The sequence below is a fragment of the Salminus brasiliensis genome, chromosome 2 (genome assembly GCF_030463535.1).
Source record: "Salminus brasiliensis chromosome 2, fSalBra1.hap2, whole genome shotgun sequence".
Lineage (NCBI taxonomy): Eukaryota > Metazoa > Chordata > Actinopteri > Characiformes > Bryconidae > Salminus > Salminus brasiliensis.
Window position 1 is genome coordinate 13,977,706 of NC_132879.1, and position 72,089 is coordinate 14,049,794.

Below are 72,089 nucleotides of genomic sequence, written 5' to 3' on the forward strand. Positions count from 1 at the left end.
CCACAGTGTCAGCTCCACATTGAGCACACATTGATGAGCTCTCCATCATAGCATGAATTCAGATTTACAGAGTTTGGCAGACACTTGTTACACAGGTAGGTGAAGGTGACACCCTGCTGTAGCAAGGTGTGCTTGTCCAGTCCGGGAAATGTAGCAACCTAACAGTGTTCTTTGTTGGCAGGACTTACATACTGATAGGTCTACTGATCTTTGTGCTTAGTAGACCTATCAGTGTTCTCTGTGGGTGGGATTTACAGTCGACTGCTCTCATTCACTGTGCATCAGTTCAGGAAAGTTGTTCTGCTCTGCATCAGAGTGTTCACAACAGAATAATATAGACAGAATAATGAATAATAATATAACAGAATAATGCACTACTCCTGCCTACAGGCTCAGAATAATGACAGTGTTGCTGCTCTGTTAACAACAGTGACTATTCTATTAGTCATGGGGGTTAAATGACTGTAAAAGATAAGATGAGGTGAGTTAACTGCTGTTATTCTTTCATTAGAATAGCTAATGTGATCTACTAACTAGCTAGGTGTGCTGCTCCATTGATTTCTTTCATGATGAGTGTGCTGAACCCCTGTACACTTTCTAGTTATAATAAGTTATAATAGAATGTAAAAATAGGCACACATCTTATTGGTTACCTTGCTGGTTGTTGCTCAGTGCTACCTTCCTGAAACAAGTTTTTACAGCAACTCTGGCCCTTGGTTGCCCACCCCTGGTCTAAACCCTCAGTAATTGGGAGCAGGATGTGTAACACATTAGAAATATGAATAAATGCAATTTCAGAAAACAGTTTTTGCTTTTCACAATCTGCACCAGCCCCAGTGGCCTTTAGCGGTTGTCATGGTGGGATGTGAAGCCACTGACTCCTACACTTATGAATTTTTTATCCTCACATTTCAAAAGAACGGAAGACTTTTAGCGTGAAATTTGTGCTTGAAAATGGAACGTCATGGTGAGCCGTCAGGGCAAACACACTCTGTCAAGAGTTCTGCAAAAATGGCCTTGGGAGCAGAAACACACGCTTCAACCACTGACAATCACAGAGTACTGTATGCTTACATTCAGAAAGAGTGGTGAGTCATGTTTGCACATTATTTCAATTCTAGCATAGCATGAGGAGAGAAGACAAGTTGTTCAGAAACAGGTAAAATTAAAATCAGAAACCCGGTCAAATCAGCAACTGGGTCTTGGAGGCAAGTCATGTAAATCATGCTGCTTTCAAATGAGGAAACTCAAGCTACCGTGCAGTTTCAGGCCAGCACTGAATCATTAAACACTGCTGATAAATAATGAGGAATCTTAAAGGGTCCACATTTTTAGAAAAAAAAAATATTTCACTTGACATAAAGAAGTTAATGTTATATGTAAACCATGTTTCAGTTTCAGTATGTATTCCTGTGATGTTAAGCAAAAAAAAAGTTAATTCCATGTCCGACCAAGTCATAGACCACTTTTAATAGCACAGTGTAAAATGCAGCAGAATAAAAACAAAGCAAAAATGTTTTATTGACTTTTTTAGTACATAAAATCTTTTTATTAATAATCAGCATAGTCATTATACTAATACAGGGTTATACAGTCTAGCTAAACACTGCTAGGCTAAATCAACAGTGCAGACTAGGTAAGGACATGGTACAACAGTGCAAGGACAACAGACGAAACATCCGTCAGAGTGCTTTGACAATAAGTACAATAAATACAAAAATATATAAATATGTGCATGTGCAAATGTGTGCATGAAGGCTGGGTGATTAAGGCACCAAGTTACTATACTAACAGTAAAATGGAATAAATATGTAGAGTGTAAATGAAGAGTAAAGGGAGGGAGTTCTGCAGTGTATGCTGAGGTAGACCCGTCTGGTGTTGTAAACAGCATTACGTTTGTAAACAGAGTGTACAGTGCAGTAATGAGTGTAGCAGCTAGTGCTCAGGTAGAGAGAAGAGTACACAGCTTATGTCCAGAGAGGGAGTTCCACTGCATACAGTGCATGGTGGAGCTCAGTGTGGGTATGATGGGTAAACTGAATGATCAGCAGAGTGATCAGTATCAGTAGGCCCTTTTAAAAGGTAGAGGTTATGGATTTTGGAACCCATGTGTTTATACACTATACACTATACTACTGTATGTGTCTTCACTGGCGTTTTATAAGTTCAGTGCTTGGTCCCCTTTTTTCTCACTCTACACTGGCTATCTTGGTAAAGTAATATCCTCCAATGGATTCTCTTACCACTGCTACGCTGATGACACTCAACTCATCCTTTCTTTCCCACCTTCTGACACGCAGGTTTCTACCTGCATCTCAGCATGTGTCACTGACGTGCTTAGATGGCGGCTCACCACCTCAAATTCAACCCCAGCAAGACAGAGCTGCTCTACATCTTGGGAACAGCTGGACTTTACAATGATCTTGCCATCTCCTTTGAGAACTCATTGGTCACTCCTTCTACAGAAGCTTAAAGCCTTGGTGTAGTCATGGATGATCAGTTATCATTCTCAAATCATGTTGCAGTTCTAACTCGGACATTTAGATTTCTTCTAATCAACATTCAACCCTTCCTCTCTAGAGAGGCCACCCAGGTGCCCGTTCAGTCTCTTGTCACTTCAAGACTTGGCTACTGCAACTCTCTTCTGACTGGTCTCCCTTTGCACACCATCAGGCTACTAATCCCCTTCGTACTTGATGGCAATGGTCAGAAGCTGATCTGCACCAAGAGCCCTCCGAGCTTCAAGTACGGCTCGGCTTGACCCACCATCCCTTAAGATCCACAGAAGACAAGCGCCCAGGCTGTTTTTTGCCCTGACATACGAAGTCAAGACATACAAATAGTATTATGGTCTCCATATTGACCTGTGTTTAGTAGTGTCTAGAAGTATCTTTTAGTCTACTCTAACTAGCTGAGGTTATTCTTGAATAAATAGCTAATAGCGTCTGCTAAATGCCATCAATGTAAATGCTTTTTGTTTGAGTTGAATAACAACTAATGGTATTAGTTCAGGTAATTGTTCTGCTAGCTAGCTGGTCTAAAAATATGTTTTATAATATTCAGTCATACGTTTACCACAGACTTTCCACAGTACACTCACCAACTTAATCAGGAACAGCTATACACCTATTCACACCTATTCAGCCAATCGTGAAGCAGCACTATATAAAATGCATACAATCAGCAGATACAGGCCAGGCTGTGTTCACACTATTGAGGAAAAATGTGATCTCAATGATTTTAAGCGAGGCGTGATAGTTGGTGCCAGATGGGCTGATTTGAGTATTTCTAGAACTGCTTATCTCCTGTGATTTTCAGCACAATTGTGCTGTCAATTTACTCAGAATGGCATAATAAAGAAAATACATTCAATGAGCGACTGTTCTGCAGATGGAAACATCTTATTGATGAGAGAGGTCAGAGAGCAGAGAATGACCAGGATGGTTCAAGCTGACAGAAAGGCTACAGTAACTCAGGTAACCTCTCCATACAGCTGTGATGAGCAGAAAAGCACATCAGAATGTACAACACGTCAAACCTTGAGGCGCATGGGCCACAACAGCAGAAGAGTAAATCAGTAAATCTTCTTTAAGCCAAGAACAAAAACCTGAGTCTGCAGTGGGCACAGGTTCACTAAGACTGGGCTGATGAAGACGGAGATGGAGAAACACAGTCCATGCAAGACCTAACAGTCCAGGCTGGTGGAGATGGAGTAATGGTGTGAGAAATGTATTCTTGGCACACTTTAGGCCTCTTCAAATCAGTCACCATCGCTTGAATGCCTCAGCCTATTTGAGAATTGTTGTTGACCATGTGCATCCCACAATTTCCCAGTGGTCACTTCTAGCATGATAATGCACCATGGCTCAAAGCATAAGTCTTCTCAAACTGGTTTCATGAATATGACAGTGAGATCAGTGTTTTTCAGTGGCCTTCTCACTCACCAGATCTGAATCCAGCAGAACAGATTTGGGATGTGGTAAAATGGGAGATTTGCAGCCTGAAAGTTCTCCTGAAAAACCTCAATTTCATGACACAACTATGCCAACATGGTCCGGATTCCCAAAGGCAAGTTTCCAACATCTTGGGAAATGCATGCCATGAAGTATTTTAGCTGTTTTGAGAGCAAGAGGAGGCCATACCCAGTTTTCCTGAAAAGGGCCTTGGTAAATGTATATGCATTAAACCATTGAGAGCCACAACTGAAAACAAGCCTTTTAGCCAGCCTTTTACAGGTGAAGGTCAGATGAGTGAGTATGGGGAACTGTGAGGGAGTGATAATGTACCACGTATAGCAAAGGGAATATATGGAAATACAACCTTTTGAGGGACCTGTTATATGGATATCTCATACATTTATTTCATATATATTCAGTATACATATATGTGGTATTAGCATCCTCAGGTATGTGTGTGTGTGTATATGTGTATATGTCTCTGTATGCATTACGTATGTGTTTGTGTGCGATCGCAGTATGTTAGCACTCCAGCAGGTGTAATCTGCAGGCTGGAGAGGAGAGCAGTGCTTCCGTTGCACTATTTCTGTCCCACACATGCCTCCATCCTGATAACACGGCACATGCTGCCAGCCGGCTGCACACACACACACACACACACACACACACACACAAACACACACATACTGGGCTTGTCTGCCATCCGTGAGCACTTTCATTTGCCCGCATATGTGTGTGTGTGTGTATGTGTGTACTAGGTTTTGACCATTTCTAATCTTTTGGCTTCTTCTGAGGCTCATACTTTAAAGACAGTATGAAATCCATCTCGGCTGATGATCTGACACAGTATTCCATGCTGATAGGTTGTGGTAAGACTGTCAAGGATTTCTACTCCAGTCAGACTTGATTTTTACCCTGGGCTTGTTGTATTCCACATTGCGTCATCTCCCCTTCTTTCCACATCATGTCGTTCAGGATACAATGTGAAAGTAGGCCATGAGGAAAGCAGTAGTAAAGCACTGTGGATTGCAGCCTCCGGCATAGGTGTGAAAGCCAGGACACCCCAGTGAATTCTTCTCTTCTACACAAATAGCACTTTACTAGTATAGCCTCTTTTAGGCATCTCTGTCACACTCAGTCCCCCCCACTCTCTCTCATCTTTCCTGTCTCTTGGTTCTTTCTTTTATGTGTAGTAAATTTGTATGATTTTTAAATCATATCACGCTTTACTGACTTAGTCATTTGTGCTCTGGTTTTACAGTATCAACTATGATATACTTACTTTTAACAACCTGTGCCTTCTAGCAATATGTTTGCTTCATGCATCCTGCATTCATTCGGAGGGTAAGTTGTACAACTGTCCACAAGATGCGAGACCAACATAAAAAAATGGAGGCAGTATACCACACCACATTACATCAGCAGAACAGGCCGTTAAAACAAGGGCTTCTGCCATTTCCTTCTGTTTGTTTTCTCTGTAATAATCCACCCTTCTCCACTATGCTTACTCACCTTGGTGTGGTAAATTAGTGCTAGTAAAATAGTGTATTTTACACTAGAGCTGAGCTGAGTTAACAACTAGCTCTGAGATGCTGAAGAACAGCGTTAGCTGCTACATACAAAGAGCCTGGTTACTCAATATTTACACTGATGAGCCAAGATAATCCCAGTTAGTCAAGTTAGTCATTACCTCTGTGGAGCTGAGTTAGCCACTACCTCTGAAGAGCGTGTTAGCCACTACCTCTGAGGAGCTGAGGTAGTCACTACCTCTGAGGGGCAGAATTATCCACTAATTCTAAGCAGCCATGTTAGCCACTACCTCTGAGGAGCTGAGGTAGTCACTACCTCTGAGGGGCAGAATTATCCACTAATTCTAAGCAGCCATGTTAGCCACTACTTTGGAGGAGCTGAATTAGTCATTACACATGACTAGCTGAGTTAGCCTCCAGCTCTGATGAGTTAGGGCCGTGATACACTTGCTTTTCTGTGTTCTTACACATGAGAGATTTGCCTGCCCTGTTGTGCACGTCTACAAAAATTTAAATTATTCATTTGCTAATTGCAGTACCAGCATAGACAGTGGAGGCAGTATACTACAGCGTGTCCACAGCAGCACTTCTGCCATTGCTTTTTGTCATTTTACAAGTTAAACAATAACACAGTTTCCTTAGCTGTGCTTATTGCTAATCATTTTATGGTAAACCTAAAGTGGTAGCCAAGACAGCCAGTCTTGTGACGGTAGGATGTTAGAATGCTGGTAGGATGTTTCAGTCCTGACTCTCTCCCTAGTTGACCTAGATTTTAATCCTCAAGATCTAGACGAAAGGTACTTTATCAAGTATGTGATTAATGCTGCTTGCATATGCGGCAGTTAACAGGAAGTATATTACAGCCATTAGCCACTACCTCTGAGGAGCTGAGAGGCCGAATTAGCCACTACCACTGAGGAGCTGAGAGGCCGAATTAGCCACTACCTCTAAGGAGCAGAGAGGCCGACTTAGCCACTACCACTAAAGAGATAAGAGGCCGAATTAGCCACTACCACTAAGGAGCCAAATTAGCCATTACCTCTGAGCAGATGTTAGCCACAAATATATCATTTAATATTGGCTGTTCTGTTCATTTGCATTTTTGACCAGCAATCTGTAAAGCAATAAAGCCAACCTTGCTACGGCCAGAGCTTTGACAATCCTAGATGCAACTATATGCCCTAACATTCCATGGATATCGTGGCTGATTGGTACCAGTTCTTGTTGCGTCTGACCTGAAGTAGTCTATTAGGGCTAGCTGATAAACAGTCTATCACTGAATGCTTTCTATAGGAATAGACTGATGTGGAACTGTGTTGTGCTGTGAGAGAGAGAGAGCGAGAGAGGCCCCGAGTTGTAAAGCAGTCCATTCTAACACAGAAGTGTTTGGCTGGAATTGGTTTGGCTCTAGGCTGCTCATTAAAGCAAATGAAGATGTTGTTATGGTAATGGTCAGCAGTGTAGTGAAAATGTGCGAGAGTTTTTATACAATACAGTATGCTGTGACCCACATTCACTCCCTGACTGGTTATGTCTATTGTTACACCCGGTGTCATCATGTGGTGTAAAAAGTGGTTGTATCACTTAACCCCTGCAAACTAGCAAGCAATATCGATGTGCTTAAAATTTGTTCAGTTATTGTAGGTTGAGGAAATATCAAATACATGTGGTTGTATATTTTATTATGAGTTATTATATTTAGGACTTGTACAGCAAGAACACAGAAATTATTCATTTTTAAATATAAAATTAAATTAAATTCAAATGTATTTATATACTGATTTTACAGAGATCTGGGTCCAAGCCTCTTCTGAACAAGCCAAAGGTGACAGTGGTAAGGAAAATCTCCCTCACACTGAGAGGAAGAAACTTTGAGAGGAACAAGGGGAGCCCAGCCTCCTCTGGTTGACATTGACTAGCACAACAAATAACAGAACAAGAATAACTGAAGAGAAAGAGTAAGACAATGAAGAACTGTGGGAGATTAGGACACAGTGTTAGTGTGAGAGTCCATGCCGGTTAGGCAGTCATATGCACAGCTATGCAGTATCTAAAATGGGATGAATTAATCAATGCAAGCATTCAGAGCGATAGAGGATTAGCATCGCAGTAGGGGAGCAGGGTAGTGGGCAGAGCAGGGTCATACAGCACTGGGGCAGAAAAGTTGGAAAAGAGCATCTCAATATATGGGAAAGAAATAAAAAAAAAAGGGAAAGAAAAACAAAGACGTAAGAAAGATTGCCAAATTCACAAAGCAGCAGAGCCTGGTCCAGGGGCTAGGCAGGCTGCAGCACCCAACAGCATTTAGTTAGAAATATTTAGTCATTTCACTCACACAGCAGCCAGTGAATTGTAACCCACTAAACCCTTTGGACCCAGTACCAGGCCTATAGTTGCTTGCTTAAATGTGCCAAGATTTGAATCTGAACATGTTGAATATGTGCCCTCTGAGCAGTTCTGTGTAATCCACCATAACAGATACAGTAGGGTTGCTCACATATTAGCTGTGTGAGAGTGGATGTTTTCTGAGAGAGTGTGTGAGATTGCATTCAGTGCCGCTTGGATCAGTAAGTGCTTATTGTTGTTCTTTTAAGTTATGATATAGCATGACTGGTTTGTGTCATTACTAAGAATGTGCTACCAAAATATTTTTTATGTTTTTTGTAGACAGCAAAACATTGCCTTGAGAAAGAATATTTATACTGGTGTCCTGAGCAAACCTCAGGACAGATGTAAATGAAGTAAGCAGCTTAAGGCCAAGTCATGACCATGGGCTTTAACAACATTTATATATATATAATACGACACAGTTCATTTAAACGCTTTTTCCTTTTTGTTTTCTCAACAGAGCAAAAAATATTGCATTCCCCTTTATCTCCTGATGTTTTTTTGGTACTTTTTAAACATTTTGCCTCTGGCTATAGCTGATCCATAAAAGCAGTTGAAGTCTCTTTTGTAGCCTACAAGATGGTGAATAATGAGATACTTGAACAGATCTAAAATGGTGCTGTTTATGCACACAGTAAAAACAGACTGTCTGCCAAATCTGCCCAAACCGGAACCTGATCAATTCAAACTAACTATTGCCAAATTTAGTGGGTGGAATCATCACTGCAACATTATATTCAGTAGATACTTAAGTATGCAAAAATGAATAATTCCTAAACACTTAAAGTAATATTTTACTCCCTTGAATTAGAGCTGAAAGTATAAACTTCAGTTTTAGTATTGATACTTTTATATGTTCATCTATTTTTCCCAATTCTATGTCAATGTCCCTTTTACAAATCAGTCATCTGTCATTGAATTAGAACAGAAGTTTAAAAATCCCCCAATGTGGCACGCATGCATACTACTATTCATATGTTTTATTTTCCTACATTTGTTGCAGTTTATAATAAGCAACAAATCCCAATTAGAACATTATTTATTCTATATATAGTATTTTATGTGGTTATGAATAAACAATGGCACACAGTCAAGCAGCTCTATTTTGAATATATCAATATTACAGTTATTGGCAGGGTTGGGTAGTAACTGAATACATGTTATGTAATCAGGATACAAAAAACGCCCAAACAAACAGTAATCGTAGTCCGTTATAGTTACAGTGAAAAAGTACTACATTGCAAAGTAGGCTAACAAGTAGGATTAAATTTCAGCCTAAAAAGATCACTGCTCTTACTGTGTTTGTTTCTTTTCAAGTGATCGAGCATGTGTTAGTGGGATGCTACCGTTGCTGATGTTCATTGTGACTTTTTCTTTCTTTTTTAAGTATTACATGGTTGTTGAGTGTAACAGTATCCCATAGTGGAGAATGCTGAGCTTACCAAATCAAATCTACAAATCTAACCAATTTATATATCTCTCTTATTCTCTCTCTCTCTCTCTTTCTCTCTCTCTCTCTCTCTCTCTCTCTCTATATATATATATATATATATATATATATATATATATATATATATGTATATATATATATATATATACATATATATATATATATATATATATATATATATTTGAGATAGATTTGATTTGGTATGATATATAGGGTACATAAGGGAACTTGTTTTTTGAGGACACAATATTGTTTTATTGCGGATATGAGATGTATATGAGATGGAGACTGTCAACACAGGGCGGTTTCATCTGAGTTAGTATGTAAAGTTTTTCTTTTGTCATTATTAAAAGGACAATAAATCCCAAAGTAATCAGATTACATTACTTTAATATAGTAATCTGCTGTGTTGCATTACAGTTACGACAACAGTTACAGGTAATCAGTAATCTGTCACAGGTAACCCTCCCAACCCTGATTATTGGACTGTACAAACACGTACAGTATATCCTGCTGATATATGTTTTCTCTTTTGATAAGATACTCCAAATCTGCTGGAGAGCTACTAGCACCCCGTTGTGGAGAAATGTCAATGTGTGTGAGAAAATTACAGACCGGTCCAACAAGGTTTAACCTTTGTTCACCATAAAATCTGAGACCTCATTGTTGATTTGATTTAGTGCTTTATGTTTGTGCTTTAGATGCATGTGATCTAACACTCTACTGGTTTGCTCTAACAACGTACAATGTACCAGTGTCTCATGTTTGTGTGAAAGCTCCACTTGTGACTACTTTGCTTAATGTGAGACACTTACACTATGTGGACGAAGGTATTGGGACACCTCCTCATTAATTGTTTCTTCCCAATTCAAGGGTATATAAAAAGGTTTATCCTGCTTTTGTTGATGTAACTGTCTCTACTGTCCAGGGAATGCTTTCTACTAGATTTTGGAGCATTGTTGTGAGAATTTGATTGCATTTAGCGACAAGCGTATTAATAAGGTCAGGATGTTGGATCCCCAACTCCCCTCATCCCAAAAGTATTGGATGGACTACCACCATTCCAGAGAACACAGTTCCACTGCTCCACAGCTCAGTTTTGGGGGGCTTTATACCCCTCTAGCCCACACCTGGCATTAGGCATGGTGCCAATCGGTTTATGTTTATCTGCTCTAGAGAGTCCTATCCTATTCGCAGTATTTATCTACAGGGACTAGACAAGCTGTGTGTGTGTGCTATAATTAGTGAGGGCATTTGTGTCAGCAATGGGTGCAACATAATGTAGTTGAATGCATTCAGTAGAAGGGGTGTCCCCAAACATTTGGACATTTAGTGGGAATCCTCTGATTCCTACCTACATATGTGTATCTGTCTGGAAGTGTGTGTGTGGGTATGAGTGCATGTCTGTGGGTTTGCAGTATGTGTGCTGTAGCTTGTCTCTGTGCCTTGTCTCAGTGCGGTGTGTGTGTATATGTGTGCATCCATGTATTTGTGGTGAGTGTGTGATTTGTGGTTGTAGTAAGTGTGTGCGTGTGAGGCCAAACTGGAGTCTCTCTCACATGGCCTGAGCCATGAGTCACATGGGCCGGGCATGTGCCACACTGCACCAGCTCACAGTGAGTACACACACACTCACTCAGACACACACACATACACACACACACTAACACACAAAAGCCATTTTTTCACTGCTTTCTCTACACACACACACACACACACACACACACACACACCAAGGACAGAAAGAAATACAAGACAACGATGATTGTAAACAGATGAGAGAAGGTCAGGAAGGTCAGGAAGGTAGCAGATAAAGAGAGATAGACAGACAGACAAAGTGCTCCTCTGTTACCTTGTTAGAAAGAAAGAAGAAGAATACTGCCAATAGAATAGGACTCTCTGGAACAGATAAACAGGAACCTATTGGCACTTTGCCAGCCGTGACTATAAGGGTATACAGCCCCCCAACACTTATCTGTGGAGCAGTGGACGTTTGTAGACACTTGCTCCTCCTCCTATTATTAAGTCAAGGGTAATAATAGGGAGTTTGTTTTCCCAGTAACAGCATCTACTACTAGATATTGGAATATTGCTGTGAGGATTTGATGGCATTCAGCCATGATGAGAACATTACTGAGGCCAAGCACTGATAAAGGATGGTTAGTTATAGATCAAAAATGCCTTATTCTAGAGGTATTGGTTGGAGCTCCAGCACTCTAGAGCGTCAGTTCCACTGGTCTACAGCCCAGTGCTGCAAGGCTTTATACCCCAAGAGGATGAGATTGGGCATTTAAACTTATGCATGGCTGCTCCAGAGCATCCTGTTATACTGGCAGTGCCTGTCAGCGTCCGTAATGGGTGCACACTGTACAGCTGAGCTGAAACCACTCATTAAAAGGAATGTCTGGATACTTTTGTGTGTATGGATAAACAGAGAGTGTCTATCCATTGTTCCACCATTCCACCATTCAGCCATCAACGTTGAATGTGACAGTAACAAAACTGGGTCAATGACCTGTACAGGGTCAATCTCTCCTTGTTGTAATGCACCCAGTTGAAGCCAGGGGGTACTGGTGAGACTCAGGGTTTCACTGTCAGTGCCTCACAGCCACTGAAGAAGCTTCCTGCACTGCCCTGTCCTCTCCTGACTCTGCTCTACAGGCCTTGCTCACAGGCCTCCTGTTGTCAACCTATAGAACTCAGAATCCAGAGATCTACAAGTGGAGTGTCAGCAAATCTTACTTTCAGAACCTTCAGCCTACAGGGCTAATGAGACACACACACACATCCCACACTGTATTCCACAGCCTACACGCCTCACAGGCTGCAGTTTCATTCAAGCTGTTGCCATGGAGAGACAAGATATCAAAGGCTATATTTGAATCCCACATCTAATAGCGTGCAGGGAGAGGCGTCCATGAGAAACATCAGACTGAGACAAATACTGTACAAACATGCTCAACAGCAGGTGTTTTTACTGATTGGTGATTCTCTGGTAAAAATCTGAAGCAACAAGACTGTGAAAAAAAACACCCAAGTTTACAGTTCCCTCTTACCTCAAAATTAGGTAATGACAGGGAAGGACCTGTCCGGAATTTGCTTGTTTAGTTCAGCATTGGAGCTACAATGCTAGTCTGGCTAACAAATAATGGCAGTGTCCCAGCTAGTAAAGAAAGTTTAAAAAACGTTCAGCAGCGATTTTACAAGGTTCCATCTCGCTTGCTAGCCTGGTAGCGCCATCACCACACTGCTTATATATCATAAAAAACTTAGCATATATTTTAAAAGTATGTACTTGCACAGTTATATAACAATATTATGACCACCTACCTAATAGTGGGAATAATCACCCTTGGCTGGACATCAGTCAAATCACGTCCTATGCCTATAACATATGTTTTGCACTCTGCATCTGTGACCGTGACTGTGACCGTGGGTGAAGGGTGTATCGCACACAACCACTAACTTTGTAGGATGTTCTAGAACCGCCATAGTGAAGGTGCACAGAGAATGGGCTTATCGCACACTGAGGGCCTCCCAACAGCGTAACAGTGGTACCCCATGGGCCATTGATGCCAGAAGGGCATGCTATGGCATGTACTGATCCACAGTGCCACATTCGATTGCTCAAGGGGGCAAGGGGTACAGAGCAATCGAATGTGGCACTGTGGATCAGTACATGCCATAGCATGCCCTTCTAAGCCCATTCTCTGTGCACCTTCACTATGGCGGTTCTAGAACATCCTACAAAGTTAGTGGTTTCTGAGACACAGATGCCGAGTGCAAAACATATGTTATAGGCAGAGGACGTGATTTGACTGGAAAGGTGGTAGAATCTCAGAAACTGCTTACTTTGTGGGATGTTTTAGAGCTGTCATAGTAACAGTGTACCAGAAAGGACTTTTCGCACATTGAGTGCCTCCAAATGGAAAAAAAGGGGTGCCCCACAGGCCACTGATGCCAGAGAGGAGCGTGAGTGGTACAGAGCAATTAGTGTGCTACTGTGGACGAGTTAAGCCTATAATAAACATCCTCCACCACCTAATGCGGTTTATGCCACAACATCTTAGTAGTGACATCCTAGCCAAGGGTGGCCTTTTTGGGGTGATGCCATGTGGTTCCCTAAAGAAACTTTTAAGGTGTGATTCTTTGAAAACGGAAAGGTTACTAAAGTGACCAAAAGTGGTTATTTTGTACCATTGCTCCAAGAGCAAGGTGGGTTAAAGTGTAAAATGTAATGTTCCTTAAAATTCTAACCCTAGATCATGAGATAGTGAACATGTGTGTAAGCAGGTGATGCAAGTTCGTGAGGCAGTCATAAGCAGTATATCATGTCCCCTGTGAGCAAGGCCTGCACACTGCACCTGGACCGCCGACGCGGCACGCTCTCGTCTCTCTGCAGGATGACCTTGCGGCCCGGATCCTGTGACACAGCCGCAGACAGACGCCTGAAAGTGAAGCCCACAAATGGTTATTCAGGCCCGGCCTCGGCCTGGTTTCTGGGAAACGGAGCAGCGAATGATGTCAGCCGTGCATGCACTTTAATCGGAGAGCGGATCGTATGGTGCTGCCGTGCTGTTTATGGCAGCTTCTGTTTACCTCTGTGTTGTTAAAGATACAGTCAGGGGAAATCTAAGCCAAAAAGCCCTCCCGGGGCAATATAGTCCTGATAGGTTTATGCTTCGTTTCCAGTGCTGGGAGGGGAAAAAAGGAGATAAATTTAATTACACATCCTGGGCATAGCCAAACATGTGATATTTTCATCTGTAGTGAACAGACAATGAGATTTTGTTTCTGTTGACTAAGGGCTTGTTTCATTTCAGCCCAAGAGGCTGTGTGAACTGCAGCTTTGCCTGGTGTGGAATAAATTCATCATGACTTTGTTTGGAACGTAAATGTCTAGTAGGATCCACAAAATAGCCATGCTCTTATTTTTTTTTTGATAGTGATGAATGTTTAAAGTCTAAATAATTAGCATATGGAAATTCTTCAATTGGAGGCTATTTTTACAATCTCTTTTGTAAAATAAAATGAGCTATAATTTTATTTTAATTATGTCAAGACACTGTTAATATGCTTTAAAGTGAAGACTTAATGATGGCCGAGACATAATTACAATATTTGATATTTATTTATCATGTGACATTGCAGAAATCCAGATCATTTAAAAGGGTTTACTTATGTTTCCATATTTTACTATTATTGTGTTTTGTTCAGAGCATTCTGGCCATACTGCCTGGAGAACTGTGAACATTTTTAGGTGTTTTTAGATGTTTAGTTTGCATTTAGCTTTTAGTTAATTCAGCTAGTATTTTGAGTTAAGTTTTTTTTTTCTAATGACAGGGAAGTGATGTCTGGGAGGTGACTGCTATTATCAATACATGTCTGTATTCAGCCTACAGTAGTTTAACCACACCCATTCACAGTGGAATAGGTGCACAATGCCGGGCAGCCAGACAAAACAAGAAAGCACAGCCCGAGCTGTTTTCAGAACTACTCCCTCTGCATTGTTTGTGGGTGTCCAAATCATTGTATAAAAAAAGGTAAAGTATTATCTTTCTTGGACATGCTGATCATACAATCCAGCAATATCACTGATTCGAGATGGCCCACCCTCTTAATTTATGACAACATCTGAAAGACCCATGTAGTGCATCGATTCCCTACCCCGCCCATGATCCCCCACCCCTCCCCACCCCCGAGTGGTGATGAAACGTTTATATTATGATGGCGTTTTCTACAGAGGAGAGACATTTATGAGCTGCAAAACAAATCAATTAAGCACACTCAAACAAAGAGAGCTGCATGTAAAGCAGGTACTCTAACGTATTAGTCATGTTCCTCAGCGGGATTTCATTTCTCTGCAATGTTTTACATTAGCTGCCTCATCAGCAGTGTGCAGTAAAAGTGCAGCACTTCTAATCATGCCTAATCATTGCATTACACTAGCTGAAAAATACACGGAGAGGATAGCCGTGCTGGACTGGTACCATTATTCGGGCTGGCAATAAAGGCCCAATCCAGGCCACACATCCTATATTTAATTACAATAAGTCAATTGAATTCAAATAAATAAAAAACAATAGACACCTAAACAATCCATTGTGATTGTTTTGTGTGTGTGTGTGTGTGTGTGTGTGTGTGTGTGTGTGTAAATGTGTAAGCCTAACAATTTCCAAAGCTTATCTGGAGAAAGACCAGAAACCTTCCAATGCCTAGTTTATCTCAAAATGTTTAAAAGTTTAAAAATCTAAAAGAATATTATTCTATTATTATATAACAAAGGCAAGTTTTAAAAAAGTAAACATTTTAAACAATGTCAATGGTTGTCTAAGACTTGTTGCACTATACAGTGCGTTTGTTGTGTTTTTGTGTAGTATATGTAATATAAATATTCTAATGCATAGTTTTTAAATCATGGATATGATTTACATCATTCTAAATCACTGAGGAAGCTGTAGAACATCAAGATAAAGATAAATAATATCATTACATCCACCGTGTGTATTTATAGTCCTGAGGCAGACATTTAAAATAGTCATGTTTATTTAGAATAAAATGTTTTGTTATTAGTTAAATGTAAATGTAGCCGCATAATGTGAAAAAAAAATTATAATGTTCCACTGATGTGTAATAGGAAGAAAAGCGTCTCTATCTATCTATCTATCTATTGCTCCTCTGGATCCAGCAGGCCAGAAACCGCAGTATGTAACGTGGACAGGACAGTGCTTGTGAGAACAACATATTCTGTGCAACCACATACATGTCAAATCCTATAATATTACTCTACCATGTCAGCCCACATGCTTCTTTTACTTGCCCAGCTTGTACTGAAAGGCATGTGTAAAACTTGTCCTTTAGCGGTGTCTCAAAGCACAAATCCACTTTCTGACTGTAGCAGGTGCCCAGGTGCAAGAAATACCAATTCTCCCACAATGCTGCTTTAAATGATTCTTGAAAATACTGAATACAACCTACAACTAGTTTCATATATTTAAATATTCCCCATATAAGTAATTCTTGAATAAAAGTACATGACTGACTGATATGAAAAGTGAATCTAAGCTTCTGAGCAGGAAAGGAAGCATTAATGGTCATTAATTATTATTAGCACGCAGTCAGCTCAGTCACCTAAACTTTCCAGGTTTTCTGGGTAGATACACACACACATATGCACACAGTGATCTTCCAAGTGGCTAGGATGTGTGAAGTTAAAGCTCATTGACACTGACAACCCAAGCATTAATGAACCCATATTAATTTCCCTTGCAATTTATTGTATATTTTTTATTAAATTTTAAGTTATTTTAAAATTTTATTTAAATTTACATGTATTTTTTTATTTCACTGACAACTCTGGTACACAGTCATAATTTATTTTACACGACCATTTCATTTTCTAGCCTCACTTTATCTTTTAGAATTAAATGGCTGCTACAGTTACTGCACCTTTAAGACTGATATTAGATAAATAAGCTCTGTTCTGATTGGCTGCCCTTTATTGTGCATTATTTAAAAAGCCAACGGTTGCAACACACCTGAAAACTGATGTAGGAATGGGTGGGGCTAAACTGTGGTAGGCTGAATTTGCAGAGATATGTAAATGAGTTGGTTGTCATGACTTTAGAAAAGGGGTTATTTCAAAACAGGCTGTTTTTGCTGCTTAGATTCTAGATATGAACTGTATGGATAGTACATATTACTTTGATAAATTCAGTGTTCCATGATAGTGGCCTTTTAATGAAATCTGTTAGCTGAACATTAACAAAAAAAAAGCATCCTGGTCACTGGTGGATTTATTTGCTATCAGTCAACAGCAGTAGCTAGCCATGTCAGAGTGGGTGAGTAAGTGGCTCATGTTTTCAGTTCCCTCTCTTCTGACTGACCTGTTGCTCCATAGTGGATTTTCATTCATTTTCAGCACATTCACTTCGCCTGTCTGCTCCACCCTCCTTCTAGCTTTCATCCCACACAAAGCAAACCTTACTGCTAATAGCGCCCACGTGTGGAGAAACCTCGGTATGCTAAACACGTATGGGTGAGTTACAGGCCAGATTAATGATTAACTGTTTTTACCTAATAATAAATTAATTATTATGTATTATTGTGCACTCACACACACACACACACACACTTAGATGTAGTGTTGCCATTTTACTTGTGCGATGCTTAAAACCTCAGAAGTGAATCCCTTTATTTCTTTCTTTCAATTTTTTCTTTATTCCTACATATGTCATAATCTAATATTTAATCAAGTAAACAAAAATATTAAGATGAGTTGATCAGGTTTACTCAGGGTGCCTCCAAAGTATAATATTACCTATAACAGCGGTTCTTGACTGTAATGCTCATTTTAGTGTTTTCCCTGCTTCCAGCTAATCAGCTAATTAACAAACCCTTCCTGAGGTAGTGTGGTAGGCTACGTTTACATTTTCAACATTTAGCTGATGCTTTTATCCAGAGCGACTTACAAGGTTACTGGTATTACAGAGGTGGACCAACATAGTGTTAGGAGTCTTGCCCAAGGACTCTTATTGGTGTAGCGCATCATAGTCACCCAGACCAGGAATCAAACCCCAGTCTCCCACGTGGTGTGGTAGCTTACTGGCCGGTAGTGGTGTTATCTGTTGCGCCACACCAACCTTCACAGCACCAGGCTGAAGTGATTCACATCTGATTTTGACTCATATGTGTTCCTAGTTTGGATACATATCCAATATGTGGGCATTTGACATGAATGTGAACAGGTAGATGGGACTTCCTGCATCTTTGTGACAGATGCGATTGTGGCAGAACGACAGTGTAGACGATGTGCATAAACCATATAAATGTGTGCACATGTGATGTTTCAGGGACAGATTCGTTCACATTACAAACTGATACAGGTCACACTGATGAACATGAACGGTCTAAGTCACATCAGATCTGAGCAAAAAATCTGAATTAATAAGTCTTGTGATGTGAATGTAGCCTTAGAGCTGGAAACCACTAAAATGTCCAGGGTCCTCCAGAACCAGGGTTGGGAACCACTGGCCTAGGTTGTCACTAAGATTACTAAGGTCCCTTCATCTGACTTGAGTATCAAGTATCAAGCACTTTATGCATCTTAAGGATCAGGATCATATATGGAGAAGGCTAAGCCACAAAACTGCAAGTGTAAACACACTCAAGACTCATTCACTCAAACCACTTCAGAAGATGGTCTAAGATGCATTTGAGCCATCTCTCCAAGACTCATTCAACCCCCTCCAGTATGCAGCACATCGCTGGGCATGTGATCTGTGCATGTGAAAAAGCTAACAATGAAGTACAATGGCATTTAAATCCTGTAAAATTGCAAATTTTGAGACAGCAACCATCTTTAGCTCAGCACAGGAAGACTGAACGGACGAACAACGGGTTGCTGCGTAATGAGCAGATTTGCATATTCTGTACTACACACCAATCGGATTTCAGCCTGACTAACTGGAGACGCGCTTGACTACAAAGTGTAAATGCATGTCGATTAAATCTCATCAGGATACCATCCAGACACTAGTCGCATGAAGCGACCAGGCGTAAACGGTCTTACTGTAGGCTATAAAGCTATAAAGCTACATAAGCTATAAAACTATACATTACAAGTGGCCCTCAGGTGAGAAGAAAATACCAGAAAAAGGGTATGGGCCCTTTTAGCCAGTATCAGACAGGCTGGTTCAGCTTAGCATAACGTTGGTCTTATGGCATTGTAGCGTGGAGATTTCCATGCTAAATCCAGCTGGTCATTTCCAGTGAGTTACAGATTTGAGTATATAAGTCTATTCTGGGCTGGATGAAGCTATTCAACTGTGGGAGACAATTTTGTATTCCATCTGTGTCACCTAGTGCATGATGCAAATGTTTTTAAGCCAGTGCTGCAGAGAAACGCAGCGATTTTGATCTGGCCCAGGCACGAATAATCAAGCGCTAAAGCTCGATTACAGGCTGAAAATAGCAGCAGCTTACTTTAATGAGATTTCAGCCTGCAGTGAGCACTAGAATGGCCCTGCATAACATTCTCAGAGCCTCCTAAACCCGTCATTAAAAAGACATGCAGTGCTCATATAGAGCCCAGGCTGACTGGAATGAAAAAGACATACAGTGCAGTGAATACATTGTATGCCTCTACACAGCAGTGAATGCCGCCTGAGTGAAACGATAAAGGATGCTGAATATAGACTGACTGAGATGAGGACATGTGAATGAGGCTATACTCAGTACAGATCGTGCTTCTTTCTTCTCAGCACATTAAAGATATCAGCAATAGCTTTTTTTTCCCTTGCCCAAAGCAGTATCAAAGGACTCAATTTATAGCAGAGTCAGGCTAAGAGGCCGGTTGTTAAGAAGTGTGTTTGTATCTCTGATTCCACAAACTCACATGAGCCTGCTTGTCCTACATACATAGAAATGTGAAATGTCTTCTGTTACCATTGAGAAATCTTATTCCTATTTAGTTTGCATAGACAATTACATGCAAAACTTTGGTAACCTGTGGCCAAACAGCACATTTTGTCTTAAACACAGCCTCTGTAAATAATTACTCACACACAACAAATCCTGTTGGACAGTTAATCTGTCATTCATAATATAAACAAAAATATGTAATAGTCTGGGAACCTTACATAGTCTGGACTAGACCCCCTTTGGTGGAAATTCCAGCTTGCAAACCCTTTTTGTACCAGCTAGATGTCTTTTAATTCTTGTTGTTGGACTTGTCCCACTCTGAGAAGTGCACTGCTTGGGCCTTGGGCCTATCTGCCTATCTCTGTTTGTGATTTTTAGGTAGTTCATACTGGATTTTGTTATTTTGACATCGTTATCCTGATGTAGACACTATCCTCTTATCTTCAGCCCTTTAAACAGATGCTTTGACATTTGCTTCCCAGATTTGCTGGTATTTTGTGGAATCTATCTACCTGTGCAAAACTCCCAATGACACTGGCAGCAACACAACCCTAAGGCATGATATATCCACCCCTTACACTTCACAGTTGGCAAGGTGTTCTTTACATGACATGTAGTTGCTTTCTTTTAATCCAAATGTAACTTTTGCAGATTGTGGTCCATCCTCAGTCCACAGAACTCGTCTCCAAAACTCATCTGGCTTGTCTGTATCTCAGTCATATGGCGTACATCAGTCATCAGTCATATGGCGACTGTTTTGTGACACAGTCACAGGTAAATTATCCTTCTGATGACTCTCCTATTAAGATTTAAGACTGTGGAACCGTGCACCACTACTCTGGATGTAATAACATTCCTGTAGACTCTTGGCAGTTTTGGGGTTGGGATTTTGGTTTGCAATTTTTACATACAAGCAGTTCTCTCTAAAAGGTTTCTTGGTTTTTCAGCTGAACTGACCTGACCTGCTGCTTCCTAATAATGTACGGCACTGTAGAAATCACAAGCTGAACACGCTTGGCTATCTTTTATAGCCTCCCCCTGTCTTGTGGGCACAAATATTTAGACAGTATTTATTTTTTTAGAGGAGCCCATGTTTGCTGAGGGTTAGGATAAGGTTGAAACTATGATATGAAATATAAATACGTTTGGTGACATTAGTGACTTTCCTCCCCCTGTTTAAAAAAACTAATGCAAAGATTGAATAATAATGATATAGATGCATAGTTAAAATGATGACTGTTTGGATCAGGGGTAGGAAAATATTGGAAGTCCTGGAGGTCCCAGAGGGCTGGATTCCTGCACAGTTTTGTAGTTTTCTTTCTCAACCACACCTGATTCAACTCAGCAGTTAATTGGCAGGTGTGTAGGTGTGTTAGACAAGGAAAAACAGCAAACTTGTGCTGGATTCTTGCCCTTCCTACTCCTGGAAGGGTTCTAGACACTTCTTACATTGCTAAGTTGTTATTTAATGAATCAATAAATGAATGAATGAATTAACTAACTTACATTTTTTATTTATTTATTTATGTATGTATGTATTTTTCATTTGTCTGCTCCAGTTTTACATTCTGTCCAGGTACCACTGCTGCTGGACACTTAATTTCACTTCATCGGGAAAGGGGCGCGGTTTAGGAGGTGCTGTCCAACCGCGTGGCTCTCGTGTGGTACAGTGGGCGGGGTTTAGGTAATACGGGGCGGGGCTAAAGGCGGAAATGTGGCGAGGACTGGCTGCTGGAGTGTCACATGTACGGTCAGCGTGTAGAGCCACCCACCTCTGGGAAATAACAGCTCAGTGTGCAGGCTGGGGTTTTTATTATTATTATTATTATTATTATTATTAAAATTAAAATAATTAAAAAACGATGACAACGACACAGAAGAAGGTATGAGCGCTCTTTATTATCGCAGTGCCACATGAGGATGTGTGTGTGTGTGTGTGTGTTCGTGCTCATGTAAGTGCGCTGCCTGGCTCTTGCTGTAGCCTGTAGTGGAAGTGATGCACTGTGTCTGTCATTAGGCAAGCAGGACACGAACGCTGACTGGCGCTTTTAGGCTCGCTGTAGTCACACCAAGACCGCACAAGTGCTTCAGCCTTGGTAGAGTGAGCTCCCGTGGCCAGGCTTCAACCAGGAACCCTTTGGATTAAAGGGAAGAAAGGCTGTGGCTGGCTGAAGTGAAGTGAGTGAGTTAGTGTGGTGGGTTGTAGACCTGAGCTGAGCTGAGCTAAGCTGAGCTGAGCAGAGCAGCTGACTGCGAAGGGGAAACTACCCCTGTCGCCCATAGACCGGAGACGTCATCAGCATTTTCCTCCTCTATTTAAATGGTCGAGATTGAGGAGGTCACTGGTGAGAAAACCGAGAAGAGCATCGGTAGGTAGATCCCCTTTTTTTTTTAATCGAAAGCTTCGAGGGAGGAGGAGGAGGAGGGGTAGGGGTATCACACAGCGCCTAAACCCTTTATCATCAGGCGAGTGAGATGTTTCGGAAGGTGGCCCATCGCTAGCCTTTAGCCTAGTGCAAACGCTTGGACGTGATTCTGACCTCGTTTAGCTTGTGGATGCACGAAGAAACGCCGTCGATGGTGTTTAGGTCACACGGTTAACTCCCTTTACCTTCATCGCTGGAGGTTTAAGGTTTAACGCCTATTTTCACCCTCAGCGTTTGTTTCTAATGATTACGTCAGGGACGCACACACACACACACACACACACACACCAGATGGTTTCTAGAGGCAAGTGTTGTTTAAAGGGTGTTTTTTTTTTTTTTTGTTGTTGTTTTTTTTGTGTGTGTGTGTGTGTGTGTGTGTGTGTGTTGTATGTGCTGCAGATAAAGTCGTGGTTGAACTGAGGGCTTGTTCCATTGAATGAATGGATGGACAGATGGATGGACGGATGGATGGATGGATGGATGGATGGGTGGCTGGATGAGTGAGTGAGTGATTGATCGTTGGATAAAAAATGCCCTTCCTCTCTTCCTCAAGGTATTCAGCAAAACTGAGGGACTCAAAGGCAAGTGAGAAGAACCTGGATTAGGCCACATAAATGGGGGATTACAGCTTTGGAGTTCTGGTTAAAAACAACGCCTCTAACAAATCGGTTTTCCCAGTACGGATTCACCCGCACCTGCAGCATCCGGTCCACCACCACACTGCTCCTCCGAGTCCCCCGGCTTTCATTAACAGCAGTACGCCAGCCAGTGGTGGAAATGCAGGCTCCGCTTGGCTTTTCCCTGCCGTGACGACCCACTCTAACATGCAAGATGAGATCCTGGAGTCCGAAAAAGCCAAGGCTCAGCAAGACGACCAAGAGGGACAGGACAAGCAGCCTCTTTCTCCACAAGGGCACCAAGAAACGCAGAGCATCATTTCCGAATTGGAGAACACCATGCCGGAAGACGGGCAGCTGGAAAAGGGAACGGTGGAGAACGGAAATGGTAAAGAAGGCCTGCGGCTGGAATCTCCCGTGCTCTCCGGCTTCGACTACCAGGAGACGACAGGCATTGGGACGCTGGCGCAGTCCAGCAGCTCCTCGTCGTCTTCTCTTGTTGGATTCAGTAGCTGGTCCACTGCTATCCCCACCAACCCCTCAACTATGATCGAAGAGGTTGGTTTCTTCAGTCAGGCTGCCACCACCACCAACGCTCCTCCACCCCTGCTGTTTCAGAACTTCTCCCATCACACCAGCCCGGGCTTTGGAGGTAGCTTCTCCCACCAGATTGGGCCTCTGTCCCAGCACCATCCTCCTGCTCCTCCTCCTCCCCCGCCTCCTCCACACCCTCACTTCCAGCACCCCCACAGCCAACACCAACAGCACCGCAGGTCCCCCGCCAGCCCGCACCCTCCACCTTTCAACCACCGCAATGCTGCTTTCAACCAGCTGCCTCATTTGGGGAACAACCTAAATAAGCCGCCTTCTCCATGGGGCAACTACCAGAGCCCGTCCTCCACTCCGTCCTCCAGCTCCTGGAGCCCAGGTGGAGGTTATGGGGGCTGGGGAGGTTCTCAGGGCCGAGAGTACAGACGGGGCCTGAACGGAGGCGTGACTCCGCTTAACTCGATTTCGCCACTAAAGAAGTCCTTCCCGAACAACCAGGCACCGTCCCAAAAGTATCCCCGCAACAACACGAGCTTCAACGCCAAACCTTGGATGGAAGATAACCTCAACCGCAATGACAGTATCTTTCCTTTTCAGGTAAGAGGCCTGAAGCGTTTGGGCTAGCATTGGGTGCCCACAGCAACCAAAGTTGGCCTGTGGTGGTGTATGATTTTAGGCCCACCAGAATGAGACCTGAACCTCCCTCCCTTCTCCAGTGAGGGAACCAGCATATTCCCATACTGCACAGATCAGTGGTTCTCAAAACAGTTCTCAGACGATCCAGGTTTTAACACAAAGGGATGGAGCAAAAATCTGGACCGCCAAGCAGTCCCTGAGCACTGGTTTGAGAACCACTGTGTATAACTGTGTTTTTAATGATTTTTGGAACCTAAACTAAAAGCAACAATGATTTAAATTGTACTGAAAAGTAGTAGTAATAATATGGTGCTTTTTGGCTTTCTTTTGGCTTTCTTATTGAGGAACCAGTTAACCTGGAAAATAATCTTTATCTGAACAGGAAATTCTTAGATTTGTTGTGGTTCTACTGTAGAGAACTACTCTCTTCGCCCTTGAAGAACCCCTTTTTAAAGGGGTGTACCTACCGCTTCTGTATTTTATTTATTTATTTTTTATTTATTTAGTTATATATTTTTTAGCCTTAGCAATCCACTAATGTTACATTTTAGGACACTCTGGTCAAACATTTGGCCACTTTGGTCACTGCCCTGTCAGTTATGGGTGGGAAACATGGCATGAATATAATTGATATATTGTAATAAATATTATAAGCAATGCTTTAAATAAAAGTGACTACTTGCTGACCTGAACCAGTGCTGCCCAAACAGAATATTATGATGCCATTTATCTCAATAATGATAAATATCACCATGTTGCTCAGCTCTGCTATCGGCTGATGATTGTAACAAGATGCTTCCTCCAACTGCATGGAATTAAATGTCTCAGATAATCAGTTACATAGGACACGAAAAGCCATATCAACATATCAGTATGTCTGCCTATAGTGGTTAGCCATGTAGGCTGTCCTCTCTCGTTGGTCACCTCTAATCTGCTTAGGACTGGTAGGCGCTCCTATGGCCTGCTCTGACGGATGTGTTAGATCAAAGCCCAGATGTGTAATGCGCTTCTGCCTTTCCACTTCTGCAAGCTGTGAAGTGTGTGTGTGTGTGTGTGTGTGTGTGTGTGTGTGTGTGTGTGTGTGTGTGTGTGTGTGTGTGTGTGTGTGTGTGTGTGTGTGCGTGCGCACGCACGCGTGTTGCTGATATAAAAAGACATGGATGAGTGAGTCAAAATCACTAGATGGGCTATAAGTCGTGCAGCTAGGGGAAAATGGGAAGATGAATGGACGTCTGCTTCCGTTAATGGCTCAGGACAGCATGATTATCTGTAATTCCAGACTTGAGAGGGGGGGGGGGGGGATGCCAGGGATTTTTCTAAGGTCAGTCTCTGAATGTGATTTTTATTATATATATATATATATATATATATATATATATTTCCCCTCCCTCCACCTATAATGGTGCTAATGACTGGTTGCTCCAGTGGAAGAGGGACACAATTTGTGACCGTCCGATCCCACGAAGAGTTTGATGCATGTTATTTCCACCGCAGGGCTTCTATTTCAAACACTGGCTGTATTACTAATACGTTCAGACACGGGGTGGCTTGTTTGTGGAAAGAATTGTTTATGCCAGTAGTGACACAGTGACAACTGTGCTTGTGTTCCTCTTTTACCAGCTGGTTAATATTTACTCTCGCATGCTTCGTTTATGTTTACTCAGATGGTGTTCTCATTTGAACCCAGTGGTGACAGTGGTGACTTTGAAAACACACTGTTGTTTCATATGCTTAGTCAGTCCTCCCCTCTGCACAGCTTCTAGCCTAATTCCAAGAACAGACCTCGTATTGTCTGTGGGTTTTTTTTTTTTTTTTCTTCCCGGTCCCCCTCCTTTTCGAGCATGCCTGTTGTACCAACTGGCAGTTCACTGGGAATGGGAATTGCATGTTAATAATTTCTTTCATAAAATAAATACATATTAAGGTCATGATGAGCCACTATTGACATTTTTATTGACCTAAATTGCCACTATAGACAATTTCAGTGCACTTTCCCACATTTTCCTGCTTAATGAACCGAAAGCTTGTTCACTTGAAGCGTCTACCCATTTTACCCATCTATTATAAAGGTGTTTTGAGTTATGTTTTCAGGAAACTCAGGAGATGGTGGACCATGTTGTTGCTGTCCTTAACGTTACTTCTCCAAAATGCTAACTTCAAGAATTGGACAAAGAAAATTTGGGACCAGATTTCCAAACAAAAATCTTACAACAAATCTTATGCTTAACATGAAATTTCCTTGAAAGTTTCTTAAATGCAGTTTATAAGAAAAAAGTCTGATGTTCTTAAATATTGCATCAAAGTCCAAAAGGTTTTGTAAAGACACTCTTCATTGTTTTCTTCTTTAGGCCATTTGTAACGTAGCCTTTTATTCTGTATTTTACAGCTTATCAACAAAGAAATTGCATTTTTGCTAATTTTCTGTTTTTCAGTTTCAGTGGGAGAGCCAAAAGAAGCAAAAACATAATCAAACTAGGTCTTAAATTTTAGTAAACAAGAACTGACAGAAAACAACCAACAGGAAAATAATCCTCCTTGGAAAATGTTCACTGTAGTGTGATTCTTGCCTTTATGTAGACTTTATCATTACTTAAAGAACATTCTCTATTTCAATCATGTTAAATTAGACTTTAATTCTACAAATGAATTATTTAAATCATATTCTAAGAACATTTTCTAAGAAGAAAATAGATTTTGAAGGAATAATAATGCTTCCCAGTTCACAAACGTTTTTCACAAATGTAAGAAAAAAAACATCCTTAAGATTAAGTTTAAAATCTTAAGATGAACACTACAAAGTATAAGGGATGGGCCTCATTTACCAGCTGTTCTTCTTAAGAAGACATTTCCTCTCAAACCTACTGCAGTTATAATATTCAGAGTTTCCAATGTTTTTTATTTGGAATTTGTTCAATTCATACGAGACAACGAGATTCATGATAAGAGCAGCGATCTGACCAGTTTTGCTGTTTAAGGACACCTCATTAATCTGATGTAGACCTTTGGTTAGAACTTTTCTCAGGAACAAATTTAAGGATTGGTGATTGGTGAATGAGGCCCAGTGTTCTTAAATGCAATTCATAATTAAACCTCAAGGAGTTCCCGAATACTCTGTTTTTCTTTTCTTACAATTTGAAGATGCTTCATTGTTAGTTTTATTAAGGTCATTTTTTACATGGACTTCATCCTACTTATCATAAATGACAGAAGATACATTTTTAATAAAAATAATCAATTATGTGCACATAATCATTTTGGGTAGGCTCCAGATCCACTGCAGTTCTGACCAGTAATACGTGGTTAAGGAAATTTGATGCCAACTGTTCTTCTCAAAAGAAAAACCGCGTGCCCATAACTTTGACCAATTGAGATACACGGTTAAAAATACTGGTAGAAATCGACTGTAATGATGCGAATAATCCCTCTGTTCTATGTTTTTTAATATTTTCAGGAGCTTCAGCTTGATTTGATTTAGCCTTTCCTCTGACCATCATTACTGCTTCATGCAGACAAGTGCTACTGTCCTTGTCCTGCTGAGTAGATGGCACATGTGTGGAAATGAACAGAAAAGAAGGGATCCAGAGACAAGTGAAGATCTGAAGGCTAATAATGGGTTCTTCCTGGTCTCTTAGCAGGAGCGCAGCCGGTCCTTTGATGGCTTCAGCATGCACTCTCTGGAGAACTCCCTGATTGACATTATGAGAGCCGAGCAGGATTCTTTGAAAGGTACCATCTCCAATGCCATTCACTGAAACATTTATGTATGTATTTATTTATTTATTTATTTATTATTCTTTAGCAGTGCATCTGAAATGATTGTGGCAGGTAGCTTCATGGAAACAGTGGTCCTCAAATGTTTCGCTAGTTGGATTCACTTGTACAGCAAACCGAAGGCCAAGCGATCCTTCAGTTCGGTCTTCTGCAGTGTTCTGTTAGACTTTGTGGTATTCTAGTCAGGTTGGCTTTCCTTTGAGTGTGTCCTCTGAATTTCCTCCCAGTCTTACCGAATTAGTTACCATGCTTTGATTCCCTTTATACCCCTTCCACTGTGTATCCTCTGCCTTAAGTTTGTCATGTTCAATCTTTTCAAGTCCTTTTTAAATCTGGAGCAAGAAACCAATGTTTTAACCCCTTTTGCAGTGCACGATCAGTGGCATTGACTCCTTTATCTCATACCAGATCATACCATATTCGGCTCAAATGTATTGAGAATTTATGCTGTACAACCAACTAGATCTGCGATTACATTTGTTCCTCTACATCACTTAATTATAAGCAAATCTGTACGTCTTATTAATCTGTTTTAATGTGCTTTACTATGTGTTTTAAATGCGTTTTATTCATTATTTTAGTCATATTCAAATTAGTCTGTTATTTTTATGTATTGTTTTTTTTTTATTTAGGGATAGACAAAATAGATTTCTTTTTCGACAGAACTGGAAGACAATTAGGGTTAGGATTAGAGTTCGACTTGGGTCTTGTTTAGGGTTCTGGTTGGACAGAACTGGGAAATGCCATATGTCACACCCCTTTTTTTATAAATGTTCAGCTACTTTAGGTTGCACCTATAGCTGACACGGATGTGTAAAAGCACATACAGCTTGTCTAGTCCCTGTAGAGAAGTACTGTCCATAGAGTAGGACTCTCTGGAGCAGATAAACAGCAGTCTGTTGGCATCGTGCCTAATGCCAGGTGTGGTCTAGAGAGGTGAAAAGAGGAGCAGTGGCACTGTGTTCTCTGGAATGGTGGTGCTCCATTTATTTCTTTGAGATGAAACAGAGCTGAAATGCATGGCCATTGCTTACTATTTTAACTTGACTTTGGACTAAGTTTAGTGTCTTGTCTACACCCCATGCTGAGGCTGCTGTGCGTTTTCTATGAGGCTGTTTTCATGCCTAGTTTGTTTGGGAGTGACCGGTTTTCTTGGGTCAATTTCAGTAGCACGCTAGATCTATCTTATCTTATGTATTATCTTACCCATTACATTGCATTTAAAATAGACACTCTATGTTAAATAAAGCAATTAAAATTAATATTATTTGGTCCTTTATGATTGATTTGTCAGTTTAAATGCAATGACATGTTCTGTGATCCAGCTTCCAAAATCAGATGCATTAGGGTTTGGATTAGAGTTTGACTTTGGGAGAGCTTGGCATGATGTTATATCAGGATATTTAATAAATCTTTTGGTCTGCAAACCCAGTGGGGGGTGGAGCTTCTGAAGGAGAACTGAAGGGAGGGGTGTGTTTTTGTTTTTAATGTTTACTTCGAATAGCAACATAGTCAAAAGCCGGTCTGCACCAAGAGCCCTTTGAGCTTCAAGTACGGCTCGGCTCGACCCGCCATCCCTCAAAATCCACGGAAGACAAGCGTCCAGGCTTTTTTCTGTCCTGGCACCAAAGTGGTGAAACGAGCTTCCCCTGGGTGTCCGAACGGCCGAATCGCTCGCTGTCTTCAAACGCAAACTGAAGACCCACCTCTTCCGAGAGTACTTGGACGAATAGAGTATTATGGTCGCCTTATTGTATTGTGTTTAGTAATGTCTAAGCTTAGGTAGTTAGAATAGACTAATAATTCAAAAGATACCTCTAAGGTTTTTTTCTTGGGTAAATAGCAAAGCCCTTTTTTAAGTCGCTCTTGATAAGAGCGTCTGCTAATTGCCGTAAATGTAAATATCAACAGTAATTCTCCACAAACTGATACAGGGCCGTTAAGGTCACTGAAAACTAAGCTTTAGAAAATGAGTGGCACAACATTTAAAATTTGTAGTTAGTGATGGGCTAATTAAGTGAAACGGGGCCTAATTATGCTCTCCTGTAACATGCAGTTGGTCAGTGTTCTAGAAGTACTGACTGTATCCGTCTTGGACACACATTTCTCACAATAACAATTTATCCCAATAGTATTTTCCACCACTCCATGTAGAAATGCAGTTACCAAGAATTAACCCCCACAGCATCACTTGGACTACCATATTGATTGTACAGGGTTTTTCTAATTTTCCAGCATTGCAGATATGTTTTTCCTTTAAGAATATGGTTCATTCTTGTATATAATGAACTTTTTTAATATTACTTATTGACAAACTAATAACTGCTTAATTTTTTAGTCATTAGTTGCAGCCCAAAAACAATGGCTGTGCCCTCGTCTTGTTTTCGGTACAGTATCTCTTACACTCCTCTATTGGGCTTCATAATTGCATAATTATCCGTGCTTGACAGTTGAGTTGAATGTGTGGATGAAATTCAGGGGGATTGGCTCATTGTGTGATTCTGCACACATTGTCTTACTGTTCAGTCACTTGATAACAGTGCAAATATTTAGCCAGCACTGAATGTGTTCCGGCTTTGGAGCGGACGAGTGACTGGATTACACAAAAAAAAAAAATATCCCACAAGGTTCTGAGAAGGGTCTTAACGCTCATCTGCTCAGAAATCACATCATAAAGCCAAACTGTAGATCTGTGTTAAATTTGGCTTCCCCACTTCACTGATGATCCAGAATGAGCAGTGTTGCATTTTCTTCACTCCTTAAAAATGAAGGTGCTTCTTTTGACCACAGAGTTTTGAGTCCATTTCTGTAGAAGAGCTTTGTGTATGAAGAACATTTACAATGACTTCTTTAAACATTTTAAATGGTTCCTCCCATATGGATCTTCTACAAAAATGGATCCTTATGTAAATCAAAATGACCTTTCATACGTTCATACCTGGTCACTAATGCATCTAGAGCATCAGGAGTTTATCTGGATAAGGCTAAGCCACATAACTGTACGTTGTACAAATCTGATCACGCGAACTGCTTCAGGAGGTGGTCTGAAACGCATTTGTAATATAGTGGTGTAAACACACCCGTCTCTCTAAGACCCATTCGACAACCATAACTCCTACCAGTACAATGAAACCCCTCCCCATGCAGTACAAAAACGGACGCTTTTTTCGTCAGCATGGACTGCCGAAGCTGTTGCATTCCCCTAAATTTAAAGAAATGCACCATTGCTTGTGAAATTGTGGGAATTTTGAGGCCACAATCTTTAGCAGAGCACATGAAAAGGCTGAACAGATAAACAACGGGTTGCCGCGTAACAAGCCAGGTTGCATATTCCGTCCCGCACAGCAATCGGATTTCGGCCTGACGAACCCGAGACACGTTAGGCTACCAAGTGTGAATGCATCTTATCAGAATACAGATAGTTCCTCTGTGGCACAATTTGAAGAACTCACCTGTAGCACCTCTATTTTGAAGGCAGATTTGTGTTTTAAACAGAGTAAGAAAATTCCAAAGCCAAAAAAAGATTTTTGAAGGTAGATGTTTATGAACAGGAAGAATATCCGACCGTTATATCCGACCGAATATCCGAATTTTACAGTCCTATATTACTCTTGGATAAACGCTAGACATCCTAACTACATTAAAACATACTGGATCACTCTTAATAGCAGGGCAGAAATCTTACTGGGATTTTCAGTGTTGTGTAAAAATCGTCTGGCGGACGTTTGCTTCTGATGTTCTTTGTGCTGGTAGCTGAATCTGAACCCCCAGGATTAGTTGGCTAATCTAGGCCAGGGAAGAGAGGGCAGACTCTGCAGAGTCTATCTGCTCTGGTTCCTGATCATACCGCTGTTTTCCTGCTCCTGTGTTTGCTTTATCTTTCCATTTAATCAGAAAATGTATTATATTCTCTAATGGTTTTATCTTTATCTCAGGACGCCAAACGTAATCAGAGATGTCAAACACTGCAGAACAGCTGCGTCCTGCAGTTACAAATATTTGTCGCATCTGCAGCAAAGCAGGATCAAACGTTCAGAGGTGGCTTTGCAGATTCCCAGACATGGATAAATGTCCAGCTAGTCTTCACTTAAGTTCTGATCCCTGTCTGTCTGCTTTTATTACCTTAACCCTTTAAAGCCTTTAAATTTCGTGTTTTATTAGACCTTCTGGTATACATATAGTATACAGCTTTTAGTATCACGCAGCAGTACTGACTTTTAGCTTTAGCAATTATGATGAATAATTGGTTAACTGCAATGCCCAAATATAGTATTCTAAATCTTTAAAACTGGAGTGTCTTATTTGACCTTCTAACCAATTATTTAAAACCAATATTTGTAATACTTATTTTGCATCATATTTGATACACCAGGAATATATATCTATTTCTTTTTTTAACACAAAATGAAACCCATAACACACAATTGCCAAACATACATATACATGCAAATAAGTTTATTAATGTAATTAATTAAACGTAATAATAACTAAATACTGTTATATTCTGGGGCATACAGTGCACAGATAAAATACATTTTCTTTTTATGTCATATTTTATTTGCCATTTGTATATTATTTAGGGTAATTTATGTATTATAAACAAAACTTATATATAATGTGTATATGTATGTGTATATATATATACGTGTGTGTGTGTGTGTGTGTGTGTGTGTGTGTGTGTGTGTGTGTGTTTTTTTTATATATATATATATATATATATATATATATATATGAGAGAGTTTGCCTTTGTTGCCTTGGGTTAATCCTGATCTAGGAAATGTTTGTATGTGTGTCTGTGTCTGCTGTAGGTCGCTTTGGCTTTTCCCATCCAAGTGGAGAAGGCTCTCTGTCTGGGAACGGTAGGTAATATTTTGGATTCTTTTGGCCATGCGTTTACATACATTAAACTAGATGAGCTAAGCTTGAGGATATGATGGGCATTGACTGACTGGTGTTGTCACTGCTGAATGGTATTCTGTCTCATTTTACATGCAGCAAGGAATTATGGGAGGCGGCGAGGTAACGTTTTAAGCTGTGTGTGTGGTGTTTTCTTAATAAACATGTTTGTTCTTCTGCTTGTTTGTTTTCTACCACGTGTGACACTGTGCTTAAGTTAAAATGTTTGTTACTGTCCGTCAGTGCATCCCATTTAGTGCTGGGTGGTGTAGATCTATACCAGTGCGCTAGTACTGCTATCACAGCAATACTGACTCTTGGCTTTAGCAGTTTTGGTGCAACTGGATTCTGGTTAATCTCTTCAAATGCTTGTGGACACCCCTCTAGTGAATACTTTAGAATGAATAAGACTCTCTGGAACATGGACCTATTGGCACCATGCCTAATGCCAGGTCTGGGCTAGAGGAGTATAAAGCCCCCCAGCATTGAGCTGTAGAGCAGTGGAACTGTGTTCAATGGAATGATGGATGCTCCATTCGGTACTTTTCGGACGTACCAGATCCTCACAGCAATGCTCCAAAACTAGTAGAAAGTCTTCCCTGGACCGTAGAGACAGTCCAACAAAATGCCCCTGATTTTCAGAATGAGCAGGTGTCCCAGTTCTTTTGTCTTTTGGACCTGTTAGCATTAGGTCAACAAGATCAGGCTTAATGATCAGGCAATGTCCCAGTATATGTTAAACAACCAATAAAAACTTCCAGAATTTGTTTTTTGGGTACCGTTACAGTACTTGGCAACCCCGGGAAAACAAAACAGTTTAGTATCCTTGTTTATCTGTTTGTTTGTTTGTTTGTTTGTTTTTTTTAACTTTTTGACAGTTATTTATATTGTGTTAATGTCTTGATGAATGAACCAATAGAAAGGCTCCTGAACGACTTGACTCAATTAAAAATTATAGTAAAGATACTTTTTTGGAACTAGTCTAACTTGGGATGGCACACAATGTATAAATGATGGCCCGTGTATATTGTTCCAACAACCAATAAATGGATTCTATATTTCACCATATTCAATCTTGGGTACCGCTTGTATATGTGGTACCCTCACCTATCACCCTGCTGATGTGGCTCACAGCTGTACAGAGCTAAGGCTAACTCAACCAGTATGTAACCATAAGATGGCAAGCTAGCTAATATATCAGTCATTCAATTATTATTATTTATTTATTTTTATTTTTTTATTATACATTTTTTTTTTTGGTCTGTTCTTCTATTCGTTTCTCCAACCTGCCAAAAGCTGGCATTCTGTGTGTCCCCTGCTTGCTTACTCTGCAGTAAAGAGAATAACAGATTTGCCTTCTGTGAGGCAAATCTTCTTTTGTGTCCTCACAAGCTGAACTGTTTTTAGCTAGTGATGGTCTAAAGCACCAACTGCTCTTGTGGAGCTTGTTTTGGTCATTTCTCCCCACTTCACTCGTACTGATGTTTAGTTCTTATTTCTTAGCAGGCGAGAGTGTTGGACTAAATGGCATCTCCGTTAGCAGCCCGAAACTGTTGGAATAAAGGCTGTTAATCATGCAGTCTCATTGCAATATTAGGACCACCCCTAGGTCTTAGATTATCAGTTGTTTTCTAGCAGCATTTTATAAATTTTATACTCTTAACCAGAGTTAATCCAGATCTGTTTTAATGCAGCTGTATTTTTTTGCTCCTGGGCTCCCCCTACAGTTGTGGAGTGTAATAAATGTTTACACCACTGTCATAAATGCAAATCACTCATTGAGCTTACTTTCATGGACAGTTGTTAATGTGCATTTGTTGACTTTGTTGCTGAGAGATGCAGAAACAATATCTGAAGCGAAGGAAGCACATGAACGGAGGTGGGAAAGGAATATTACAGGATTTTACCTAAATATAACTCTCACAGTGTAACCAAAGTTTCATAGTGCAGCGTTCTGGCCCAAAGAAGCAATAACCGAGACGCCATTCTCCCTATTACAGTCAGTGGAGCATCCACACGATTGTAACGGTGTTATTTTATGGCTACATTGCTAGATAACATTGCTTTAAACATGTACAATTACACAATTTTATAGGTCTCACGGTTCCCAAAGACTTTTGGTTCGATCAACGCTGCCCAACACTAATCCTGTTGTTTGTCCTAATTTTGTCAAATGTAATGTTTTCCCCAGTTATTGTGCTAAGATGCTTTATGCAGATATTGAGTATTTTTCAGCAGTGAGAAAAAATAATGCTGTGTATGTCTGTGTGTATATCAGGTCACTCGTCCCTGTTCCCCATGGAGGATGAGCGCAGTTTTGGGGAGGATGAAAGGTCAGATCAGAGCCTTGGTGGGCTGGGCTCTCCACACTGCTTCCCTCATCAGAACGGGGAGCGCATCGAGCGCTATTCCCGCAAGGTCTTTGTTGGCGGACTCCCTCCTGACATAGACGAAGGTACACACTGATCTAATAGTGCAGCGTTTAGCCCGCAAATTTAAAGTCTGTCTGAAGTAAAAGCTGACCATTTTCTTTTTTGGGGGGTTTGGGGGAACACCTACAACTAAACCATAAACATGAGTTCTTCAAAGGGTAAATGAGAAATGGAGAAATGGAGATGGAGAGGGATATCTCCCAATTGTGTGGTTTGGGATCTCCACACAAGCTTAACTTGCCGATTTCTTGGCTTGGGCTTATTTGAGCTAGTGCTAACTTTGGACTGTCAATCCAAGCCATTTAGATTGGGTTTGATCTTCTTGTGTCTGTTCTCTTTATTAGCATGCAGTACCCACGCTGCACAGTACTCATTTGTATATTGTGTAAATGCGTCTGTTTCAGATGAGATCACTGCTAGTTTCCGTCGGTTTGGCCACTTGTTTGTGGACTGGCCTCACAAAGCAGAGAGCAAGTCCTACTTTCCACCTAAGGGTAAGCTTGAGGAGGCTGCATATCTTCTGTCTTAATGTAGCTGTCTCTCACTGGAACTGAAAACCTTCTTGGTGAGTAGGTCCTGTGATATGATGTATTTTTTCCAGTTCAGTATTTCCAGTTTGTTCCTTATTGGAGCAAAAATGAGACAACCCTCACCGCAGTTATTCACCCTACAAATAAATAAATAAATGACTGAATGAATAGAATTATTCTGGGTCTGTGTTTAGGTCTAGTGATGTACCAAACTGCAGTTGCATATTTACATATTTATACACATATTTACACAATTTCTTTCTTGCACTTTGGCTTACTCTGAGTCCATTAGAAACCAGTATAAGGCAGTATAATGAGACTGACCAAGACCCAGGGTCCAAGAGATAATGGTTAGATGCTTATTGTCTCTTTCAATAATATTAAATGAGGTGTAAAGCAGTTGTAGTTAGAGCACGGTCTTGAACATAGTGTGGTGCCATTCACCCCCCCCCCTTTCAGCTTAAACATAACAAAATGGGACCATCCAAAAATGGGTTTGCGGGCTTGTGAAAGCATAACCTAGCAAAAACACACCAAATATACAGTGGCCAGTTTTTCCTATTTCTTGAATTTTCACTTTACTTCTGGATGCTTAAAGTCAGTCCCTAACCTACTCAATAACGGACTTCATTGTAAAGTCTAGAATATCATGAACAGTAGCTGAGAGCTTCATCAGACCTGCCCTCTTTCCCCAGGTTATGCGTTCCTTCTATTCCAAGAAGAGAGCTCTGTCCAGGCCCTGATCGATGCCTGCATGGAGGAGGAAGGGAAGCTGTATCTCTGTGTGTCTAGCCCCACAATCAAAGATAAACCAGTAAGTACTGTGCAGTCCACACACACACACACACACACACACACACACACACACACACACACACACACACACACACACACACACACACACACACACACACACACACACAGACACACTCTGCCCGACCAAGTATTTTTAACCTTCTACACATATCATGAAGGAGGAGGTGGCGGCTCAGCAGTGGTGCTCTTTCTAAAGTAGGTGCAGTTAAATATAAAGCCTGAGGAGCAATTCTGGACTTTTCTGCACACACACTGCTCCATTTGAACAATGTGTGGGTTGGTGAAGCGGTATCTCCGAGTCAAACCTGCAGACAATGTCCAGAATATTAGAAATGTGCTGATTGAGTGTATATTTAGTTATTTGATGTAGACGTAGTAAGTATGTGACTTTGGTTTGGGGGGGTTTACAAACCTGTTTATATTGCTTCTGAATGAAACGTTTATTTTCCTTTTACAGTGGGCTTGTGTAGAAAAATTGAGCTCTGCTCTGATTGGCTGGCTTATGTCACAGCGTCGACTAATATGCTAAATCATGTTATACTATGCTGCGCCTATCTTTTGTTTTTAGCACTGTAAGAAGAACGTTGTAATTATTGTATATCCCACTGACTAGAGTTGCTGTCTCCTCAGTGTCCTCTGCACATGGTGGGTGGTTCTCTAGCTAAAGAGGTTGTAGTTCTTTGGCCAGAGGTTTAACACTTGCTTGCTTACTTGGGTTTATCTTCCCTGCACAGCACTTTTGAGTTCCTCTTCTGATGTGTGGTTAGCTCTAGTCTGAGCTGGTAAAAGCTGTTCAGCTATAGGTTTAGCTTGGTGCGAATACCCTCTTGCTTCTCTAGCTTTTACTTCTTCACTCACTGGGTTTGAGGTCCTCACAGGAGAAGCTGTAGTCACAAGGTCTTATTGTAGCAACCCATTTCCCTTTAACTAGCAGAGCCTAGATGTGATGTGCTGCTTGTCTAAGAAAACTGACTGAAAGTATGAAGCACCATATTCTCTTGAAATCATGGCATTTTAGGCCAGGTTCATACTACACAGTCGCCAGATCATTGCGCTCGTCCTACTACACAACTTTTAGTCTTTTAGTGTTTGTGGTTTGCTAGCTACACAAGTAATCCGTGACTAGGGGTCAAGAATTACAAGACCTTTCGCCAGGAGGAAACCGTGACAAGTCTGTCTGCTCTCCAAACATGCAGGTTTTATTTTTTTTTATATATATATATATATATATATATATATATATATATATATATATATATATATATATATATATATAATGTGTATATATATGTACTTACTTACCTTCTGAAAGTGGAGTCTGTAAGAGACGAGTGATGCGAGTTGTCTGTGTGCTGATTTGCAGTGATAACACAGGAGGAAAAAACTATCAATGAGTAAATGGATAAACTCCGCCCTCGGATTTCTCCTCTCTGCATTTTGTGCTCTTATTGGCTGTTAAATAAGTTTCCACAGCTTGCTAGACATCAGCGATCACTCTACAAGCACTTGGATTTTGTCCTTCAGCAGTTCACACATGGTGGCCAAACCAGTGCAGAGTGAGCAAACAGATTTGCCTCGGACCTGATGTTTGTTTGTTTATTATTATTATTATTATTATTATTATTACTGTATTTTTGGGGGGCAATCTCCAAAAAGACAGACTTGAAAACTGGGCCTAAAAATCATAGTGTGAATTCGCAGTACTGTGGCTTAACAGCCTTGACTTGGTCTAAAGGGCTTTCACCAGTGGGCTGGGTGTATGGACATTTTTGGGAGTGAAAATGTAAACTATTCAAGACTGTTTTTGGACAATTGTTTTGGAAGTAGCCTGTTTTGGTTATGCCAGACTTTCTTTTGAATTAAAAAAACGACAGTGTTTGAGATTTATGGTTTGTCAACCCTCATTTTGTAACTATGCCAAAATAAACACCAGTTTCCTTTCTGGGACAATTAAAAAAAAAATGTTCAGCAGAAAATCAATTGTAGTTTTCCTCCTAACCCAAATGTAGCTAATCATCCAACACATGTTTTGTGTATAAAGTCTGCATCTTATTTCATTAATGGTGAACTTTTCTAGGTAGTAAACATTCGGTTAAGTTTCATTTTAAATGTGTTACAGTTTCTGAAAAATACTGTTGATCACATTTAATCAGCTGGCAGTGATTGATATTGCACAGCATGCTTTACTGACCTCATGGTGAAAGGCGATGTGCTCTGTGTTTGTAAGGTCCAGATCCGTCCTTGGAATTTGAATGACAGTGATTTTGTGATGGATGGCTCTCAGCCCCTCGACCCCAGGAAGACCATCTTCGTTGGGGGAGTTCCACGACCTCTTCGGGCAGGTAGAGAGTTTGGTGCTCTGGACCTTAAATGTTACAAATGTTACGCAGTAAATTGGGAATCTATACTGAATGTTACAAGCTTTGAAGACTATGATTTAATAAACTGGATGTACTGTATGCCCTAACATAATTTCCACTGGTTTGACCCATATATAATGCAATCTTTTTCAGTTTTGGAGGTACACAGCTATATAGGCCGGGACATGGCAAATCCTATACACGTTTTCATACAAGTGTTGCCATCAATTGTCGCAATCAGATTTGATTTTATCAGTTTGTTTTATTAGAATATGGCTAAAGGACAAACGACAATTTGGCAAAAAAACAATATCACATTAAATTCATTCATCACTGATCCCGGATGTAGTTTATCAGCCAATACATGTTTGCTTTGTTAGTTTAGAAAAAGAGATGTTTGGCTAATGTTGCTAACAAACACTGGACTGTGCACCAATCCCATTAGCCTATATGTGCAAAAAAACAAAACCATCTAGATCTCTTTGTTTGGTGCCGACAAATGAATGTGGTTTAGAACACAGTATTTCTTTTGCCAAAAAATGAAAGTAAAAAATGTAATAACCAGAAGCATCTTTTGAAAGCTGAAAAGGACGACAAAGCGGGACATTTTGCAGATGATCTAGTTTTTATTTTAGGTTAAAATAAGCTAAATAAGGTCCATCCATGTTATTTTACCTAACCATTTTATTTAAGCTTGTCAATAACGTTTTTTTTTTTTTTTTTTAAGCAAAATAAATTAGCTTGTGCATGTTATTGAGATTGTTGACCGCTTAAGTCCAGTGTTTGTTCACAGTGTTGGCCTTGTGTCTACCATTCTAAACTACAGATTGGATCTGGGGGGGTGAGGTAAATCATGTCAGTTTTTGCCATTTCTTTAAGATTTACAGTGTTCATGCTATCATTTGAGGTGACGTTTAAAGAAAACAATTAAAGAATAGGTACCATTAAGCCTGATCTTGGTGACCTAATGCTAACAGGGCCTTACCATTTTTTTTATTTTTTTTTTTATTCTTTATTAGCATTGTTGCTACACTATATGGAAAAACCATAAATATTGGGACTCCTGCTAATTTCTTAAAAATCAAGGCTATTAAGGAAAGTTTATCCTGCTTTTCTGGAAGTAACTGTTTCTACTGTCCAGCAACGGATTTTTACTAGATTTTGGAGCAGTGCTGTATTTATCCAACATTCTGACTTCATTAATGCTCTTTTTTGCCGAATGCATTTAATCACCACACCCAAACCTCATCATCCCAATCTCCCCAACTCCTCCCAAAAGTATAGGATGGCGCACCATCCATTATCCTAGAGAACACTGCTCCACTACTCCACAGCTCAATGCTGGGAGGCATTATACCCCTCTAGCCCACATCTGTCATCAGTCACGGTGCCAATAGATTCATGTTCATCTGCTCCAGAAAGCCTCACTTAATATTTGGCAGTACTTCACAACAGGGACTAGACAAGGGGTGTGTGGGTGTGTGGGTGTGTGGGTGTGTGGGTGTGTGGGTGTGTGGGTGTGTGGGTGCATTTGCACATCTGTTTCAGCAATAGGTGCAAGTAGCTGAATGCATTCATTTGAAAGGGTGTCCACAAACATTTGGATCTAGTGCATCTTTGCAATATGTTTAGCTTTAACACCTCTGAAATGGTGAGTCGTTATTTTAAATGAGCATGTTGGTGGACTTATAAACTAAACAAAAACCCTAATGTAGTGAGTGCGTATTGATCCGGCTGGAGAGTGTCTAAACACGTTAAGTGTTCTTCTAGCTAGTGGTGCATTTGCTTAGGTAGTACTGTGCCGCTGAGTGCTTACACAGTTATTACTGACTTGGACAGAGTATATGAAATACACACACTGCTGTTTCATCATGTGTATACACTTCACACTGTAAGCTGGGACATAAGAGCTTTTTATACTGTGTTGAGTGCTGCAGTCACCGGTTATGGCATGTGACTCCTGGGACAGAAATGTCCCTCTTGTGCTGTCCTGGTTTGTGTTTTGTATTTTTTTTTTCATTTTCTAACACTGCTCTCTCTTGCTCTGTGTGTGGTGTTGTATCTCTCTGCCCTGTGGTAGTGGAGCTGGCGATGATTATGGACAGGCTGTATGGAGGGGTGTGCTATGCTGGCATTGACACTGACCCTGAGCTGAAGTATCCCAAGGGGGCTGGTCGGGTGGCCTTCTCCAACCAGCAGAGCTACATTGCTGCTATCAGCGCTCGCTTTGTGCAGCTGCAGCATGGCGAGATCGATAAACGGGTGGGTGAGGCCATGGGGGAAGGGATGCAAGCTATGCAGTAGATTCAAACTCAGGACATTGTGTTGAAGCCTGGTGCATGGTATGCGTAGTGCCATTTGGTTAAAATTACAGGAGTATTATTTTGGTTGGGTGTGGTGGGTCGATGTCCCAAAAATAAATAAATAAATAAATCTGTCTATCACACTTCAGAAAAAATTAAGAGACCACTTAAAAAAAAATCTGGAAAGTGCATTTCTACGTGTATGGCAGGCATTTTATTCCAGGCATTTCATCTAACCAAGCTGAGTTGCCTGAAAATGCAGACTATGAATGGCATAAAGTCACACAACAGCAATGTGAAAGACTAGTGGAGAGCCTAGACATGAAATGTCATTTCAGCAAATAAATGCTCTAAATTTAGGGGAAATGTTGCCCATGGTTTATGAAATACAACACGCATGTTAATTTTCCTAAACGCGTCGTAAACCAAGGGAAATTAGGATGGATGGATGGATGATATATTTATCTAATGCAGTATAGCGGCCCCCGATTTAGTCAGTACAGCCTTTTAGCTGTTTAACACGCAGACAGAAATGCTGCTCTCGTTCAATCCACTGTGATTTCAAGATGTTACAAGCCAGAATATTGATGAAAAGGACAAAGAAAAACGACTACAGTTCCCACCATACCATGCAAATCCAATGGTTAACGGTTTACAGCTTAAGCTTTCTGGGTAGCTGGCGCCTCTGTGAAATGACCTCTGATCTCTGTGCAACTAAACTGCACCGAACTGTGACCCCTCATTGTAAGGAATGGGACTCTGAATATTAGTGGTGGTGGTGTAATAATTATAGAATTTTTAAACCAATGAAATCTTCCTCCCTCTCTCTCCAGGTGGAAGTGAAGCCATATGTTCTGGATGACCAGCTGTGTGACGAGTGTCAGGGCACACGCTGTGGGGGAAAGTTTGCCCCTTTCTTCTGTGCCAACGTCACCTGTCTGCAGTACTACTGTGAATACTGCTGGGCGGCCATCCACTCGCGTGCCGGGCGGGAGTTCCACAAGCCCCTGGTGAAGGAGGGCGGAGACCGGCCGCGCCACATCTCCTTCCGCTGGAACTGACTACAGGGAAGATGCTGTGGGGCACAGCTGACTTAACTTGCATACATGCACTTTTCCTTTTTTTGCTAGTTCCTTTTTATTTCGATTTCTTTTTTAAGTCAAAAAATTTAATTTATTCTAAGTTTTTAATTTTTTGATGATAATGATGACTATGATGATGATGACTATAAAAGAACCATGTAATCCCATTTTTTTTATTATTATTATTTTGTTAATCTAAGTTGGTGCGCATGAAAAACTTGAATGCTTTAGATTTCTACATATGGATGTTTAGCCTGACTTGACTCAAAAAAATGCTGTTTTATTTTTTATTGTACTACTGATGAGGCCTCACTTTTTTTTTTTTTTTTTTTTTTTTTTTTTTTTTTCCCTCGTTGTGATGGGTCACCTTTAGGACGTGGACAGGATGCACTTAAAACTGGAGTGGACTACATCCAGAAAAAGAGGCAGGATCATTAAAGGTGTATGTTTCACTGTACTTGCAAATGGTGATGACTAGTTCTCAGACACTAAGCTCAAGTAGTTGCATGACAAAACACTGATGCAGGTCTATTTACTCATTCTAGCAAAACATACCTGGACCTTACTAGCAGGAGACCAAACCTACTGTATAACTAACAAAATGCTGAACTTTTGAAAAGGCTGTTTTAGCGTTTACGAGCGAGGTCTGGATGAAATGATAGCAACTCCGCTTACACTAAACGCTAACTGCCACATTTACGGAAAAGCAGAAAAAAACAAACAAAAAAAGCATTTTATTTGTACTCACTGCTGTCACTTTGCGGTTAAAGGCCACTTCAACACGATCCATCTCCAGATACGGCCACGTGATTTTTCCACTCTATATATGCCTACTGACCCAACTTCGAGGATGGCCGTGGTGCGGTCAGCAGTAAGGTTGTCTGTGACTTAACTCTTGTATTGCCTGCTCTAAAGCTTTGTAGACAGGCAAACCAAAGATAAGCCTTAGAGATATCAAATGTCTTGACCTCTGTGAAATCATGGAACTGATTGCTGTGGAAAGCAAAAAGTAGGAGAGTTTCATTTGGTTTGATTAATAAAAAAAAGAAAATACAGCTGATAAGATTCCTTAAGAAAACTGGTTATGGCAGTAACATTGCTCACTTGTCAGGGAATTTGTGCTAAAAAGCTAACTTAATATTGTAGTACTAATGAGAATTACCACGTGTTGTACTGATAGTGTTTTATTGCATGACTTTTTTTCCAAGAGTTTTTGGCGTTCTGATTGAGCATTGTGGTAGCTGAGCACATTTCAAAGACTTTTCTGTAAGAGAGAAACAAATATTATTTTATACATGGTCTGCTGATTTTTGTACTGTGTTTTCTAGATGGTTATTTTGTCATTAACATAAACATATGCACTACTTTTTCTATATATTCCTTTTTTTCAAAGTCATTTAGGCACATTTTTCTTTTCTCACAAATGGAAAGTCGTTTTGCGATACCTCATTTTTTTTCACTTGTTGGGTATAGATTTTGTACCTTTGTTACAAAGAGACCTGGATATAAGGCAAACATTAAGAAAAGTTAATATAATTTTCAATTAAGCTTTTTATATGCATAAATATATTTAAAAAAAAATATATATATATATATATAACTGCAGAAATTCGAGGAGTAAATATTGAACCGAGCATGCCGAGAACACCTCGACGCGTGTGGCACTTAGTAGAAATATCTAACACCGAACTATTCTCAATAACAGAACTGGTACCTTCCCTTGTTGCTGATTGTAGGAATAAAACTAAAAGCTGTGTAAATAAGGTTCATGATAGGATGCGCCTTGTATCTCAATTAGGAATGTTCCATAGTAAACTCTCAGTATGTATCAGTAAGTATAATCCTGAATGGCAGAAAAGCTCATTTTTGCCAAGTATGCATGACCTAAGATAAAGAGAAATCTGATATGGGTCTTGGCTTACATTTGCGTTTTTATGTACCTCCTTCCAAAAACCTCCTCGTTTGACACAACTACAGCTTTTCCTGTACTCGAGATGGCCAGGCAGAAAATACTAGCTGCATTCAGAAGTCAGAAGACTTGTTTGATAAATCCCACGGTGGTTCAGGGGCTTCAAGACTTGAATGTGATCAATCTTGCAAAATAACCTCGAGTTATGTGCAATACTTTTTTTGGTTTGGTTTTTTTTTGTGTTTTCTCTCCAGAAACAATCTCTGCAATGTAATTATTTAATTTACTCAGTTAAATTTTTAAACCGACTCGTATCCCTCTTTATCACTCCTTGGTCATTACAGCCTTCCTTTTTTGTGTTCTCTAAATTGTATACTAAAATACCACTAATATGTGTATAAAAAAAAAAGAAAGAAAAAGGTTATTTTTACTTTTTGTGTATTCACATATTTTCCTACTTAATTTCATGCTACTGTGATTAAAATCATTGTAAATACTAAGTAAAAAAAAAATGGTGTATTGTTATTTTGGATTGGAATGTTAAACTTTGGTCAAACTGAACATAGCTATCGATTGGTAAAACGGTACACTTCTTAGTTTCAAGTTTTATTAATCACGATATTGTGCTTCATGTCTACAAAAAGATAAGAAAAATATCAGAATATTCTTGGTGTAACTGCTAATTTAAATTGACATAGTTTATAACGGTATCAAAGGTTGTATTTATCAATAGATTTTTTTTTTATAAGAAGTATAATTTTTTTGCTATGCCATTTCTAAGTTTAGATTTTTTTTATATTTTACCACCTTATGGAGTTATGTAAAAGAAAACATCATTTTATAGTTGGGTTAGTCATAAGTGTGCTGTTGTAGATCAAGTGCAATGTCTTAATTATTTGCAGCCAGCTATTTATAACGGTAGGCCTAATTTTTAAGTATTTGTATTGTGAAATGTTGAATGAATAAACTTAATAGCAAGTACCGCCTTTGCTGTCTTACCTCATGTGAAAATGAACTGATGAAGGAACTTTCTCTTATGGAAATTGTGTGTGTGTGTGTGTGTGACCCAAATCTCACGAAGGCACAGGTACTGTAGTTAGTGGTTTCTAGCACAGTAGTTTACATAAGGTCAGGGGTATTTTTAGACCGTCTTATAGGGTGTGCTGCCTAAATGGAGCGGGATTGGGTATTGACAAAAATGCATCACCAGCCTCAGGCCTCAGTTCATTAGTAGCATGTTTTGTGGTTATTTTACTTTCTTAAAAACATACACTTCCCAAAGAGTAGCTTAAATGTGTGTCACGAGATGAGTTACAAGTTACAAAACTCCCTCGAAGACCTCTATATTGATGTCGGCCTGTCGTGCTAACAGGCACTGCTCTATAACTGCATTGACCGACTGCAGTGGGTCATGGAGATTGGTGTTTCTTGCTCGGGTCAAAAGCATAGTAGGCCTAGTTTTTTTCCATCCAATGCAGTAACCATAAATCAGGACTGCCCAGGAGATCTACTCTCTCTGCAAAGTTTAACCCCTGAAGTCTAATCTAACACGGCTAATGCATCACATGGGAATATTATACAGTATTTTACAGTTGGATGAGGAGGATATTACTGCTGTCCAGTTTTCCCACATTCAAACAAGATTCAAGACAACAGCACATCCTAGTGGTGTCTGGATGGAAACACCTGATTATATGAGAACTAACTCAAGCTGGTTAAACAGTGTGTTTTAGTTTGAGTTTACTGGTTCACCTGGTTTGTCAGTATGACCAACTTGACCAAGCTAGTCAACCAGTATGACCATCATGACCAAGCTGCTTGACCAGCATTACTACACCAATCCACTAGAATCAGTCTGCTTTACAAACTAACCAACCAGTATGACCACCAGTTTGGCCAAGTTAGTTAGTTAGACCAGCTAGTTCATCAAACTCTAATGATAATGTGCTGTGCTGCTCAACCAGCATGGGGCAAGCTTTCTCTTTTGGACCATCCTTGACCATCAAAGACCAGTGTTGACCATCTGAAACCTCCAGGAAAAGCTGTATTGAGCTGGATTTCTCAGCAGGGTATACAGCTAAAGCCTAGTCATTAAAAATTTACCTCCTGTTGCCTTTTTGTGTTTTATTGCTTTACATTGTGCTGGTTCAGCACTTACACTGATGTGCTGTTGCTGCATCCCACTCTGGGGTTTTATCATTCAGTTCAGTTTCTATCATGATCAATTATGGATGTAGTAAGAAATGACACTGCAATTCTATAAATTAAGTAGTCTTCTACCATATTATTACTTCTAATAAAGATTTTTTTGGAAAGGTAATTTAACTATTTACCTTTTTCACAGAACTGTTTGCCTAACATTAACACATTTACTGGGCCTTGGCTAATCTACCCACCTCTGTACCTCTGTACCCAGGCATTCATGATGTTATATCATGAATATATATATATATATATATATACATATATATATATATATATATATATATATATATATATATATATATATATGATAAAGTTAATCTAAAAGACATGTTTCACTTTCTTGGATCTTTTTGGTCTAAAATAGTAGCTAATGCGAATGACTAAATTGCCTTAGTATGATTTAATAGTATACTAGAAATGTGCATTTATATTTATATTGTTATTGCATCCATCACTGCTTACTATTTCATATTTTGGGTAGCTAACTAGCTAAAAACATAGCACTAAACATCGTCTTGTTCTCCAGGTCCAGAAAGTAAAAACTCCAGCCCAGGATTTTGTTCCAACCGCATAGGCAGCTCTGCCCGGAACGGACTCCATCGTAGCTGCAGCAGAGCTGCCTTTGCGGTTGGAACTAAATCCTGGGCTGGAGTTTCTACTTTCTGGACCTGGCGAACAAGACGATGTTTAGTGCTGTTTTTTTCACTAGTTAGCTACCCAAAATATAAAATGGTAAGCAGAGAATGATATAATACCACTTAATTTACCTCTGTAGTTTTGTACTATTAATTTTGCGAGGCAATTATGCATTTAGCGATAGCTACACTCGCTCGGATCAGATGGCCCAGCACCAGGGCTATTCTGTTGTTGCTCACCCCTCACTTTCTGCTTCCGAGATCGTTGTATTTTACACCAAAACTATTTAAGAAAGTGAAACATGTCTTTTAGATCAACTTTATCTCATAAAAACATCACAGAGTCTGAACACCTGGGTACTAAAAGCTGTAGGTATAGAGGTGGGCCACCACGCCGCTTGCTCTCGCTCCCTTCTTGCTGTATTTTAGTCAATAGCTAGCTAGCATTAGCTATAGCTAACTCCAGCCCCTGTCAGTTGTCTCCGTCTCTGGCTCAGATTCAGTGCTTTGGCTCGTTTGTTTTTATTTTATTTCACTGGATTTGACGAAGGATATTTCTACCAAATGTCTACCAAAGATAATCACTTGTACGTGCCACGATCTGTCTGTCAGTCATCCCAAATGACTCCAATAATGAACGCGAAGCCTGATCTACATTCAGAACGGAGGCTGAGGAAGCTGAAGATTAGCACGGCTCTTTTTAGAGTACCAGACAGGAGAAGCCCAGAAATAACTGCCAGAAAGAGAAAGATGAAGGTCTGTGAGAAGTCTGAGAGGAAAATGAGTCGAAACGACGACACCGTTAGTACGAGGGGATCAACTCTCACCAAGAGACAGCAAGGCCAGGGGACACCTGTCTGTGACCGAGGTTAGCTGCAGGGCTAACGTTCAGCTTCAGTAGACCACAATATTAGTATTAGTATATGTGTATTAATATATTCCTGGGGTTTCACACTCTTTATATGACTTTTAAAGTTTTTAAATTATATGTTTATTTGTATAACAGTGGCTATATTGGAGAGAGTAGTCCGGCTTAGGGTTTATGTGGTGGTTGGTTCAGCAGATGGACTGCTTGGCTGATTACTTATCATTTTTGAGTTTTAGTGTCTAAAAGAAAGGAAAAGCACATAGATCACAAATATCAGTTCCTGATTTCATAGATGCTGGATCTAGTAAGAAGTTTTACAGTATTATAGTAATAATCCTTTCTCCTGGGACTGATGATTACAGCGGCAAGCCAAAGGCTGTTCACTGTTCATGTGAAGGATGGGCTGATCTCCAAAAGTTACATTTTAGGAAAGATATGTTTATTTAGAGTTAAATTAGATTCAGTTTTAAACACTATGCCAAGATTTGGGCACATCAAGATGTTCCCAAATTATTTAACCAAGGTCCCAGACCTTAATTGTAGCTGCTTCCCGCATCAGATTCAAAACCCTGACGCTGGCCTACGAAGCTGAGAATGGACCAGCCCAATGGACCAGCTCTGTACTGGATGGCAGTCAAAAGCTGATCAGTACCAAGAGCCCTTCGAGCTTCAAGTACGGCTCGGCTTGACCCGCCATCCTTTAAGATCCATGGAAGACAAGCATCCAGGCTTTTTTCTGTCCTGGCATCGAAGTAGTGGAACAAACTTCCCCTGGGTGTCCGAACAGCAGAGTACCTTTGGGTACTAGTCTATAGAAACTAGCTAAGGGTATTTTCTGAGTAAACAGTGAAGCACTTGTGTAAGTTGCTCTGGATAAGATCGTCTGCTAAATGCCTTAAATGTAAATGTACTTAGCTTGGTATAACAATTAAAATAAAATAAAAAAATCATTAAACATCCCTCTGACCTCAAAAGATCGGTACATGCAAGACGACCCAAGAGTATCGTAGAACTAGTGGACTTTTGTAAGGAAGAACTGTGAAAATCTCCCAAACAAGAAGTGAAAGCTGGCTAATAAAAAGTGTTTACAAGCTGTGATTTTTGCCAAAGGGGGTGTTAATAAGTACTGACCATGCAGGTTCCTAAAACTTTGCCTCAGGCCCTTTTCTTGTCTTGCTCCTGGGCTCTCCCTACAAGCCAGGAAGTGTAATCCATGCTTTGAGCCACCCCTTAAAGTCACACTTTTCTGGACAAGCTGAGAGATACAGAACCAGCATGTGAATGTGAAAGAAGCATGTAAACTGACAAGTAATTTTCCTGAATTTTACACAAATAATACTCAGCGTTATGCAGTTATCCTGTCTGCTTCTCCAAAGATACAAAGTGCAGTGAGCATTGTGCCAGAGGCTGTTATTTTAAGATTAAAAAGCTGCATAGTTTTTCCCTAAAGAATAACATAATGCCTTTTGAAGATATTATTGCAGCAACTGCTGAACAAAGGTGCCCAACCTTTTGTATGCCACTGTATTAAAGGGCCTATCCCTTGCAGAAAGGGCTTGTTGACATTGGAGACTGAGGCTTTTTGCATTTATGATAGACTTTTGACTGCAATTTCATGTCATCTAGAACCTTTTTAAATAGATATGGTAGCAAACACACTCAGACAATACCACAGTTAGCTTTCTGTACTTCACGATAGGATAGGACATCCAAACATGTAAACGTTCATAACTGAAAAAACAACACTCTTTAGGCATTGGCGTTTAAGGTTTGAGCCTATCATTTGACTTTAGCTGTGTCCCTGTTATTGTTGACTCTACACATTAGCCACTGGGATTTTATTTATTTTATTTTTGATGTAAAGTAGCTTCTCATGTCCATCTTTTTTTTGGGGAAGGGTGCCATCCTGATTGAGCATATCACCAAATTATGCTACTTATCAAACTCACACGCACATTAAGGTTCTGCATACTAGCTTTTATGGAATCATTCCTCATTTAATAATAAAATGCCCTGTCCCTTACTGAATCAGCACGAGACTTGATCTTTGTGCACAAGGCTGCTGGACGGTCTTTCTCACTCAGCCTATGTCTATATCCAGTTGACAGAGATTTGGCGCGTCTTACAATCACAGTCACTCTCACACCTTAGCAAGAAACAGCAAAGCCAGTCCTGTTAGAAACGTGGGTTATGGAGGCAGGACTCCATAGTAGAAAACCCTTTGTGTACCGCTTACACTGACTAGACCCAGACAGACCACCGTATTCTATATTTTTATCAAAATGATTGCTAGGGACAATTCAGTGGTCGCTGAGTATTGGGAGGGATATGTCCATCCCTATTGTCCATACTCAGTTCTGCGCCCTTGCTGCATTACATTTACATTTATGGCATTTAGCTGACGCTCTTATCCAGAGCGACTTATAAGGTAACTCATATTACAGAGGTGGGTCAGTGTAGTGTCAGGAGTCTTGCCCAAGGACTCTTATTGGTGTAGCGCAGCATAGTCACCCAGCCCGGGAATCGAACCCCAGTCTCCCACATGGTGTGGTAGCTCCGTGGCAGGTAGTGGTGTTATCTGTTGCGCCACACCAACCACCGACACAGACACATGATCACATGTAATCACATCACAGATACATGATCACAAATAAGCACATGAATAATTGTTTTAATTGCTTCTCTGTGCACAGGGCACTGCACTTCCTTGGTCAACCCCTAATATGGAGCTGGCGCAATGGTCCAGACACTTACGCCCTCTGGTGGCTGGCTGCACTACCACTTTTAACCCAGCCCAACTCCATGGTGTGCCAGTTGCGTTCATAGTACAGTTCTGTATGGTAATTATTGGACTCTCACAGCTGGTGCCCTGGAGTTTGACAGTGTTTTAAATGTGGTTGATTCCAAAGAGCAAAACTACTTTATCTTCAAAGGCACAGAAGTGCACAGAACATTATGAAAGTCCTGCACAAGGATGCATTGCCAAGTAATGCCCAGAAAGGTTAATGTGGCATCCAGCCCCACCCTCAATCTGGATCGACCCAAAAAAACCCTGATCGACCCGTCTCTGCTATTCACACGTGGAAAAAGTACCGTTTTATTATTCACATGTGAAATAAAAGGACAGGTATCCTTTGCTGTGTTTGCAGAAACGTCCTGTAGTGTCCAAGATGTCTTCAGCTTTCCATGCGGAGCAAGTGCAAGAACGAAGAGTCCAGTAAGTAAGATCGAAGATATCTTTTAAATCTAAATTACTCCTAAAAAACAAAGGTACTACAAAGGGTTCTTTGCCAAAGTGATGCCAAAGCAGAACCATTTTGGGTTCCATATAGAACCATACATGTAAGAGAGATGTGAGTGATGTTCTTTAAACCATTTAATGGTTTAAAGAAGTTGATCTAAAGGTTCTTCACACTCACATCTGTTTTTACAGAAGTGGTTCTAGCTATGGCATTGTTTAATGAACCCTTTGTAGCACCTTTATATTTAACGGTGTAGACTAGTCAAGTGATTTCGTCCCGGTTTTGGCAGGACTCTGAAGTGAAGCAGAGTGTACTGAAGACGATTTCCAGGATGCTGGAGGAGAACAGGGTCTTAAGACAGCAGCAGCTCATATTGAGTCAGGTGACTCAGAATCCATAAAGAAGAATCTCAGCATACTTTAGCACTTGACTACAGGCACATAAAAACTTCCCAGCCCTGGTTCTGGACCAGCCCTTGTCCTGTACATAGTAGCCTTTTTCCTCTGCTCCCAACACACCTGATACAAATACACTCTTTAAAAAAGGTGCTCCATATTGTTCCTTGAGAGATGCCATAAAACAACCACTTTTAGAACTGTGCTTGTAGAGATACGTGAAAGTGAAAGACCATTTAGAGAAGCTTTAACTTCATATAAAGGTTCTTTCACAATTTGTAGGTTCTTCAGTTACAGGCTATGACGTCGCTTAAAAAAACATATGTACCTCCTCTATTTTTAAGTGTATTAGGAATTCAAATAGGCCTTCTTCACTTCCTTTAAGTGGACATGTTAGATAAGAGCAACACTGAACTAGGAAAGGCAGAAGAGACAGTTTTCCAGGACCAAGGTTGAGAACCTGTGTCTGCATAAGGTTTTGTTTGATTGTGTGTTTCCCACTGCAGGTTTGGCCAGCTGATTAATAGCACTGCAGAGTTTTAGGCTTTTACAAGGAACAGGGTGTAGTTCATACAGTTATTCACACTGTTGTGGATGTTTTTGGGTTTTTTTTTTTTTGTCTTTCTTTTTCCTAAACGTGGCATTTGAAGGTTTTTGAATGCTGTTAATGTGTACATCAAGCACTAGATGGTGCTATATTAAAAAAAAACAACACTGACAGGGCCATAAAACAGTGTCAGTTCCAGTTGAGTCAGGTGACTTAACCCTGATCGGCCCATCTCTGCTGTTCATGCAGAAAGTAACGTGGTTTTATTCACATGTGAAATTCAGGGGTTACTCCCTAAATTAGTCCTGAATGAACCCCTAAAGAGGGTAGTCCTTACTTTGTGGTTAAAGCGGTAAAATGCACAGTTTTTGTGATCTATCCACATTTCAATTGCGCCACCACGCAGATCTCAGAGGACAGAATTAAATATACGAGAAAAATGTAGGCTCTAGGTCCATTAAAGGTATCCTTGGCTGTATTTGCAGGAATGTCGTGTAGTGTCCAAGATGTCTGCAGGTTTGGAAACAGGATGTTGTTCATACAGTTATTCATGCTGTTGTGGATGTTTTTGTTTTTTATTCTTCTATTGTACGCTCTTTCTTTGTCCAAAATGTGACATTTCAAAGTTTGTAGTGCTGTTAATGTGTACAACAGGCACTAGATGGTGCTATATTAAAAAAAAAACACTGACAGGGCCATAAAACAGCCACAGAAAAGAATACCAGCATACCTTACTTTAGCACTTTACTACAGGCAGTACTGAAACATATTAGAGCTACACACCCATGTGTTCTTCTTTAAGGCACTGGTTCCCAACCCTGGCCCTGGAGTAGCCCCTGTCCTACACATGCACTCTTAAAAACAAAGGTTGCTACAAAAGGACGTGTGAGCAATGCAGTAAAGACAGTGTAGTAAAGTTCTTTAAGCTATTTAAACGTTCTTTACACTCAGATCTCTTTTCTAAACATGGTTCTTGGTTCTTAAGGCAATTAAAATGGTTCTTCTGTGGCATCGCTTATAGAACCATTTGTAGCACCTTTATTTTTAATAGTTTAATAGTGCAGTAGTGTTTTTCTCTGCTCCCAGGACACCGGATACCCAAATATACTGAAATGTGCAGATATAGTAATAGTCAGGACTAGGGTTCGGAACCTGTTTTTAAGGTATGCATATTGTGAGGAGATGGCTGCTTTATTGGATAGTGTGTTCTCGCTGTAGATTCAGCATTTATCTGCCTAATAGCATTGCAGGGATTTAGACAAAATATGAAGCAGGGTATATTGTTCAAACATTATAACGTTATTCATGCTGTTGTGATTGTTTATTATTTTATTACATGTTCTTTCTTTATTTCTAAAAAGCAAATTTTCAATTTTTACATCTTTAGTGCTGTTTGTACAGCAAACACTAGATGGTGCTGTATTCACAAAATACACTTGTGATATGTGTTGGCAATGAGGAAATAATCCTCGGTGTGTTTATTTTGCGAGGGTGGCAGACTGATGCAGATTTAGAGTGACAGGTATTTGGGAACTAATAAGCGTGGAGTTAGGGGTATTATGTATGCTTTGTCTGCTTACTGTATGCAGGTTTGCAAGACAGCACACATATTCCCAACTCCAGTTTGCACAATGGACGCAAGTCTATTTTCCTTCCATACACTCCCTGTTCCCCCTCACTGACGTTAGTTAGGAAATAACTGTGAGATCCGGGTTGGCTTTCTGTTATTTATTTCTATTTGATGATGATAATTGCTGCTCATTTTTTGCTGCAGGCTTTTGTTTGAGCATGTGTTCGTGTGTTTGGGGTGATTATAGACATGGAACAAGCAGTTTGTTTCCTTTAATCATTTCATTGCAGCTTTGATGAATGGGCGCCATTACTTCTTTTGCTGTCCAGTGTTATTTGAGGTAAAGAAACGTCAAGTAATTAGGCTAAGTTCTGAAATGGTCAGTCCTGTTCAAACATCAGGCTAAGCTGTTGACCTAATGAAAGTCATTTGATCAGGTCTGTACACTCTAAAAAAGGAAGGTGCTACAAATGGTTCTTTGAGCAGTGCCATAGAAGAGCCATTTTAGGATCCTTAAAGATTTTTTATTTATTTATTTTTTTTTTGTAAAATAGATCCTTTACAAACATGGTTCTTTATTTTTCTATATTTTCTATATATCACTCATGGAAGCACCTTTATTGGCTATACTGTTTTCTGTAAAAACACAGAAAAACCCACATCTGAACATGTTTGAGTTTTTAATTGATAACACATTATTATGTGCATAACAAATGTGAACTTATGCTCATCTACTTCTCGGCGGACTGAGTGACAACCTTAATCACTGAACTATGAACTTCTTAATCAAGCCGATATTACACATTATTTAGATTATATAATACAAATCACAGCTGACATGCATACACCTCCTAAAAACTTCTAAAAAGGAACTTTACAGGAGAAGGTAAATAACTTCAGCTTTCAATAAAAATCAATGTAAAAAGATGTTATTCCAAGTCGTTTTTTTAGAGAATTTCCATTGGCCCATTCATCATAAAGTTTTTATGCAATTTAAAGAACAACTAACAGATTCAAATTATGTAAAAAAAAATATACACTTTGTTGAATTCATGCCAGATTTTATGTTTAACAGCTAAATGTGATTGTGCAGTTTTGTACTGCTGATTATATTAACTTTGAAATGGATCAAGCTCAGACAAAAGATCTCATTTGTCCACACATTTCAAAGTAACAGTCTGTTATGCCAGCTTATAAGTGCCCATATGCTATATTCTTCCTGTATTTCATACAGTTTTCCTTATATTCCTAATTGTATGGCTTTATGGACCAAAACAGTTATAAAACATTTTTACAGAACCATTTCATTTCACATCGCTTTAACCCTTAAACACCTTTCTGCACCTTTAAGACTGTCCTGAATTCTGATTCCTGAAACGCTGCTGAGAACTGTGGTGGGGCTAAATTGTGGATGATGAATAGGTGGAGGTAAGTAAATTTATATTCATGGCATTTAGCTGACGATCTTATCCAGAGCAGCTTACAAGGTTACTCGTATTACAAAGATGTTAGGAGTCTCACCCAAGGGTGTAGCGCAGCATAATCACCAACACCAGACTATGTGCGAGATCGAACACCAGTCCCACATGGTGAGCTAGCTCACAGCCATGTAGACCAGGTTGTGCCACACCAACCAACAGTAAATGAGTTGATTCTTGTGACAGTAAAGGAACAGTGAATTCTGACTGGCTTAGTTTCCATATATGGCCTGTTTGGACTGAGAGTTGAATAGTGTGTATAATATAATATGGATAATAAAGGCTAATGAACAGAAGAGTTTACCCCCTCACAAGTAACTAGGTCAGGCTGTGACTGAACGGATCCCTACTCCCTCATTAGTGTTGTGCTATATAGGGAGAGATATTTAGTTTATTAAGTAAAGCTAGATACACAAATAAATTCAGACACTTCCTCATCGTCACTATTCATTAGCACTGGTTGCATAAACCAACACGTAAGTGGTCATGTTTGAGCCATGTTTAAAACTCACATACATACATGAGCTGAATTCTGAATTAGTAAAAGCATTGTGCTCTAATTTTTGACCGTTATGATACATAAGCCAGCCATTAATGAATTACACTGGAAAAAATGTGAAATTCACTGCGCCCAGTGGCTCGTATCTATCATTAGCTTATATGAGGAAACATTATTGGATCCGTTTCTTTCCACTGTCTGTTGAGTAGTAACAAGAGACTCAGGTATACAGTCAGCCCATGTATTGAGCTACGCTGTATACTTTAAATCACGAGTGCACTGTGGGAGATTATAGGGCCCTCAAAAACATGCTCGAATTCATGGCCAATGTAAAGGGATTCATTTTAGTCAAAGTTTTAATGAGTCGTTTCTTCTCACACTTAAATACACTTGCATTTTTTAAAACCAAATACCACAGACAACTTGCATGTATTAAGTAATAACCAACTAATTGTGATAATTAAAGTCATTATAACTTGTCAGTGCACATCCATCAACTGATTCCTGGAGCTTCACCACCACAGAGCTTTCCTGAAGGAAAACTGTCTGATGAAAACATCAGCATGTAATTTGACGTTATTTGAGTTCTCCTTCTACGCTGATAGAGCTCTAAAAGAGTTCTGAGATGTAGAAGAGAGCCACAGAAGAAATCAGGATCTTACTCCTGTGAGAATATAATGCATCCGAGACAGTGGTGATGGAAATCTGACCACTGTATGTTTCTGTCACGACAATATCATTGCAGATTATTAAAGAATAGCAATATAGTTCAGTATCATTTTTCATGCAGTATAATTGTATGATTGTAGATTTTAGGTCGTTACGTTGAACGTTAAATGTTGTGACACGCTCCACAGCGGCTGATCTAGTGCCAAAATCTGTAAGTGTGACCGCCGCTACGACAGAAGAGTGAGGGATGGGGACAGAGAATGAATTACTGTTATACACAGATCACCTATTACGTCAACACCGCCTGCTTAGTAGGTTTCATAACAGATCTGAGCATTTAAGGCATGGACTCCACAAGACATCTGAAGGTGTCTTTTGGTATCTGGCACTAAGGCATTAACAGATCCTTTTAGTTCTGTAGGTTGTAAGGTGGGGCCTCCATGGATCACATCAGTAAGTCTTGGATGCCCATGATCTTGCTGCTGGTTCACCAGTTGTCCTTTCTTGAGCCACTATCCAGTACTATCCACTGCATACTGGAAACACACCTGAAAACACTGTCTTGCTATTACAATTTGACCCATGTCAGAGTGGCTCAGATCCTTGTTCTTTACCATTTCTGAAATTGGTGAATTTTGCATTCACCAATCGGTCTTGAAGGTAAATAATATGAAAAAAAATGGACAGGCCTAAGGGGTCCAAGCCACTTTGACAAGGACCAGATTGTGCTGGCTAGACAACTGGATCAGAGCATCTCCTAAATGGCAGGTTTTGTGGTGTATTTCTGAAATGTAGTGGTCAAAACCTACCAAAAGTGCTCGAAGAATGAACAACCAGGGACCCGGCGACAATGCGCCCAAGGCTCCTTAATAATAATATCCATGGTGGCTCCACCTCACAACTTACAGGACTTAAAGGATCTGCTTCTAACATCTTGATGGTGCCAGATATCACAGGACATCTTCAGTGGTCTTGTGGAGACCATTCCTCGACAGGTCAGGGCTGTTTTGGTGCTACGAGGGGGACAATTTTAGGCACATGGTTTTATAGGACAGGACATATAGCCTGAAAAGCCCAGACTCTATCCTGTAATCAACACCTTCATTTTATTATTTATCAAGTTGTACCTTCGAATAGTTGAAATTGGAAGTGCAGAAGCCTCACAAAACATTCTTTGCGCAGCATTGCAAGTGCATGTAGCCTTAATTGGAACAGTCAGCTTCTCCACAGACCCCTTTTCATCAGGGTTGTGGCCTGAAGTGGACATTACAGGCCCTCTTTGATGACTGAGGGTGTTTCTATTACTGTGGCATGTTTCTGTGTGGTGTCTATGTGGTGTTTACATGTAGCCGTACTTATGTAAAGTGAGGTTTTGGAGTCTCGGGAGGCTTGTCATGAAAACTCTTTCAGGCTGAGATCACTTATGAAAGGATCAGTGTGGACGGTCTTTGCAGTTGAGTGCTTCTTTCTGTAGGAGCATTGACGTGTTCTCACGTTCCTGTGATTATGCTCGTCCAATCCAGTGTGCTCACAGGCTAAATCTTAAAGGAGAGTTCCACTGCGTTTTAGGTTTTTCAAATTTCTGTATAATTCTGTCATTAAGTCATTAAGATGTAAACATAGTCATTCAGAGTGGTTTGGTGTGAAAGGCTCCACTCTAGAGAACCGAACATAGTTAGAACTGTTCATACAGTGGTGGCGAATAGGCTCAGCTGTCAGAAGAGTTTACTGCCTTGAAGAGCTGCATCACACAAACGTATTATGATACTTCATGACATGAGTTTTGACAAAGCATATGCTCTAAGGCGCATTTCTTTAGGTTCATACATGGTGGGGGGATGTTGTGCCCGAAGAGAGAAGAGAGAAGAGAGCTGAATTCTTCAGATCTTCCACTAGTTTACCATCAGAAACATTCCATATACAACTCAGAAGACGCGTGTAGGTTCACTGGTGGTTTCGGAAAGTAAATGAAATGGTTATATTTGTGTTGTAGTCATGGTGACACCTGGTTCCTGTCACCACCACTGTAAAGAAATCCGAGTCAGTAAATTCCTATACAACGAAAAGTGACTCTGAACCCACCCGGAATAACTTGCAACACTCGAATGCTGAACAATCGGGACAGAAGTCAGCTGTATGAGTGGTGCAGGACGAACCAGTATAGTTCAGGTATGTATGACCCTTCTTTATATCCTGCCTCTGTCAGACATTTGTGTCAAACCACCTTTTCAAGTATTAATAAAGACAAAGCCAGAATATTTCCAGGAAGAATCCTGACCATGTTTATTAAAATCATATGAACAGTGTTCATTGAACTGAGTGTGACATGCCTATAGCGTAGGGCATCATGTTGCTCACACACACTGTTTGTCTGAGGGATCAAATGAAACAGACATTATTGTGTAAACAGCTTCATAGCAGTTAAGGTGGAAAGGTATTAATCAAGTTGTCAAGCCAATGCTTCATAATGGAGCAATATATTTCTAGTGCTTGATTATGCTCAGCGGCCCTTTTGGCTGTTGAGGCCTCTCTCTTGGGCGCCTGTGCTGATTAGATGTTGTGGTAACCTTTTTTATGTGCCCTGTTTTCCCTTACGGAATGAGCTTTAGTTCAGCGCAGTGCTTTATGTTTAATCTGTTTAATCTCCTTTGGGTTTTTTTTTCATCCGTTTCCTCTTCATTTAATGTAGTGAATTAGTGAATAAAGCAACTGAGCTACATTTAGGTATTGGTTAGAAAAACATGGTTAGAAGAACTTCTGATTCTCAGTGCACTCCAGCCACTGTACGGTTAGTTAAGTTCCACCAGCAGCTCACATGATTTACGCTAGGGAAGAACTGATTCGGTAAACTAGAGTCTCTTTCACATCCTTACCCAGTAATTAAACAGGAAGGGGTTCAGTGTGAAGTTGTGTGAAGACCTTGTGCAGTTCAGAAGCTAATAGAATACAGCGATGTCTAAATTACAGATGCCAAAGTGGAACATTCCTGTGATCATTTAGTTTATCGTTGACTTTTTTTAGTTTAGTTTTGGGAGTGAAAACTCTGTGGGAGTGCAGGTTCTGATTTCCTAAGAGCTGCATATATGAATGACACACAGTTGGAGCATTACTGGTAAAGGTATCTGGATAATAAGTGAATATGAAGGGTATTATGGTAACTGCAATTTCTGCAATCTCCCTCAGTGAGAGCTTTGGAAATGGTTAAGCTAACATTATTCTATTGCCAGTGCTGAATATTTAAGAACCAGTACATTTACAGTGTAGCCGAGTTGATACATTAAATATGGAATGAATAAATGGGACATATTTCTATATTATCGAAACATATTTGATAGAAAACAAATAAGTCATAATAGTAGTCAAAAGTTGACTTTAAGAGTATAAAATTAATTTAAATAAACTATGAAAATGTGAAAATAAAATAAAAGGCCAAAAAGTAAGTAAAACTGACCAAATCCATATAAAAATTAAATAAAACAGTGGCAGGCTGAATATAAGTGGTTAGAAGGGTGACCAAGAGATACAGACAACTGTAGTAAATTTCATGATTAATTATTTTTATCAAATACAAATAAAATATGGTTATATTATATTAACACAAAACCAAAATAGAACAATAAACAGAACAAATAGAACAGCTAAACACAAATCCTCCTCCACTCTGGAAAAGCCCCTAAAAAGCCACCATAAAGCCACCTACATGTTATTATATATATATATATATAAATAGAACAACTAAACACAAATATATACAAATGCAGTTATACAAAATCACTGGATACATTTTTGCTGACTACATAGTGTTAAAGGTGAGTGATTTAAAAGAAACTACTGAATGGGTAGTAGGTCTGAGAAGAAGGAAAACACCATTCATCTTGCAACTTTAGGACAGGCCTAGTACATGTGTAGGTGTCAGTTTAACCATTAGAATAAAGATCACAGTGGGGAAAATTTTACATTTCATTATATAAAGTGTTGATGGGGTCAGGTAGAACTTATAAAACAAACTGCAGAGAAACTTGAAATTACCCATTTTATACGAAGTTGAAACTGTACGCAGCACATATGACCATACATATCATCTAAGATTTGCCCACCATTATTTTGAGCTTTTTTAGCTAACAGATATCTTATACATGGCTTTTTTTCCACATAAAGCTACACATATAAGAAGTTTATTGCAGAGAATTGTTAGAGAAAGAGGTATAGAAAATAAAGGGGAAAAAAATCACTCTTAAAACTAACTAACTAACTTTAAATGGTTCTTTGAGCGATGCCATAAGAGAAAGATATTGAGAGATTTGACTGTATAAAATCAAATATCAAATCTGCTTAAATAGTGTGTTATTTGCATACAAAAGAAAACCAAACAAACAACCAGAAATCCAACCTTTTCAGAGCTGAAAGTGGGGGGTTACTTGCAGGTCACATGCCTCTCCTCCCTGTGGTCCACGTATGATGTTTGAGTGGTTTTATATAAGAAAAAAGTTCACAGTTCATTTTCCAACCTCTGTTTATGTCAATTAAGCAAAGTTGTCTGTTTGTGTAGTCTTGTTGTTATGTAAATTACCTCTCTTATGATTTGCTGCACTAGATCTCACAGTAACTTGTTCTGTTAACTGTACTGCGACTGGGCGGGGCTAAACTATAAGACTATAAGGCAAATAAGATGATCTATGTAAAGGCATCGTTTTTTTGTGATGTCACAAAAACAATTAATTCACAACAATATTTTTTTTAATCTTATATATGAACTATATGAGAACTATAAAGGGAACATACACATATACTTTTATAATGTTTGAGGCAGTACATACTCATATTCTGACACAGTTGATTTTATAGGGACTTGGGTTAGTCTTTGAAACAGTCCTTGAATTAGATGGAAAGCGATGGAAGTCATGGGTCTGCTATTCCTGTGATCAGACCTCACTCTTGATCTGGTTCAATAATGCTAGCAGCTCTTTGATGGGGTTTATGTGTTTTATTTTCGGACCGCACTGCCGGAGCATATGGTGAAGATGGACTGATGATGTGTGGCAAGTTTGGGAAGTTGAAGCATGAAAATGGAGCGAGTGATTATATCCTCGGATTAATATCAACACCGGTTCTAAACGCTGAGTCAGAGCTGGCCAGACTGCTTCAAACAAAAAAAAAGGAGTAGCAGACGAGCTAGCCTAGAGCTGGAGGCCGCCGAAAAGAGAAAACACACCGCTGCTTAGTCTTCTGTGACCACACCACATTATTAAGACCATGTCATTTTGATATAGACGCCAGTGCCGAATTAAGCTGTAATTATTTTCACCGCTGGGCTCATTTAAGGTCATATGTTGAAACGTGCAAAGCAAATAGAGCCACACCTTGCCTTTAATTGCAGGAATATGACTCCTGAGCCACAAGCCACCTCTGCTCAATATAATCTTCGTAATGGTGGGTAGAGAAACAGGAAAAACACAAACGGCAATTATCCCTCCAGGGATAAGACAGTCAAATTGGGCCACACTGCGTCAATGTACAGGTTTTCCAAGCGTTTCCAAGCTGAAGCCAGTTTGTAGCTGATTCCTTCCTTTTGCATTAAAGTTTATTTCTTTTTGACACGGGAAGCTTGCAGATGCTGTTAGGCAGAATAATTGTTCTTTGGCTGTTGGTTTATTTGCTCTCAGCTCTCACAAAGAGCTCAGTATTCCTGGTTTTTACCCAATCCTACAGCCTTTTAGTCAACTTGAAAGATGACCGATAGATGTTAAGGTTGTTGGACTGAAATTTAGGAGGTTGCTCTTACTCTCAGCCTTTTAGAAGGGTTAGCTTTGTTTTTTTGGCTGTTGTTTAACCAACATTGTGAAATGAAATCCTGCAGTGCTTTTAAGGTGATGTAATGGAACAGTGGAAACCTCAGTGAAGTGCCATCGTTAATCATTTTTTCCATCAGGGACATCTAAGTAAGCGATGGCCAGCAGGAATTTCTCCACCCTCTGCTGTTCAGCAGCACCACCAGGCTCTTGAGAGCACTGGATGCATTTTTAATTTTTTCCCCATTTAAAGGGGTTTTAGAAAACCGCTGGCCAAAACAGCGTGCTATTTTTGGTTTAGATGGTTTTGGTTTGGCTAGTTTTGTATTCGGATGCTTTTGTGGACATTTTTGTGTTCTTTTTAATATATAAATTAGCACATTACTTCAGCCTTTAAAGTAAATAGGATATAGTTTTACATTTAAATGCTACATTTAATTAAACTTTTACATAAAAAATTTAAGTGACTTGGTTTAATGCCATGTTTTATACCAGTGTGTTTACAAATGTTTGTAAAGTAACTATGTTTAAACTGTTTTAAATACATACTGGTAATACTGATTCCTTCAGAAGTATGGTCTTAAAAAGTTCTCATTGTCTCATTGTTGTGGTGTGGAGAGGGAAAGATGACCAGGCCTGTGGTCTGCAGGACTGCCCTGGGCCTGATAGATGAGTAAACAGGGCTGTTCTGTCGTTAAACGTTAAACAGGGCCCTTGGTTCCATTTTCTTGATATACACTCTATGTCCAAATATGTATGGACACCCGTTCTAATTCTAATTCAGCCACTCTAATTCAGTACTTTAATGCACACAAACACAGCTTGTCTAGGACTCTCTGGAGCAGATAAACATGAACCTAATGGCACCATGCTTAATGCCAGGCGTGGGCTTGAGGGGCATGAAGCCATCCAGCATTGAGCTATGGAGCAGTGGAACTGTGTTCTCTAAAATGACAGTACTCCATCCAGTATCTTTGGGGTGAGCTGGTGGGTTGGGGTGAGGTAGGGTAGTGACCATCCAACAACCTGACCTCACTAACAACCTTGTCACTAAATGCAATCAAATCCTAACAGTTATTCTCTAAAATCTAGAAAGCCAGTAGAGACAGTTACTCCAACAGAAGCAGGAAGTATTTTTTTAGAAGAAACATTGAATGACCAGGTGTCCCAATACATGTCCATACCGTGTAGAATAAAAAGGACACAATTTATGTATGTATCTTTTTATTTATGAGCTGTATTGTTTTTTTAATCGCTAAACAGGTTAAAGGTGTTCTGCAGAGGGGGGAATATCACTCATCCTAAACCTCCAACACTTACTTGAATTTGTTAAATTTGCTCCAAAACACACAGCAAGAATGTCAATAGGAGGCCGACATGCTGTTGGATTTTGGCCTGTGGCCTGCGTTCACGTGTGATGCTATGGTGTAGTTTAGAGTGTGGAGTGCCGGGAGATATAGTTTTAGTGGCCTTCAGTCAGAAGTACTGTTTCAGTTGTGCAACACTGAGGGTTAATCACCTCAGTGACACCACTAGGATGAGTCCGCCAATGCAAAATATATAGCCAGCAGCCTTCCATTGGTCAGAAACTGACCACTGATGAAGAGCTAGAACTGACTAACAAAAACTGTGCAGACAAAGATGATCTGCAGTCTCTAACTGGACACCTACAAGGTGTGTCAAGTACGATGTCTGATGAAGTGGCCAAAAAGAGTATCCTTTGTTTATTAATGCATGTGTACCTGTTGTACAGCAGCTTTTCTATGTCCATTTGTAGGAATACAGACATTTCCGGTCCCTATGAACAATCTTTAAAATTCAATACCATATATTACTACAAAAAAAATATTTTAAAGTGTGTTTTAAAGACAAGCCGCTACATAAATACTACAGACATTGCTTTTATGATATTTTTATTACTTTCTGATAGTTTTTTCAAGATTTTAATTCAAGGAAGCTGTCTGCTTTGTTTTCTCATATTAATCAGAGTAGTGTGACAGATGGCATTGTTTATCAGCCCTCTAACCGCTCTGCACAGCCCAATAGGGAAGCACTAGCCCATGCTCCAAACTGCACAGTTAGCCTATACGCCCCAGGGAAGGAAATTTGGCCTCAGTTGCAATTGCACACTGACCGAATGGTGAACTGCCTTTGCTTTCATTCAGAGTGGAGAAGAGACTACAGACAACTGTTTACTGGAGGCTGCATAGACGGTAAAAAGAGTCACGCCTGTTTCAGTAACTGGATTTAATGTTGAAATCTAGTGTTTTTCACCTTCTGTAGCAAATATTTTGTATCCTGCACTTCTTAATGGATCACCACACAATTTACAGCCAGTCCCCACTGGCTACGTACATGGTTTTAATCATGACTATGAACCAGTTCACAGAAATGTTTCGAAAAACAGAAAAGACCAATGGGTCTTAGTCACCAACAGTTCTTACGTTTTCACTGTGATTCTGACGTTCACAAATGGACAAATGGCTCCATCATTATAAGAGCAGCACTGTGAACATTTCTGCGGTCTATAAACACATCATGAATCTGATGTAGACTTTTTGTTGTTTTTGTTTTGTTGCTCAAGAATAAATTTAAGAAAACTAGAAAATGTCTAACTGAAAGTGTCTGTATTCTTAAAAAAGGAAATAGAAAAGCTGCTGTACAACACATACAAATGCTTTAATATACAACAAATGCTCTTTTTGGCCACTTTATCAGACACCGACCTGGACACAGGTGTTGTAGGTGTTCAGTTAGATACTGTGTCTGCAGATCATCTTTGTCTGCATAGTTATTGTTAGTCATTTCTAGCCCTTGGTCAGTGGTCAGTTTCTGACCAATGGAAAGCTGTTGGCTGCATATTTTGGGTTGGTGTTTTCTGGTTTCGTTTTGGGCCCCATTCGTCAATATCTTCCCAAGAAAGGTCTGGTAAATGGATTTTTAAAGCTTTGCTAGGAACAAAACCAGAAACACAATGAATATTTAACTGTTTCAGAGCAAAAACATCCAATTACAATCTGTTAGTGGTTATTTTCAGAGCCCACCAGCCCACTACTATTTATGTCTCCAAGAACTTCAAGAACCCAAATGTTTTTGGATCAACATCACATCTTGAGTGATCTAATTCATTTTACAAGTTGATTTAACAAAATTAGTATGGGCCATTTCATAGTTACACAGATTAGCCAGAACATTAAGATCATTCAGAATCAGATTTATTGGCCAAGTATGTTCACACACACAATGAATTTGTTTCCGGCTGTTGGTGTCTCTCTGGTATTAACAATATTCAGCTACATATAATTTACTGACAATACACAATATACAGAGACCAGTAGTATACACAGTATACATAGATAATAGAAGGACATTTCTATACAGTGTGCTTTACAGTGTTTTTCACAGAACAGCAGTCTGCAACACTATACAGATTAAATATTGTGTAAGCACAGCAGTGTATACATGAATAATGGTGCAGTAATGCAGTAACTGTATGATAAGAGTTGTAATAGTTTATCAGTAGTATCTATGGCCTGTAGCTGATGATGGTGATCGGCTGTTGAGGAAGGTAATGGCCTGAGGGTAAAAACTGTTCTTGTGTCTGACAGTCTTAGTGGCACTCATGAATGAAGTTACTAACGTTGATTATCCAATAACAGCAACGCTTGTCAATGTCTGGAATTGGTATGGTATGTTAGACAGTAACAGTTTGTGTTGTTGTCAATAGTTTGTTGTCGACATGTTCGATGCAGGAGAATTGTCAGGCGTAAAGACCTATGCTCCTGGTCAGCTGTAGTTGGTAACTACTGACAGAGCTCCAAAGACAAGAGGAATACCTCACAATGCAGGACGCCCTGTGTAGCTGTAGACCAGTCAGAATGCCCAGGCTAACCCTTGTCCACCCTCAAAAAATGCCTACAATGGGTCCACAAGCATCTGGTCTGAATCATGGAGCAATGGTAGAAGGAGGCCATTTTTCTTTTACATCACTTGGATGGCAGGATACCTGCTGGATACAGAAGTTAAAAGACATGACTAGATTTTACAGGGCACTTTCAAATGTCCTGTAGAGTGAGCTTATTTTGTGGCACACAAATGACCATCAGCTTTCTTAGGCATTAATGTTTTGGCTTATTTGCGTATATGTTGGTGCTATTCACTGATTCAAAACAGGTACAGCTTCACAGCCTTAGTGTGTGAATTAGGAGGTGGGCAATATGGTAAAAAATATTAAATGTTCATTTTGCCAACCTTAACTGAGCTTGAACCATGTCTTCATCAATGCGAAAGCAACTGCTGCAACTAATAGCTTTCCAAACCTACTCTATTATACTAGGTCTTTGTAAAAGCAACAGATCTGTTTTTTTGTATTATTATTATTTTGTTCTGAATAATTTAGAAGCATTATGTTGGAGCTGGAAATCAAGAATGAAAAATATTTGGCACAAACCAATTGCTTTCTTTTTCCATTTTTGAGCCTTGTTTTTGGTCGGCTACAACACTGCCAAAGTTAGGGAATTTCCCGATTTAGCATTTTTCATTTAAGCCTTTCAAAAGCTGAACTGGGTGTTTTAGAGTACAAACAGTAAACTCCAGTCTACTATTTAGCCTCCTAGACCTCCAGGACCTGAGCTTGAGACTGAACCCTCTGATGTGTGCAGCCATAATATCAACCTTTTACTCACTCATGTTTACATGCGTAGGTCAAGGCTGAAAGAGAGGGCGGCAGGATGAGAAACATTATGTACATTTAAATGCAATTCAATTCAATCTGCATGAATAGACTAGTTTATATGTAGAGGAAATCCAAAAGATACCCAGAAGGGCCCCAAAATGCAGATTTCTTTACATAGGGTCAGCATAAACAGCTTTTGTGATGTGTGATGGCAGCCCACCCTGAAGTAAAGCGATGGTCCAGCCTTCAATTAAATTGACAAAAGTCGCAATTTTCTTCCTTAACCAAGACATGTTTGCTGTCTGAAGTTTGCTTCTTTAGTTTTTCACTGGAGCCACAAGCCTAATGTCGTTAACAAGTAGTTAGACCTTATGGGGCAATTTAGCATTGTGCGTTTTTCACACTTAAATCACACTTACATATGATATTCCTTATGGAGTAAGAAGATACATTCAGTAGAGTTGCTGATGTGGCTTCTGACACTGTTGTGGACAAGAGTATGATAAACATTCCAGATTCAAGATGACTGTTACTACTGTTTTAAACAGTGCTCTTCTAGAGCAGTATTCATATAGTGCCTTTGGTCAAACCATCACTGTAATAATCTCTCTCAAAAAAAATCACTGGATTCCACAATATCCAGTGTCTTTTATTAGGGTCAAAACTCTCACAATAAGTGTTTCAAGCTTAAATATATTATTTAGCTACAATTGAATTGGCTCATAAGAAATGCTATTGCAAGTGAAGAAGTTGCGTTTTTCACTTTAAGGGTTACAGGCAAAAGCATTTTGGCAAGGTTTGTTTGGAGAAAGAAAGGTGCAGAACTTCATGAAAAGAAATCCTCTCCAACTGTTAAGCATGTAAGTGGATCGATCATCTTTTGTGTTGAGTTGCAGCCAGTGGCACAGGGAAAATTTCGTTGGTAGAGGAAAGAATGGATTCAATACCAGTAAATTCTGCAAGTAAACATCACATTGTAGCAAAAAAAAAAAAGCTGAAAATGAAAAAATGGCTTCTTCATTAAGATAGCGATCCTAAACTAGTCTTAAAAAATGGACACACAATGGACTACCTTAAGAGACACAAGCTGAAGGCTTTGACATGGCTCTCACAGTCCCACAGTCTTTAACTTCATGCCTTAAGCTATAAACAGTAGCAGGTTTTTAATGTTTTAATGACATTCACCCCCCAAAAATCATAATTTACTGTTGAAAGATCTTGTAAATGTTGTTAGATGTTTAGTGAGGTTGGAAAATGTGTTTATAGTAAATACAACAGACAATTAAAACTGAAAGTTTTCAAATGATCATTTCCACTTGGTGTGGACCTGGTTTCAGAAATTGACTCTTAAAGGAAAACACATTGACCCCCAACTGAAAGCGTTTCATTGAACAGCGGTCTTGGGCCTGTAAATTCACATTGTGACATTTAACTGATAATTAGCTTGTCATACAGCTCGTTCCCTGAAATGACTCCTTCTGTAACCGCTAGCGCACAGGTGTAATTGTCCATTGCCTGGAGGGCTGTGAGCGGTGTGGAAGGTGGGAGTTAGCTTTGGCGCCATACGTCGTGCAAGCGCTGATGAGAGCACGATAAGGGCTGGAGCCGGATCCAGACAGCCGAGAGGCAGCTAGTCCAGCTGTGTCGGCAGCATTAGCGCTGGCCCGGTGTGTGTGCTTTAATTTTGATGTGTGAGCTTGAGCTCAAGTGGTCATGACACTGGTTCAGACTTAAGTGCAGCCAATCGTGTTTCTCTGGGCATGCTTAGCCAAGCAGTACTGCACAACTGCATTGTCACTGGTGTTTGGACTGGCTTCCAGGGTGTTGTTCTGTCGGTTTTTATTTGTCTGCAGTGATAAGTATAGGGGCCAAGCACAGCACAGGACGGAGCAAAAATGTTCCTGTGGTGCAATCCAGCCCTAAAAGTGGAGCTATCTGCTCTTTTAATGCTCTGTCTCCTGGGGCTCCAATTGTGTGTAATGGTCTGCTTACATTTCAGTGTAGCCTGACGGACAGAAATTGGCTGTTTTAGAGCATCAGGCAGTGTGATTGTTGAAAGGGGAATTCCACCAACTTTTCAAAGTTTCTGCATAGTCAAATGATGAAGTTGTAAACAAAGTCGTTCAGAGTGTCTGTTCTGTTCTCAGAGTAGTATAGTGGTAGCTGATAGAAAGCAGAAAGCAGAGTTTAATGCTTTTAAAAACTATAACACAGAAAGCAGTTATAGAAGATAAGCGGTTACATACAGTATATGCAGCCTGAACGACGGAGGTACTGAGGCAGGTTCATAAAATGAATCTCGGATCTTTCATGTTGATAAAGGAGGATTGTTGAAGAGTACAGCTCTTCCCTCATTTAAATGCTGACAACACCATCACACAAAACATATTTCACACGAATGAACCCAGTGGTAAATGATTTGGTAATGGTAATGATTTTGATGGTGATTATCCAACACCCTGACCTCACTAATGCTCTTGTCACTGAATGTAATCAAATCCTCACAGCCATACTCCAAAATCTAGTAGAGTGCAGGAGAAACCATTTTTCACACCCTTGATTTTGGAAGAAAAAATTAATGAACAGACGTCCGAAAACCTTTGTCAATATAGTTTATCTTTAATTTCTCCTATAACCCTAACTTTAACCTCAACCTGAAACCCAAATCCAACCCTTACCCTGGTCATAATCATAAACTCCCCTCTCACTGGCCCTAATCCTAACACTGTTCAGAGTCAAGTGAGTTTAATTTTTTTTTTTTTTTTTGGCTTTTCTAACAATAATTGTAATTACAATTGATAATATATGTTTACCAAATATTGTTTCCTGTTGTTTATTTATTTCTATATTCGACCAAACAGTATATCTGCTTCTTTTATTAGAATGTGCTAACCTCTAAACCTCTAAATATGAGTTGTAATGGCTTTTTCAAAGCCACATATGAAAACACAGTAATGTAGAAGAGGAAGTGCTGTGCAGACTTGGACTTATTGACATTTTATGAATCTGGACCTTTGTGAAGATATTGGTCGTAATACTTTTGTAAATGCATTCATGCTGGAAAAGTATATGCAAGGTATTTTCTAGTCCCCAAAGGAAACAGCTGTTCGTTTTATTTACCACTATTTTACCCTCATCAGTATTACATGCACAAGTCAGAAGACAGGAAAAGTTCATAGCGCATGGTTCTTATCACCAATACTAAGATTCTCTACAATGAACCATTTTTCATTAAACCCATAAAACATCTCAATGACTGAATTCTGCATTATTATTTTTTTTGCATTTAATCACAATTTCCCTTAAAGAACCCCTGAAGAACGTCTGAATGCCTTTTTGTACATTACAAATTGAAAATATTGACATTTTGGCTCTGTAAAAATAAAGGATTTGCAGTAAGGTCAGGTAGGGTCGGGTTTAATATCTGGGTTGAACATCATGACTGCAAATTGGTTGATTAAGGCTCTTAAAAAGAATGTTGTTTTCAAGAGACATTGTTTTTGAGCTGTGTCGGTTTGGTAATGTTACTCTACATAGAAAACCTCAAAAAACAATCGCAGCTAACACACACACATTACACACTCTTCCCACACTCATCTAGCGTGGTATGGGCGTGTAAGTGAAGCTGATTGATTCTTAAATACTTTCATCAATCAAGGTTGTTTAAATCCCGTTTGTGGCTGCACACACTCTGACTGGATATTGAGAAAGATTGCGGTGTTTGAAAAGTACACAGTGCAGCCTTCAGGCTAAAAGAGCAAGAAATAAGCGCCCTGTCCCAGTCTGGATGTATCCCACGAAGTCTAATACTTCACAAAATAATTAGTCACTAGTTCCCTCGACTCATGTATGACGCGCTACCTCACCAGGTTGTTGAGTTGTGGAGCAAATGTCTCTGAACATATAGCACGTTTAAATAAACATAGATGGCCAAATGGTTTACACTGCACTCCATTACCCAGCGCATTCTCTAAACAGAGCAATCGCTTCGATATACTTAGCACCGTGCTCTCGTTTTCACATCTTTGAACTGCAATAGGACTTTGATTTTGTTTACCGTTTCAGTCGTCCTTCTGGTTTGTGCCTCTTTTGTTTCAGGCCCTCCCAAAACATGACATTTATAGCGAGAGGAAAAAGTCCTGAGGGGGAAAGAGGAGAAAAACAATCATCATAATCTCTTAAAAGGCATAGAATAAATTGCTCTCCTAGGACCTTCATACAGATGGTATCAGCATTACTATGAGATAATCAAAATCCCCAAAGCTAATTGTTTCACTGCTCTGAAAGTTTTGCAGAAGGGAAAATAACCTTTGTTAGGAGACGTTTGTTTGGAGAATCGAAGCCCTGGTTTGTATGTTTACTTGCTGTGGGCAGATTAACACATCGCTATGGAGTGCTTTCAAAGCATTAGCATCATATGAAGCTTTGGATGTTTATAAAATACACCTAAAACTAAAAAAAGGTGGTTCAAATGGTTGTTTGTGAGTTGTTGTAGAAGGAGCACTGTTGGTTGCAAAAAGAACTATGTGAAGGTAAAAACTGGTATATACTGGTAAAGAAACGTTCAATCAAGTGATGGTTCTTCAGACCTTTAGAAGGTTCTTCGCACTTACAAATGAATAAATAGGGTTATTTAGGTAAGCAAAAGTGGTTCTTCTATGGCATTACACAAAGAACCACTTGAAACACCTTTGGTTTTAAGAGGGTTCTAGCTTTTAGTTCTTTAGTCTCTCACTTTTGCTCTGACAGACTTTGAATTCAATTCAAGGCAGTGGCCAGAATTACCAGCATCCCATACTGGGGTGGGCATTTAGATATGTGTATATATATATATACATATGTACAGTGGGCAGTTACATTCAACATGAAAATTATCCACTTATCCACTTTTTGTAAATGGTAAATGGTAGGTAAATTACCTATAGTATTTCAGCCAAAGACCAGGGTACACTAAAAAGCAAAATGACACTACTGCAACCAGTCATCAAAATTAGCAAAATAAACCCATAGATATGATGTGAATTGGGTAGTTGTTCTTTACATTGTGTCAAAAATATGTCTGATGGGTTTATAAGCAGTTTATAAGGAGGGAATCTGCCCAGACTTCTTTTTAAATGAAGAAAGAAAGAAGAAAGAAAGAAAACAAAGCAGCCAATCAGAACAAACGTCATTTACATATACCAGCCAAGGCACAGTAAATAAAACGACCTGTTCAGGAAGTCAGGAAATTGTATTACGATTGGTTTTATGACCAAAACCATCCAAATGTTGTTAGCAGGAAAAAAATAAATGCAAAAGAAGACTGTAGAAAAAGTACAGTAGTACTAACAGTAGTGAACAGCAGGCTTTACTGTATTAGTGTGTCATCATAGTATTGTTGCTCCTAAGAGTGCTCTTTAAAAACGGTGACACTGTCCAATGCCACAGAAGCACCCTTGGTTCCCT

General features: G+C 39.9%; 1 protein-coding gene across 7 annotated transcripts; it reads left to right on the forward strand.

Annotated features, from left to right (window-relative positions):
* Positions 1-21,507: 21,507 nt before the first annotated feature.
* cpeb4a (cytoplasmic polyadenylation element binding protein 4a) lies at positions 21,508-45,058 on the forward strand. 7 transcript variants are annotated; one of them, XM_072668237.1, is made up of 11 exons: positions 21,508-21,628; positions 22,725-23,934; positions 27,606-27,699; positions 32,553-32,603; positions 32,740-32,763; positions 34,919-35,095; positions 35,477-35,566; positions 36,298-36,416; positions 38,646-38,760; positions 40,859-41,040; positions 41,915-45,058. In XM_072668237.1, the coding sequence occupies exons 2-11, from the start codon at positions 22,786-22,788 to the stop codon at positions 42,140-42,142; spliced, it is 2,229 nt and encodes a 742-aa protein (XP_072524338.1). In that variant the 5' UTR covers positions 21,508-21,628; positions 22,725-22,785; the 3' UTR covers positions 42,143-45,058. The 7 variants fall into 7 exon arrangements, with proteins under 7 accessions (XP_072524338.1, XP_072524335.1, XP_072524340.1 ...); XM_072668234.1 differs by lacking the exon at positions 21,508-21,628 and adding an exon at positions 21,736-22,114; XM_072668239.1 differs by lacking the exon at positions 21,508-21,628 and adding an exon at positions 21,736-22,114 and having other exon boundaries at positions 27,609-27,699.
* Positions 45,059-72,089: the final 27,031 nt, after the last annotated feature.

Coding starts and splice junctions, on each gene's coding strand:
- cpeb4a (XM_072668237.1), top strand. CDS start 22,786: ATGGGGGATTACAGCTTTGGAGTTCTGGTTAAAAACAACGCCTCTAAC. Junction 35,567..36,297: donor GTCCTACTTTCCACCTAAGG/GTAAGCTTGAGG, acceptor CTCTTTCCCCAG/GTTATGCGTTCCTTCTATTC. Junction 36,417..38,645: donor CCACAATCAAAGATAAACCA/GTAAGTACTGTG, acceptor TGTGTTTGTAAG/GTCCAGATCCGTCCTTGGAA.